The following is a 60,948-nucleotide window of genomic DNA, read 5'->3' on the forward strand; positions in this document are numbered from 1 at the left end:
TATTTTTCTCTTGAGTACACATCTCCTTATCTGTATGAACTACTATGTGTTTCTAAGCCATGAATAAATCTTTCAGCTACCTTTGGTTTGCGGGTTTTTTTGCTTTTTGCTTGTCCGCATTCATGATTACCCAGCTAACGAGACCAAGCCATTGTCAACTTATGGTCCCAGATAATGAAACTCACTTCATACAGACCTATAGTGCACCAACAAGAAAAACTCTGGTATCTTCACAACATGAGGCTAAACGCACATTTTCTAGAACTGCTTTCATACCTGCTATTTAAAATATTGCTGACATGGTGTATCATACTCAGCTGTTATGTGTTCATGACTTATTGTAGCTTTCATCTGTTTCATGCCCACCACTGTCAGATGTTTACATGGGAGGCACTTCAGAAAGCACTGTTTGTAGTGTATATTTGTACTAAAGCCTAAGGGAGGAAAAGAGTTTATGTCTATGTAAGATCATGTTGTTTTTGTCTCCATCTCAGACACAAACATCACCTTTAATAATAAGCGCTGGAGTTGCTTATGTGCTTGAAGCTCCGGCCTTCTCGAGTGCTTTACTTTATAAAAGAATGGAGTTTGTGTTTTGACTTTAGTTCTTTACCATCTTCCATCTCAGGAGATGTGGTGAGGTGGGAAGGTAACCCAAGACAGGGAATGTGGTGGACAGCCAGGGTTTTGGATAAGGTTTGCTGTCCAAGGACAAGCAGCCAATTCCCTGTCACTGGTGGGAAAGTTGCAGGAGAGAAGCAGTCTCAGGGAGTAAGGCTGGCTGGATGTGGTTTCTGATCACTGGTTTGGGAGTTGGCTGTGGGTTAGTCAGCTGGTGTTACACAACCCAGAATGGATCACTTCCAACACAAGCAAGTTGAGATGGAAATAGAAAAGGAATATTTCCAACCACATCCCTGCTAGTGAAAAGGACACTTAAGGAAGTTTCTTTATGCTGTTTTTGCTTTGTTATCTTTAGACTTTATTTTTCTTTGTTATTCAAGGCTTAAACAGCTCATTGTGTACTTTATAGGGGAAGTTCTTTCCAAGTTTATCTAATATTTTCCTTCTTTTACCCCATCTTCAGTTTCTTCTCTGATATTTGGGGAGGGGAGGGCCAAGTAGCCACTGTCTCTGTAAACAGCATGGAAGAACAGCATGAGAAGAGCACTGGTGTGAAGCATTTGAAGATACTGAATGGAAGAATCACAAAAAATTACCCAGCCCTGAAAAGCAAACCTTGCATTAGAAGTAATTATCCCAGCAAATCAGGGAGAAGATACTGAATGGAAGAATCACAAAAAATTACCCAGCCCTGAAAAGCAAACCTTGCATTAGAAGTAATTATCCCAGCAAATCAGGGAGAAGACTTAAGAGGTGATCTGACTACCGAGTCAATGCTGGGTTTGTAATTTGCAAAGAAGGCTAAGTTAAGGTATAACAAGTTCTCCTGCACAAGGACTACATATGAAGAGTCTCTCTCTGACGTGGTGGATTGCGATGTCTTTTTCTTATACCTGGCATCCTACAGATAATCTGTGATCAAAGAGGAATTCTCACATGATAGAGAGGAGAAGCCATATACAAAGGGAGTGAAAGATAAGTTTTAATACATCTAAAGCATTCAAACAAGTACTGTAAGAGAAAGGCTCATGAGAAAGTGAATAATGTCTTCAGAGCAAGTCTTAAATAGCATTCGATAGAAATGACCTGGGGCTGTAAAATGAATAATGGGGAAAAAGGAAAAAAATAGGACTTTAACACAAATTCATTAAGCAAAGGGAGAAAACAAATCATACAAGTACCAAAAGGGCTGGTGAACTGATGCTAGGCATATAGTCTTCATACTGAAATATATTAACTTTAATTAGAACTTCTAAAATTCAATTTGAATTGCTTTTGTTTTTAAAATAGTTTTTAATGTGTAGTATTATGCAGAGATAAATACACACACATAGGTGTGCTTACAATGGCAGCTACAGTTTCATAAATAAATGTGCACATGAACACTTCCAAACATGTCCTGCATGGTCTAGCCTCAGGAGGTGTAGTGGATGGTTCTCCACCTAGCTGACATTTCAGCAGGCAGCACTGGTGTATAAAGGAAAAACACATCTCAAAGCAAACTCCATGGCTGGTGATGCCATCATGAAACCCAACAAAGAAAAACCAGGCCAAAATCTGCACTCCTTCCACAGTTCTCAACCCCTGGCGGGTTTTCCCCTTTTTCTCTACAACAATCATTCCCCCTGGGACTCCCCCCATTTCTACAAGAAAGGAAGTTTTCCTTCATTCTCACTGGAGTGGATGTGACAACCATGAAAGGAATAGTTTGCCCCAGGCCATCACTGCACCAAGTGCTGTGCCCACCAGTCAAACTCAATTGGAGAGTCTGTGCCTTTATGGCAGCTGCACCCTGGCAGGGTCTGGAAAATGCTGATTGGTGTGACTTCTTGTGAAGCTGCATGTGCGTGGATCTCCTCTCCTTGTTCCTTCTGCAATCTCAGCAAAATTCAGCTGAAATTTCTCAGTAAAATTATTTTTTCTTTATGTTACCTGGCTGTTAAGCACTTTTATCTCCTCAGCAACAGTAGTCTTCAATTACCCTCTGAGAGTCAGGAACACAGATGAGTCAGCCTTTAGGATACAAACCAGGATGCTGACCAGAGACCACTCTTATTTCCTCTTAGACTCATGTTCTACCTCACAACTGTTTCCATACACAGCCACTACCCCACAATTGCCAGTGCAATGTCTGGGATCAAGCCTATCCTTTAACTCACACCAATTTATTCCTGTTTACCTCCCAGGTATATTTTGGGATCAGGCCTAGAATTTACTGGTTTGCCTATCTATGACTTAATTTTCACACAAAGAAAAGGTGGGAGGCAGGCAAAAGGCAGTGTTAGGGAGGCACAGTGCTTTCTAAGAAGCTCCTCTAATTTGAGGAAGTGGAAGCCCAGAATCCCAGCCAAAAGCGCAAAGCACATCATACCATGGTTAGAAGTTAAACTAAGAGTTTAAAGGCTCTAAATTTTTCTGAGAGCTCCAGAAAACTACAGAGGAAACTAAAGAACACATCACCGGCAGATGGATGATCACCAACAGCAGGCATCTGCCCCAATTCACCCTTCTTCTCTCAAGAGCTGGATTTCCTCCTATTCCCAATGCCTTCTTACAGTTTATCAGAAGCCTGTGGAGCCAGCTTTTGCCTGATGAAGCGCAAAGTTGTTTTTAAGTATTATGTCATTGTTTTTGTGACCAGCAAGTGTGCAATTGCTCAACATCTTTTGGAAACTTATAATTCACATTTCTAATAAATCTCTAAAATTACAGGAAGCATTATGTCCATTAACATTTACCTTTAAAAATACTTCCAGAGAGCAAACTGATTCAAAATTTTAGTAGCTGTAGGCTTGAAGAGGAAATTATTAATTTACAGTCTTACACTACCCTCAGAACCCCCTTATCAGTTTTTATGATTTCTTAAAAATATTAATACAGAGGTAGGCATGTGGAACTCCAATTGGAGAGCAGCAGAGCCTTTCCACACTCAATAAAACCTCTGATGGGTACAGTGTAACTGAAATAATACACCAAGAGCCCTTCCTGAACATTCCTCCACATGGATTCCTACCAAAACCAGAAAGACTAATTTAACTTTTCCCAACACACAACAAATGTGGGTTGATCAATCTGTAATGGGTGTGTTTTGTGAATGAATTTGTTGTTATAATTAGATCCAGTTTTTAAGACACAAAACTGCTATAAGTATTTTTACCAGTGGGTTTTATTTTTCTTTCAAAGCCAAGCCTAGGAAAAAAAAGTCTGACAAGTGTTGAGACAAATTTACTAACTTCAATTCCTCAGTAGTAGTATTTATATGACTAGAATTTCACTGCACAAGGCAATGCTTGAAAGAACAGCAAACACAGGAAGGGAGCACAGGAAAAGGAAATAATGGACTATTTGGTGGAGACATTACATCATTTGCTTTGCAACATATCTGTATTTCACAGCCGCAAGAATATCAGCCAGCTCCAAGATAAGGAACATGTTTATTTAGAGAATAAATCTAGTTCAGATTTCATCATAATGTCAATATTTGCCATATTACTACTGCAGTTCCTGTCAGTTAACACTCAGTAGTTAATAGTATGTTCTATGCAAAGGGAGAAGATCTGAATGAGCTGTGTATATAACCTGAGAACTGTCAGGTCAGCAACATGGGTCACTCCACTTTTGGAGGGTTCATTCCTTGCTGGGTGCAAGGAGACAAGAACAGACCTTCACTTGGCAGAAAACAGCTGACTTCCACCTCACAGATTTTGTTTTATTTTCCCAAGATTTTAGTACCAAACCTGACGACTAAGACAAATTATCAGGCTGCTGTCAAAAACTACAGACAGTCCAGCCAGGCCATTGCAGCAGACACTTCTCCTGCCCTGCGGTATGATGCAGATCAGTGGGAAGCCAGGGTCTAATAATCAGGTGTTGGGGTTGGGCTCTGGCTGCAGCTGCTTGGGAGTAACTGCTGAAGGAAGAGAGGCAGCAGCCAGGGAAGCTGCTACACACACGTGTTGCAGACACTGCAGGTGGAAAGTGTGGTTTTGGTCAGCACTGAAATCTTGAACCCATTATATAGATAATGGGGTTATACTTCATTAAGCGTGGGCAGGAGATGGAGATAACCCTAGGAAATATAAGTTTCTCTAAACCCAAGGAACAATATGCTGATTGTTACTCTGCTAAGCCCAGATGAACAAATGACCTCATGCTGGGCTGCTTGCTTTACATTTTCTATGTATTTATTGCAATGCACCAAGACTTATCTCCAAAGGAAGCATGTGTTTCTGCAGAACACCCAGTTACAAACACTTAGGTGGTCAGTAGTATCTGATTCCCTTCACCCAGCTCACATGCACTGGGTTGGTTTGCTCTGTTGTTTCTGCTGCCCCTAATATACACATAAATTACTCAGAGAGCTCATAACTCGTCATTCAGCAGTAGCTCTGCCCATAACCCTTGACAAGGGGGATTAAGGGCGCCTTCTGACTCTGCATTTACCATTGCCTGGGAGTGACTTTGTGAGTGGTGATTGATCTACTCCAAGGGAGTGGCCTCCCCTTTGTGAGCCCTCAGTTTGCACCTTCCTTGTGCCCCAGACTGGAAGTTGCCATCTGTGTCTCTGGGGTTCTTCCACTGACACAGATCTCTGCAATGTCCCTCATGCTAGGACAGGGGACCTCACTAGTAGCTATGGTGATCAGAGTTATTGCCTCTCACATTAGTGACTCTGTCCTTCAGAGCTTGGTGTTTTCTTGGTGTTTCAGGAATTAGAAGCTATGAGATTGACTAGCTGGTTCAGACTACCCTTGCCTTATCTTCTCTGTCAGGTAAGTCATGAGTGGCCCAGTGCGGCAATCTCCATGCTGAGCAGCCAGCTCAGGACATGCAGAGTAAGTGCCCAGACCACCATCCTCAGCAGTGTACAAAACAAATAGAACTGTCATAATTCACAGGAGAAAAAAGACTGAAAATTTTCTGCCTCAACTGAACACCATATCGCAAAGTTCCATGGCTCACCAAGTAGAAAATAATCCAGACAATTCTGTTTATTGTTATATTGGTTAATTTTACTCAGTTCCAAACTGTCCTTCTTCTCAGTAAGGTTCCTAGTAATGCAAATGTCATTCAGCTTTATTCAGATAAATCATGTCAAGGGCATATGTCTAGCAGAGAAGTTCTCCTTTCTGCCAAAAAATTAATTCTGAATTTGTATAATGCTCTTTTGAACAAACAGTGTTTTCATTACCTTTGTAGAATGCATCTCCCTTCTACAGAAAAAATGGCTACTGACAGCACAAGAGATGATATGGAATAAAAGCAAATCTAACATTCAAAACAATAATAGGTATTTCTACATATTAGCATTCATACCAAGTTTAAAATCAGTACTATTTGGATCACAGATGACTATTGAATGCTATGCCAAAGTAGCAATAAAAGCAACGATAACAACAATTTGAAAATAGTTAACAGTGTGAATTGGAAGATTTAATATGTTTTCATCTTTTAATGTACAGCTCATTCCCAGAATTTCCCTGGACCACGTGGACAGACCAACTGTCACAGCTGTCTATCAAGGCTGAATTAGATGAAGACAAACAATACAGGCTTTGTGGTTCAACTGAAGCAGCAGTCTCAAAAGTTTCCATTTCTCATCTGTGGGCACTGTGGGAGCATTGTCTTCCCCCTCTCTGAAAAGAGAATGGAACAATTATGTTACTGAAATTCCTCTGCAGTGGGTCTGAAAGACTGTTTATATCCAGCCAGGAAGACAGGGAAAACTAAAAGCTGGGATTTCATGACAGCAGGTGGGAGCAGTTTCAGGGTATATACTTCAGTGACATAATGGTACTAATTCTTCTCTTTTAGGGTAAAGCCAGTGCTGCAAGATTTACTAGCAATGGAGGAAATGGCAGTAAAAATGCAAAGTTAAATGCAGTGGTAAAATTATTAATTTAACACAAAGTTTTAAAACTGGCTTTCTGAATCAGTCTGGTAATTGATTATAACCTGGTGCTCATGAGTAGTAAACTAGAAATAAAAATATACTGGTAACAGCAAACTTTTTACCATTTACTATTTTAGGGGCCTTACTAAGGGAAGTGCTGAGTACCAGCTCTCATGGGAGTCAGGTGGGCTCAAAGGATAGAAAGCAGTCACTCAATTCCTCCCAACAGCAGTAATATTCATTAGCAGCATTAATCAGTACTTGATTTCATGCAAACACATATTCATGTGCTTTGGCATAACCTTAAGAATCCAGGTGCTCAGGTTGCCCCAGTGCTCTCAGTTCAGAAGCAGTGGGCACGAGAATGTCTGACTGCTTCATTCTGTTGTAATAATAATTTCCTTTTTTTTTTTTCTTGGGGTTATTATAGTGCTAACAATAGCTCAGTGTGTACACACAAACAATCTGAAAGTGCTCGTGTGCAAATGGTCACCTGGGGCTACAACTGCTTGCGGGAAGAGTCAACTCATTCCAGAGAATTCCTGCTCTGGTCCTGACAGGGGAAGGGGGTGTAAAGGTTGTCAGTAATCAGCAGTGCTGCCAAGAAGGCAGTGCCTACCCTCGAGACAACCTGTGATTTCCACATACTCCCTGGTTATCACTCAATACCCCCCCGAAGCTGTCTCTGGGATGCTGCAGGCGAGGCTACAATTCTGGATGGCACTGAAGCGAGGCATTTGGGATCCTTCTCACATGATCCTGTCATCGACCAAGGAATGATGGAGGGGGGCTAACCCTCACAGCCTCTGGACACAAGTCTTGGAGGTAATGGCTCAGAGCCAAGAGGGTTCAGTGTTGAGACCCCTCGGCCCCAGGGGGTGAAATTTGGGGGGAACAGGTGTCCCAAAGGTGAGAGACTGTGCTCTTTTTGGAACTGGACAAAGCACCCTTAAAAGGAAACCCTAGAAGCAGCTCTGGTCCATGTGCAGTGGTGAGAGCACTGGACATGGAAAGAAGAGGTCACGATGGCAGATGTTCTCTGGGCGGTGCCACGAGTGACATGGAAACACACGAGTTTTCAGCTGTGTTTCCTGGGGAAGCCTATGGCACAAGAGGGACTCCTCTCCCCTTGATGAACTGAGAATTGATTATCTGGAGGGTGGCGATGGACCGAGAGTTGGTGATCTGAGGGGTGGCAACTTAATTGAGAGTCTAAGGTTCTGTCTTACTGTGATGTATTGGGAACTTGGTTGGGGTGAGGAGGAATGTTTGGAAGGTTTTCCTGAGTTCTGCATGTTTCTTTTATATATTGTAAGTTAATAAAGTTTTTTTCTTTCTATTCCTAAGCTGGAGCCTGCTTTGCTCTATTCCTGATCCCATCTCACAGTAGACACCAGGGAAAAGGTATTATCATGGGGACACTGGCATTGTGTCAGCATCAAACCACGACAGCCACGTTGTCTGGCAGCAGCAGCATTTGATGGTCCCCTTGAAGAGCTTTCCACCAGCTGCCTCCTAAGGCAGGCTGTAAGCAGTGAAAGGGTTTTACACTCCACATAACAGCACAGAGGATTCCCAGCTCTTCCTGGGGCTTGGTATATGTAGGTGTAGCATAAAAAAAACCCAAAACAACAACCAAGTAATAGTAAGTTATTCTCCATCTCTGGAAAAAGTCTTGGCATGTTTTTCAGTTGCCTATTGATACAAGCGTGCAGGGACCAACCAACCCCCTCCCTGAATTGAACAGAAAGTTTCCATTTTTGTGGCCAGAGGTACTGGATCAGTGAATAAAACTGAACAATCCGAGTGAGACAATTCAAAAGAAGCCAAAACCTTTGTGGTTTTAAGGTTCCATTTAGGTAAACTAATGCTGTGACACAGTGACACTCCCTCAATCTCAATTAGTGCTTAAACTAATTAAGAAAATTGTTTTACACACTGCAGCGAGTAGTACCTCTCTTCTTTCTTGGATAATCCCTAGTGTGATGTAAGGGTGATTGAGTATCTAATTACTCTTTAATTGAATGCACATTTTGTACATTTTTAGCTAGTTCAAGCTTAATGTTTTTAGTCCAAAAGTCAGTGAAATTAAGTGGAACTGGGATTTGGTACCTATTGTATAACGAATTTCTTTTCAAAGGGAGCCTAATTATGAGCCAGTCTGAAGATTTCAGCTGTGTTTGTTACAGAAATACTTAATGTATTGTCTGAAAAAAGACTAATTGTATATATTGGTAGTGTTATTATCCATGTTTGCCCTTGTTCGTTATTATGTTTGTTATTATCAATGTTTATCCTTGTTTATTCTTGTTTAGTAATAACTTTCCTACTTTTTGGTGAAGTCCTCTACAGATCACATAATTATTCTCAAAGAAAACCTTCCAAGATCAGTGCCACAAAGTGTAAATACCTGCAAAATCTGAGAGTTCTTCACAATGCCCATGGTTAGAAAAAAAATTATTAACAAGGTTAATCAAAGCTCAGAATTCAACCTCAGAATGTAAAAAAATCATTCTTTTTCCAAGAAGATTTATATCTAATTCTTTCATATACAAAATTTTATGCACCTATATTCTTCACAGAGAAAGTTTTCTTGCACAAAACTGGGACAAATGGAACAGTATAAATTTTATCTCAGAAACAAGGAGCAGAAGTAGGAGCAAAGATAAGGAGCAAAGCTAGGATATTTTTAAGAACCAAAGGTTCCAATGTTCCTATAGCAATAGAAAGAAAATATTTAAAAGAGAAGATATGAAAAGTTCAGTGAAAAGGATTATTTTTCAAAGTCTCCCAAAAGTGTTGAGAAAGTGCAAATAAAAGAGCAGGGAGAAATTAGATAGAATGTCCACAATAATCTGTCTTTCCATCTGATATGGAGGAAGTAAGATGTCCCACTGCAGCAGTTTTACGTCAAGATCAATATACAAGATCAAAACCTTTATTCTGCTGCTTAAAAGGAGTCAATCTCTTTCCTGGAGAGCTTTTTCACTTCTTTTGTCTTACCATACTCCTTCCCCCCATTGTCTCACACAATGCCCTTTTTCTTCATAGAAGGATCTTGCCTTCTCCTCCTTAACATTATGATGAATCAAAAAGTTTAGGAGTTTTAAAAAAAAAGCAAAAGACATAGGTAGCAAAACCAGTATAATACTGACAAAACATTATCTTTATCCTACACCTTCCTAAAAACAGCACCTGAAAGTACAGCCAGGTGTGGATTCAGAGAGTCTCAGAAAAGAGGACTGAGTACCTTATCAAACTTTATCATTCTGGAAACACTTTGCATTCCTTCCAAGAAAAGGTTACAATTTATTGAATCAAAATCAAGTTGTGTGGGCATTTAGCTACATGTGGCTAACTAAAATACGCCTTTGTTTGTCTTGAGCTACAGGGATGTATAAATGTTTTTAAAGAAACCTTTGTTGTGTAGCACTGCTCTGTCATAAACTCTGGTCTTATCCATAAAACATTGCTAACAGCAGTTAGTGCTGGCATTCCGTTTCTTGAGTGGCAAGTATCAGTGGCAAAAACATTTTCAGTAATCCAAATAACTTGAAAGCTTTCATTTGCTATTTATTTACATATCACATCTGTTTGCTTAGCAAGAGTTTGCATATTTTTCTTTGCATTGCTTTTATCCATACAAAATAATCGGAATTAAAAAGTTCCAATAAGAGTAAGGATCTGGGCCGACCTGGATCTTCAGTTTCAATGGAGTAATAATGTTCTGCTTAAATCTGTGTGATTTCATCCAGGTGAAACAGAGTGCACTTCCACAACATTGGTGAAGGAGGAAAGCATACTGCAGGCTTTCTTCTCTGTATTGTACAGACATCTGTACCTGTGTGTCCTTCTAGTATCTTTGATAATTGAGAGCCTATTACATTGTATTTTATATTAATCACTCTCTTTTTTTAAAAATGGGTGTAGCTTTATCAGCGATGATTTAAGCTTCCCACTATTTTGACTCACCACTAATTTGCAGCATTTTCCCCATAAGTGAAAATACCATGGCAGAGTTTCAGTGCGTGTTCAGACTCTAACTTGTGTGTTGTGATTGTTAATAAACACATTGTGAGGGTGTTTTGTATGACAGGCACTCTGGGCTCCTGGCTGCATTATCAATTCCCAAGCAGCAGTCTACAACCCATACATGGTTTATGGTAAGCTGCTGGGAATTATACTCTCAAAACTCTTTTTATGAAAAGCTGATGATAACAGTGAATTATGAATCAGAAAGACTGTATGATGCTGGTAGAAACTCACAGGTCACAAAATTTAGGAGCACTTGTCAGCATGAAGTATCTTATTTGAAGCATAAGCAGGGATCTGATTCCTAGACTACCTCGTGACATTTTTAGTTTTGAAAAGCACAGCAATCTTTCCTCCTTGCTTCTTTACATGCTAAGGGATTTTGAACATTTTCCTTTCCTCCACAATTCATCTATTTCCAACAAGAGCTCAGTAAAGAATTGAACAAGTACAATTCCACTATGATACTAACTCTGAAAACTCAAAATGGTTTTCTTTCTCATTTAGGGTTTGATCACCTGCTATACTGATGCTCTAGCCTGGACACATAAATACTTACCACAAAAAGGACATAAATACCTACCACAACCAACTCTTGGCTGCCTCTGGCGACCAAGTCCCTACATTCTGGCCCCCATGTCAGAGCTATGTCACATAAGTAACAAAAGAGTTTTTCTAGTCACTTATTTGAATCATCAGCAGTGGGGAAAAAAATTCATGCAGATATAGGTTTCACTTGCAATCTCAGTGCACTACCCCCTGCTATTACAAAAAAGTAGTGTAAAACAGCCTCAAAAGGCACTCTTTTTCAGCCATTCCTGGAGCTTTTGGTTGCCTGAAGGCTCCAAAAATTTTGTTTCCAGTAGGCCTCTGATTATGGTGTGTGACTCACAAGGCAAATGTGTTTGGCCGTCTCTCCTACAGTCATGCACTCAAGTGTAAGTACATTCTCAAGAACTCTGAAGTGGCAGCAGAGGGCTGGGCATTGGACATTAGATGTTAAATACAGAAGAACAAGAGTCAGTTTTCCTGATAACATGAAGTTCAGTTTCTTTAAAAGACTGGAACTTAGCAATTAAACCAATCACCTTTTAAGCACAAACTCTAAATTCATGAAGACAAACAATAACCAATAAAAAAATCACTCACTTAGAAGACGTATAAATACTTATATTCCAACAAATCTAGGAAATTGGTGTTTGCATTTCTAAAGAACTAGTGTTGATAATATTTGTGTCAGGTTGACTCAGGTTTTTTCAAACAGGAAAATGATAAGAACAGCTGTAGTAGCCTAATGATGCATGGCTGCTGACAGCTTATTCCAGCTCTGGACCTACACAACAGGAAAGGACAAAATCCCCAAGTGCTAGAATTTCTGCAGAGCAACTTATTTGTGAACTTCATGACTTGCAAATGCTACTAGTAAACTGAGAGTAAAGACACGTGGATTGCTAATGTAAATGTCCATTAAAATATGAATTTCAACTGAGATCTGTTTATACAGTCCATAGCATTGCATCACCCTTCCCATTTCTAAAAGGCAAGGTGCAGCTCCATGGCTCACTCTGAATTTGAATGTTTTTTGTATTCTACAATCTATTATCATATAATTCACAATTCCATTAAGAGGAGAGTGCACCACCAGCTGTTCAGCACTAGTTAATTCCCACTGGCAGCACCAGATCCCCTGTTCAATATCCTGGGGAAAGGGAAGCATAGTTTTGTTGCTGCAAGAGCTGCTCAGCAGCTTCAAAAGCAAGGAATTTGCACTTTCCAGTCACAAAACACACCAGATAGTCACCACATCACCCTCTCCCATTGCTGTGAAACTAATGCTGTGCCAGCTTCTTCTTGTCTGCTCAGACCTCTCAGTATCAAGCAGAGAGTGTCTGCAGCATCAGAAATGCAGTCTCTATTCCTCCCACCCTAAATTACACCTTCCTGTTCCTCAGGCCTAGCAAAACCTTGCTATTTTAATGATGTCATGTAATTGTTTTCTCTAATCTTGAATTTACAACTAGGAAAATAGTAATTATATTGAGCATGTTTTTAATCTGAATTAATTTCTGCTATCATAATTTACAGAACATTGGATAAACTTGCAGCTACTTGCAGTCTGAGCCTACCACAGATGTATGTGTGTGTATTAGTATGTATATGCACTTGTCCATATAAAAATTGATGCTTTCTCGGGAATTTCTGAATCAGTCACAAATGAAAAAATGTTCAGGAGAACTTGAGTAATGTATGTATGTAGATGGAGTGGGTATAAGACATCATCACACTTGGAGGATAATTGTTCATGAATACAAAGTAAATTGTGTCTGAGAGGGGGAGTTTTGAGGCAACACACTGGAGATCAAATTCTTTATTTTATTAATTATTCTCAGAGGAAAGCAAATTAAAGTTTATCACTCTAAAAAGAAAATATTCTTTTAAAGAAATTGTTTTTTAGAACAAGCTCTTACAATCTTCTACTGAGAGTCTTGTGGATTTCAATGACCTCTATAACAGGCACCTATTTGACCTCCTCTTAGTAAACAGGAGCAACGCCATTTACCTACTCTATGCATGGAATCATGTGTATACACCCTGGTGTAGAAAGGGATGAAGACACGTTGGCAGTCCATACCTAGTTCACTATCATTAAAAATTCAAGTTGATACTCAAGTGTTTGAAATCAGAAGTCTTGCTCATTCACAGATAAAGCTGTTCCACTGATGTAAAAGAGGGGAAAGGCATGTCTATCAAATCAGCTACGCGTAAAGTGACAAGAATTAAAGAGGAGGTGATAAATCCATTGGAAACCAAAAATAATGCTGTCTTCAGTAAAGAACACGGTACTGGAAAAGTACTTATCCATTAGAAAAGGTGGCAAGTCTTCTGGAATAGTCACAATTCACATCTTGAGAAATAGTGTGTCAAGCCTACAACTGTCAAATAAATACCCTTTAATGAAATGGAAGATTAAAGTTTTTTGTTGTTTGATTCCTAAGAGTGGTAGCATTTGTTTTCCTCATTGTTAGGCTTTGCTGTATAACAATAGTAACTATAAATCTTATTCCAAGATCATCTGAAATTATCAAGAAATAGCTCAATGCCCATAGCAAGGGTTCTGAGTCAAGCAGGAAGTAAAAAAGAAACTAGCATTAACACTGAAGAAGTCACAATGTTATCCTTTCTCTTTTCCTTCAGAAAACGACTTGGGAGTCCTGGCAAACATCAAGTTCAAGCTAAGTTAGTAATGCACCCAAGGCAACAATGAAGTTCTGCAGCTTCCAAGGCTGCACCAGGAAAAGCATTGCCAGCAGGTGGTGGGAAATGACAGAATGCAACACTGACAGAACATCTGTAGCACTGGGCCCAGTCCTGGGTTCCCCAGCTCAGAAGAAACACAGACATACAGGAGAGCAGCAACAGGCTACAAGCATGGTAAAGGAGCACCTGCCATTAAAGGATGGCTGAGAGAGCTGAAACTGCCCAGCCTCCAGAAAAGGTGTTTCAACAGGGATTTTATCAACGTGTATAAACAGTTTATGACAACAAGTAGAGAAGACCACACCAGACTGCATCTTCAGCTGCATCCAGTGAAAGGAGAAGAGTGAACGGGTACCAGCTTTTGGAGGGATAGAATGTAAGAGAATAGTGCAGAAGGCAATCTCACCCCTGAGGAGTGGCAGCTGTACTAATCACCAAAGATTAGGAACAGGCCTGCCCTTAATTGGCCACAGCTGTGTCCAATAAGAAGATGAGTGCTACAAAAGAGTGGGTTAGGTGGTTGAGAAGGTAGTTGGGGTTTGTTGATTCTCCTGTGAAGAAGAAGGAGTCAGCGCTGCCTGTGAGAAATCACCAAGAAGGTATGAGAGCTTTGTAATAAGATAACAAAACCAACTGAAATACAGGAAATTTAATTTAAAATTAAGAAAAACCTTTTTCCCTGCAGGAGTGCACAGGTACAAATTGCTAGGAGAGGTTAAGGAGTCTTCATCCTTATGATAGTCAAATCCCAGCTGGACATGGCTGTGAGCAACCCACTCCTTAAGTGTTAGGCTCAGTGTTAAGCACTTAACATTGCTTTGAGCAGATGATCAAACTAATAGATCTCCAGAGGCACTTTTCAATTACAACTACTCTGTTATTCTATTGTTCTTCACTCTCTAAATCTGAACGCAATTTTTTAACCTTCCATGTCTGAAAGCAAATGTGTACTGAGCTTTTACTCCAAACTCCTTAACACCTGACTGGTTCTTTCAGTACTGGATATGATTTAAAGAGGTTAGAAATTTTTTAAATGGCTTTTTCAAAAGAAATGTATTTTAAAACTTCAGCAATGGCAGGAGAAGGACGATGAAAAGGTCATTTAATGGGATGTAGTTTGGATGCATGTCAAAAACCCTACCAAAACAGAATTCAAAAACTCATTAACCCCAAGCTATAGCTGAGAGAGATACCTTTTCAGCAGAAAAGAAGCAGAGCCAGGAGAGGTCAATTAGAAAGCAGCAAACTTATTCTAAAACCTACTGGGTTAAAGAGAGCAGAGAAGCTACAGAGTTCTATCTGTTTTGTCATCCTGAAGGCCCCCTTTAGAGCCTGGCCAAACTTTGTCTTAGAACTGGAGAGGAATATTTTGACATCTGGGCTTTTCCATGATGGAAGAACATTAAAAAAAAAAAAATAGTTCTTTCCCTGGTATTACACAGCGTGATATTCAATGTTTGTGTCAACTCTGCTTCTTACTCAACAAATTAGAACAAATTACGTCAAAGATCAACATATGCCATTTGATCATAAGCCACAAAGGGTTCAGTTTTGTCAAGGTTTAAATCAAGGCTGAGGAACAGATGTTCTGAAGCTTTGGGAGCATGGTGTGCGAAGAGCCTGCATTCTGATCCAGTCAAAGTTAATTAGACCTTTCAAACAACCTCTTTCTACTCCTATGGATACACTTAACAGAAACGTTTCTCTCCTTCTTTCCCCAGCAGAGTAACAAGGTCATGGCAAACTAACATTCCCCAAGGTTCTTCAGGTGGCTGTGCCACACTGGCTTGGAATTAAAAAAAATATTGAAAACTTTACTGATGGGAGTTCCAGCAGCCTTGACAGAGGGGCATAGTGTAAGAAAATAAGTCAACCATTGTGTTTGTAATTGTAATGTTAAAGACATACCAGAGCCTTAAAATAAAAAGTAATCTGCTCTTTGAAAAGAAGAACTACTCCTCTTGAATCACTAGGATGATACTGCCCTGAAAAGTATTACTTCCCCATCTAATGCTGAGTCCTCACAGCAATATTCAGCTGATGCCAGCAGTCCCAGCTTAAGGGACTTCCCTTGTTCCTGTGAAGGAAGGAATCTTTCTGCGGATTTCTGAGGTCTGTGTGAGGAGCTACTGTTCCTCAACGCTTTCCTCCTGGAGAGGTGTGAGGAAATCACTGCAAGTTAAATAGGATTGTTTCCTTCCCTTTTTATCCCTTTGCATAGAAGAAATGTGAACAAAGCCATGTGATTTCTTTTTACACTTCATTTTTTTCAGCTCCCTAAACTCGATAGCAAAGAACTTGATTAGTTCAGTGCTACTTGGGCTGATGCACTAAAAACTGAAAAGACCTGACCAAATGAATTTCTGATAAATAATTCAATCAGGTGTAGAGAAACAAGTGTCATTTCTTCTGTGAGCTACACTGTGCCAGGAGTCATAGTTCTTCCTCAGTGCTTGAGTGTCCATAATTAGTATGGCCTGACAGTGAGGACTATTATTTTGCATTAAAAATTCCATCATTTGAGAATTAAAACTGCAGATTATTTTTTGAAGCAAAGCTGAGATAAATCTTATTACATAGAAAAAATCTTTGTAAGTATTGACAAATGTAATAAAATTTCAAACATGAAAGCAAAAGGGAAATTTTTATATTTCAATTCCATCATTGTAAAGGAAACTCTTTCATGCTTCAAATTCAAACTCAGTGTGTCAAGTAATTTCACTGTTACAGAGTTGAATTACCTGCACTGGCCTGAGGGCATTATTCACTCTCTGAGAAAAATTGTACTTTAATATTGCTACGATTTTCCCAAGTAATTTTTATGCAGAAGCTGGGATGAATTTGAAACATCCATTTCAAGATTAAAGTGACAACATTTGGTTACCACAGAGAACCATGTAATTGCAAATTCGTCTTAGGGATATGCCCAAAATTAAATATGGGAATGAGAAAATAATATTAAAAAAGGGACCAATGCTTTGGGTTTTTTGTTCAACTTCTGGGATGCGGATATTGAATAGGGTTATAAAATACAAATAAACTCTTACTTCAACCATGTTTAGATGCATAACTATATCAAATGCTTGTGCTATATGGAAAGACCATGAAATTGTTGGCCATTGCCCTAGCCAATTTAATAATTTCTATCATATGCAAGAGGGACGATAATCTTCTCACTTTGTTTTAATGGATCTTTTGGAAGCACTGAATTATCAGTCTTTTATGGGTTATCTGCTGCCTGATCATTTGTTACTTCACATGAAACTGGGATCTGGATCCAGAGCATGCTCTGTATGGGCTTAACTCCACTACAGACCCTGACATAAACTAGAGAAGGCAAGAATTTAAAGTATAAATAAAAAAATAAATATCCTTACCGAAAACAGTTTATCAAAACCCTTTAAGCAGCATTCTTTCCAGATTAAACCCCAGATGAATCTGTTATTTTGTAGCTTTGAAGAAATGAGAAGATAGAAAATCTGAGGCTTTTATATTATGTATTTCAACAGTAAATAGGGTCCTGTATTAAAGCAGGATCACTTCATTTCAAAATCAACCATAAAGCTGATGACCTGACTCATTACTTTCAAGGCAATAATTTGCCTTAGTATAGTAGAATTGTTAAGTTAGAAAAGGCCTTTAAGATCATCATGTCCAACTACTAACCCAGCATTGCCAGGCCCACCACTAAACCATATCCCTTAAATCACATCTAACATCTTAAATGCCTTCAGAAATGGTGACTCAGCCACTTCCCTGGACTTCAACTCTCTTTGAATCTCTTTGCAAGGTTTTTCGTTATAGCAAAACATCCATTAACTAAGTATAATGAGGATTAGGAGTAACTGTTGAACATTGAGGGGATTTATTTTATATATAAAATAGATAGAGGCTGGGGGAACATAACATGAGAAGTTTTAATAACTGAAGCAGGATTAATGCAGGTTCATATGTGTATTTCTCATGTGTCATCCTCAAATTCTTGCTCTGGGAGTCAATGAAGGTAGAAAAGAAGCAGCAACTACTTTGATGAATGAAATATGAAAAAATAGTAATTTTTTCATAGAATTTAATTTGTTGCGTTTTGTACTTTTGTTGGAGTTGCTCAAAATTCAGTCTTGTTGGGGAAGAACAGCATATAAAAAAAAAAAAGAAGGGTAGTAGTTCTGGAAGGAGGCCTTTTATTCTAAAATGAAGCTGTATTTTTTTTTTTAACAGTGTGAAAAGATCCACAAATGGCTGGTCTTCCAGAAGACATCATGGAAACAAATCAACCCGTAAAACTCAGTAGCTGGGGAAATATACCACATAACCAAGGTATGCTGTGCTTTTCTTCACTGCAGCATGAGGAAATAAAAGCTACAAGAAGTAATTGTGATGTAAATGGCATTGTGATTCGCTGTCTGGAGGGTGGTGAATAACTTTCTTGTTTTCCATTGCTTTGCTTGCACACATGCTTTTGCTTTACCTATTAAACTGTCTTTGCCTCAACCCAGAAATTCTCTCACTTTTACCCTTCTGATTCTCTCCCCCATCCCACCACATGAAAGTGACTGAGCAGCTCATGGGGCTTGGTTGCCAGCTGGAGGTAAATCATGACATAACCAAACTATTACACACACAGGATGAAATAGAAATTACAGTGTCAGAATTTAAAATTGTGACAACATATCATAACATTAGCTAAAATTAAGTGCATTTTCTACTTTAGCTAAATTATTTCAAAATTTTGATTTTTCTGCTAAGTTTTTGCTTACCTGACTGAAGATTCATCATTGTTCTTCCTCTGCTACTGAAATGCAGCCCTGATGACTCTATCACTAAGTGGCTGAGTTGGTCTGAAGTTATCTCCTAGGATTCCATCAGAGCCCTCTAAAAGTTCAGCGCCTTTAACATGAGTCCTCAGTCTTCGAAATTCCTCTATCTGGAAGACAGAAAAACAGAAGTCAGGAAGCTGAGACACATTCTTCACCATGGGACTAGTGATCAAAACCCGCCCTGTCCAGCCAATTCTGCAGCTTTGAAGATTGGAGTGTTCAGGTGCCATATAGTAAGGTCCATATACATTAATAACATTTTAAAATAGTTATCAGCACTGTCAAAATATTTGCGATATGGAGAAAATCAAGAACTCTTAAGCACGTGGTTTGTCAAACTTCTCCTTTGCCTTTTCACAACTTCTTTCAAGATCTATAACCATCTTGGCCATTGCAGATTACATCCTATTAATCAGCCTTACTGTCATGTGTTTAGAGTAGCAATTCTGGTCTTCTTCAAAGAAGTGCATTTCAGGAATAACTTGCTTGACTATAAATTGTTTTGAAATTCTCTTAGTGATTTATTCACTTCCTGAAACTGTTATCTTCTAAACCAGAAGAATACTGAACAGATTCTTAGCTTTAGAGGATGTCTGTTGACATTTTATATGAAAAAATAGAGTCTTTGTCATCAAAACAAAATACTGCTTCAAAAGATCTGTAGGTGTAGATAGTCAGAAAGTCAAATACAGTAAAAAATAAATACGAAATATTTCAATTGAGCCAAAACAAATATGTTTCTTGCTTATAGACTCTTTTTACATTTTTCTAAATCTCATCTGGTGTACAGAAGAATATGAGCAGCTTCCATCTCCATCCCTGGTACTAGCATCAAGTGCTGCACTTTACCTTACCTTCACCTATGCTGGTTTTAGGAGCCTGATATTTTAAATAGTTACAACTACTAGAAAAATATTTTTTCTTTGACATATTCACAAGCTGTCTTAGCTGGATGCAGCAAATGTACTTGATGGCTGACTCCCCTTTGTACTACAAAGCCCCAGCCTTTGTACTTGTACTGACCCTGTGACACTTCACTATGCAGTTGATCTCTAACTTGAAACTGAAGATACACAGAAAGTAAAATGGAGCCTGGAGTATACAATCATTTTAACATCTAAGACATTATAGAGTTAATTTCTCCATGAAAAGCACCCTAGGAAATATTGCAGGGAGAATGTAAGCATGATTCCAGAATTAAATTAAATGAGGTACTAAACAGCAGGTAATGGTGTTTTTATTCTTATCCTGCCTACAGAGAATACTTTCTTACTGCAACCTGGAACACAAGTGCCCTCATTGTTCTTTTCCACTCTACAGCAGTACTGATACAGATTTATTTACTTGATTTAGAGGCTAGCTCTTCTCTGCTTAATTTTCCTCAAAAAAACAGTGTGCTTAGAAATCAACATTCAGCTTGTGGCAGCTGAGATATAAGGCAACAGCTTAGACTGCAAAAATGAAAAAAGCTCCTTGAAGGTGCTTTTAGAGGCAGAATCCTGTTATGGAAGATTTTTGTTGTTGTTGTTTACTTAAAGGAAACTGAAAACAAACCCACTACCAGCTTGGAATTGAAAAAGTCTTCAGAACTCAAGGGCTGGTAAATGACTGAAGGAGCTTTGTAAAAGCATACTTTTTCACCATCTGAATCAACTCTGGAAAGTCTGAGATAATTGCAGTTTAGGAAGGAGCACTTTACAAAAATGTGGCTTTTGTTTGATCTTGTGAGAATGAGATACTTCAAACAAAGACAGATGAAGGAGAGGGAAGAGCAGGCTCTCTGCAAAGCGAGCATTTGTGAGCTGTCTCCTACTGAAACTACAAATGCTCCATCCCAGTTCCCACAGTGAAATCTTTCTCCAGGAGGTAACTCCACACAAAGCAGCTTCCAGTTCCTTCAGTCAGGAGAGTAGAACTGACCTGATCTCTGTGCCTGCTCTTTAGTCTTTACAGAAGTCAAGAATTGTAGCTCTGCTCCAAGGGGGAATTTCTTCTGCAATCAACACCCTCCTTGTTTAGTTGTTCCTTCCATGGTTCACACTGCCGTGTGAACCTTCAAATGAGGCGGACAAAAGGACTACACACATGGTGGTTTGCTCTACTCATGAGAAGCACTTGTCAGAAAAGGACATTAGCTGTGCCAACACTACTTTCCCTGTTAAATTTCCATGCGGCAAGGTAATATGTTGTCTCAGGTTGAAAGGTAGCTGGATGTGTATTCTATTCCCATCTGTTAGAGGTGTGGCAGTTATCTTCTGTTAATTGGGCAGGTTTTTTTTCTTTCTTCCACAACCAATCCTCCCTCCAGGAAATAGCTTCTGTTACTGGGCCATTGAGTATCACTGCATGGCTGATAAAATTACATCATCCCATTGTGAGAAGCTCTGCCCAGGGGGAGGAGCCAAGCATCCCTACCTGGATATAATCTGAGATTTGGAACATCACAGTCAGCCTTTCCCCACTGGATTTGCAGAGGAAGACCAGGTTCATCTACACCACCACGGGACCTTCAGAGGAAAACTCCACCCTTCTACAGGATCCCTGCCTCAACAGAACCACACCTGACACTCCAGGAGGACTGCAGCCACTGTTCAGTCAGACTGCTACCAACACCCTGACCAACAGGGTGTCAGGTTGTATTCTGACTCTGTCAATAGTTTATTTTTCTTTTTTTGTACTATTGCATTAGTAATTTTAAAATTTTCCTAGTAAAGAACTGTTATTCCTATTCCCATATTTTGTCTGAGAGCCCCTTAATTTCAAAACTGTGATTTGGAGGGAGGGAGTTTACATTTTCCATTTCAGGGGAGGCTCATGCCTTCCTTAGCACACACCTGTCTTTTCAAACCCAGACATATGTGTGCTCTGCTCATCCTGTTCCATTGCTCACCATGTCCTCCCAGCCCCTCATAAGTCAGCGCTGTGGAGCACATCCTGCAGGACTGCCAATGAAACAGGTGTTTTAGAGGAACATGGCTAAGCACCCTTGGACAGTCATATACTTTTACCAGGAATAGCTACTTTAAAAAGTTCTTCTCCTGCCCAGAAGACATTAAGAATGACCTAAGCCTGTTCACACTGAAATTTGGGATTAAGTTCTAACCAATGTAGAAGGGAAATCCACATTGCCACTGGGATTGGCATTTCTACTGAGTAAAAACATTCATGTTCATGTTGTGTAGAATTTTTTTTACCACTCGTATTCAAATCCTGAGCATTCTTCTGTTCCACTTACACATTTGCTGAAGAATAGAGCACACAATATTAAGGATTTGCATGTTTTCTATAAACATTTCTTTAATATGAGGTATAGAAGAATTATCCTTCTGTATGAAAATTTTACGTGTCTCCATGACACCTTCCAAGAACATGGACCTACTTCCCAGCACCCAAAATACCATGAAGCTCTGAGTGCTTTATTTTAGTTTACATAAATTTTGCAGAATTCTCACTACAGATCCAGGTGCTAGTTACTCTTTCTGTCCTTTGGTAGTTTTTCATTCTTACTGAGGTAGACAAAAGGACTAGACACCATACCATTCAATAAAAGACCAGTTAACTCTGACAACGAATACAGCAAACAAGAGCTCCTTCTGCATTATTGTTTAAACCCCCTCCTCTGAGTGGCTTAGACAATGCACTTGTTCTGAGCTTCAGTGACCCATAAAGCACATTATTCACAAATGTCCCTTTTTTTTTAATATAGTGGAGAGAAGCATGACTAAGTCTTTTTCAATTATTTCCTGTTTTTACTGGCCTAATAGGGGTTTTCTCCCACTGAATTGCAGCAGTGTACATGCATGTGTGAGGTATCTCACAAAAATAATCAACACAGTTCTTTCTGGGCTGTGCATTTCAACATAAGTCAAGCAAGGATGAAAAAAAATCACAATAGGAGGACAGGAATATGCACAGAATGACCCATGAAGGACTTTTTTATGGAAGTGAAGTCTCATGACAAAGAAAATTACTTCCAATAAGGAAACAGCATTCCTCATGATTCCAGGAAAGCATATCCTGATGCTGCAGTCCTGAATTGCTCTTTTGCTGTTTGTATAATCAACACACTCAGATCTCCTTTCACTTAACTTTGACTTAGATTAGTAGCATATCAACTCATCAGCTGAACATTAGTACCTGAAAATGTCTTCAGGTAAAAAAAGGTTTCTCTACTTTGTAATGGTCAGCCTATTGTGCCTATGTCAAAATAGTTACTTCATTGTTTCAAAATAACAAAATGTGAAAATATTTTATGAATGTGACCTTGAAACAGAGTGGCAATTTTATTAATTTTTTGCCCTTATGACCTGCAGTTTGTTAACTGATCAATATTGCTGTGTTAATTGCAGAAAATTAGCATATTGTCTCCAATATATGAACTAATTTGATCAGAGGAAAGAAATAAAACTTAGTCCATATTATATTATGTAATTCTTTATTTACTTGTTATTGACACTCAAAACTTGATTATTTCATGGCCTGAAAAATGAAAATAGACTTGAATTTGTCTCTCACTGGCTATAACCACAGATGCTACTAGTATTTATATAAAACAGTTGACATTTCATTAGTATCCAAAAGAAGAAATTTCCACAAGCTAATGACAAATGTAAAAATAATGTACTTAAACCTATTAGAAATGCATTTGCACTGAAACCTATGATTTAATACCACAAGCTGGCTTAATAAAATTAAATACCTCTACCAGCCTTCCATGGAAGATTCAAAATGGTATATCCTATACTACATCCTCTTATTTTCCACAGACAAAAGCCCTTGCATTTCTAATCTCTCCTGGGCAACTTGCTGTAGATGAACCTGCTTTAGCAGGGCTTTTGGAATAGATGCTCTCGAGAGGTCCCTTCCAACCCCAATCATTCTGTGGTTCTGTGATTAAATGAAATCTCTCATAGGCACTCATGCCCACATGCACAAAAGAGGCCAGATAGTTCACTGCAGACAAAATGCTAATTACAATTTAAAATATTGGAATTTTAGCTATAGCAAAATATTCTAGAACCAACAAAATCTTAATTTGGGCATCATGGAGACCTCACAATACCCTTCAGTTTACAAATCCCAGAATCATCTCCTCTCAATTACCCCATATTTATTTTTCACCGATGTATTTATTTTAATGACATATTTATTTTTCATTGATATCTGAAAGCAATATCTGATGAAATATATTTTTTTTATCCCACCTTGGCAAAAGCCTTTCGAGTTCTTAATAATTATCTTTCCTGCACAACCTTAACTTTAATGCTGCAATCATAAATATCACAGAGGAATGTTTTTCTAATTGATGCTTATCTGTGACAATAATAGTGGATCATCCTAGCATGAGTTTGGTCCAATCCATCACTGGACTCCAGTGCCACCTCTCATCCAGGTACAGTGCCAGGGGGAGGGAAAAGCCCCTCCATGACTTGCATGCCCTTCATCACTGCAACGTTTTTGGCTCGGGTTTGCAGCTATCACAGTAATGCAGGAACACAAACCAGCCACCCCTCACCTAACAAAGGCCATGGCTGTGACTCTTGGTCTCTGCCCCAGGCACTACAGGCCACTCTTTTCCCCAGGCACAATATTCTTTTCAGGAGTCTTATCCCCTTCACACAACATTCCAACATCCTGCTTTCTTGTGGTAAATTAGTACACAGTAATACTAACTAAAGTTGTATTTCTCCTCTTAATTCCTCTTTTGTTCACCCTCTTGATGTCTCCCACTACATGTGGATGGTTTAAACTCAGCTCTCCTCTGTGCACTGACTGGATTAAAAAGGAATAGAGACCACAAAACCTGCAACTAGAAATATCATACTATGTCTCAGTGTAATAGCTGTAATATCTTACTATGTCTCAGCTGTAATAGCTGAACTTTGTGCATCTGATTAAGTCCCCTTATTTATCAATATCCCATCTGGACAATTAGCTGACAAGTTACAAGATGCACTCTGTCTTTAAAAGTTATTCTGAATCTAATAATGCTAACAGAATGCTGTTTACTCAGTAGTAAGTAATGCATTTAGTCAGTAGTAAGCAAGTCTTAGCTTTTCATAAACAAATAACAGATTCATGATGGGATGCATTTAAGTTGCAGCTAGCAGACAAATAACTTATTGGGAGCTTTTATCCTATGATTAGATCCAGAATTTCCATAAAACAAGAAATGCTGCCAATTTTAAATTCTTAAAGATGTTAAAAATTGTGCTGGCATCACTAGCAAAATTTTAAATTATTAAAGCTGAAATAATTGAAATCTGAATTTATCACCTTTTATACTTTTTTCACGTGCTTCAGAGCAGGCAATGAAAATGAATGCATTCAGCTTCAGGGGTTCTAGATATGTTCACTTAAATTAAACGCACTCTTCCAGTCGGGATTCACAGACTGTGGGAGAATATTCATCAGGAGCTTTCATTGTTTTTACTGGGATTATTTGTAGACAGATTTGAAAAATTGTACATAGAAAGGCTCAGAACTGGTAGATTTAATTTAAGGAAAAAACCCAAACATTTTAAAATACATACGTGTGAAATCAAATTTAAATAGGTACCTTCCATTTGACATTTATTATAAAACTGAATTTAAAAAGAGCCAGATAAATTAAATACAGTTCAATGCAATCTAGCCAATCTGTACTACATTAAGGTTTTTCATTCTTCAGGATGTAGTGCCTCCCTGTGCTTTTTTTTTCCCTTTAACATTAAAAAGCAGTGATATTTGAAAGCATACAATTACAAAGAATTTAATTTCTTTTGCCCATTGAGTCCCTTTTTTCTTTTTTGTTGACTAAAATATAAGAATTATTTTAAATGCAGATGATATATGATAACAAGGTTTTTCATCTCTGACCTTTGCGTTGCTTCCAGTGACTCAAAAGGTTTAACCTTTACTTGAAAAGCCATGTACTGATCTAATGGGATCTTTAAGGAGAACAGACATAACATTCTGATATATACATTTGCACGCTATAACCTTTAGCTCATAACCATATTCCAAGGTCAATTTAAGCACAGCTGTTACCTGCACTTGGGACACAGTCAAAGGATAGCGAAATAATATCCAGGTGACACCTTCACTGCAGGGTGGAATGGTTAGAGAGCCCTCATACACCCAGTAGTCACGCAGAAGAGGATCTGAAAACATAAGAATTGTGGAATTTTAATGACTATTAGGAAGTTAATGGTGTTTTTCAGTGACAGCTTATGACAGCTGTGGGCTCGCTCGCATGACAGAGTTAGTAAGCAGAAGCTAAAGTGTGAATTTATAACCTGCCAAGCACTGCCCACTACTTCCTCATATGAATGTATATGAGCTTGTGGTCATTATATTACAGTAAGTTACCCTGCAGATGTGCATTTTAGATGTGAAATGCCACTTGGTAGATGTGAAAAATAACAAGTGCACAGCTCTTTAAATTAACACAGCAAATAAGCAATGTTATGGGAATAAAGGAATTCCTGTTAATGTCAAAAGCTAAAAAGACACGTATTTTGAATGCAGAGGGTCTGTGGTGATTGAATTTTAACTGACTTCTACATTTAGGATATGTCTCAAGAACTAATTTTATTTCATTTTTAGAAAAAAAAATCAATGAAAATTCAGCTGAAGAAAAACTTTTCACTTTGCAATTCTGGTGACAAATTTTTTGAGATGAAATGGTGCTTCCTACCTTTGCAAAAGTGAGTTGAATTTCAGAGGGGGGAAAAACATCAAGGTTTACCTTATAATGACATAATTCTTTAAGTTTATATATTTATTATTAGGTTTATAAATAACTGTTAGGATAAACAGTTGTCACTGAAGAATATGTACAATATTTTGTCCATGCAGAGTTTTACTCTACATAAAACACATTTGATTTTCATTATTTTAATTTTAATTTCTCATAGATTTCAATCACACTACACTTCATAAATGAGACAACACAGGGCTTCGTTTTGCTGCGGTAGGCCATACAGCCTAAAAAGTACTAAAAAAAGAAGAGAAAACTGCCTAAAAAAGGAGAGGAAACTGCCTGACTGTAAAAGAGGGTTTCTCAAAAAACAAACCTAGAGAGAAACTGGAGAAAAGGGTGGTTAATCATGGCATGGAGAGCCAGGGGGAAGGTTGTGACTAGCTTGACAAGGACAGAATGGGATACTGGAAACAAATAAACCTGCTTGGTGGAACTAACCTGTTACTGTCATTTCACTACTAGCTCACAGGAATATCAGTAGAATTAAATTTTCCTAATGAAGCCTGTGATTGTCAGCAAATTGATTTTGTTTTGTTGGTGCAATTTTCTTTCTCAGCTTGGAAATTATGTAGCAAATCCATTGACAGCAAGTTGCATTATTAAACACTCAAAAGTTAAGAACTGCAAGAATTAATTCAGCCCATCCTGTGCATGCATCATGATACAGTGCTGTCACATGATCATGTGTGTCTTTTCTGGAAAACCTTTCATTGTTTACTTGCAAAGACAGATGATTTTGTTTTGAAAAGTACATAATATTGTTTAGAATTCTCAGTGCAATACGAGGCATTTGGAATTCTTTATCCTATGCTATTGAAATCCTGCTTGTTAGAATATTTTCTCATTTTTCATATTTCTAATACACTCATTTCTCCAGTGCCTGAGAGCTTAAATGAATTAATTTATCCTCCCATACCCCTGAGTGGTCAGGAAGGATAGATTATCCCCTCACTTTACAGCTGGGGAACTGAGGTAGAGAAGATGAGGTCAAATGCATCTATTCATTTGAGGTGTTCAATGTGACATGCTTAGAACCTGATTTCTCAGAGTATTTAACTTTCTATAGCACATAATACAGTCAGAGCACTGCTCCCATTGACTTCTCTTGGAGGTGTAAGCACTCAGCACTTCTGCAAATCAGACCCCATGATCTCAAGTCGGGCACCTGGAAAATGAGGAACACATAGTTAGAGATGACTTGTGAGCAGTTTTGTTTATGTGGCTTGATCAGCATCAAACAGGAACTGTGAGGCAGGGGTCCTGTAAAAAATAGCTTATGGTCACGCAATCAGGTGATGTTTCATAATGGATATGCATGAGAGGCACAGGCTGCCTTAATTCCTGCAATTCCTAATAGCTGAGACTTGACTTTGCAACTTGGACAATATTCTTTTAATATACCTAATATAGTTTAATGTAGACCTGGGCTACTTTGAAAAATTAAAGATCTTGCCACTATGGCAGAGTTTAGCTCAAATGGATTCCTTGCAGAAATATTTCTCTTTAGAAATGTTTTTTTAAAGTCACATTTCTTACTGTTACTCTCTAATTTTAGCTATGTAAGTTTGAATTTGCCTCCCTTTGTTACTTCTCCTTTTCTGCTGTACAACTGTCATTGCATAATGGCATTGTCTTTTGATTCTGCCAAAAAAAATTACCTTGTTAAGTGGGTAGTATTACACTTCCTATTTTATGCCCAAGCAGAGAAATGAATACACACAGCTGTCTCTCTGGATGGGTGGGTAAATCTCAACAAAGCTAGCCAGGGTGTTGTCAGCAGTGCACAGACTACAGAATTGCATCCCACTCACATGACAAAGGTGCAGCTTTACAGTAAATTCCAATGGGAATTCACCACCATCCCTGTTAGGATGTGCCTCACCAAAATGCACTACCACCTTATGGGACACACTCAGGCTTGCAGTTTAGGCTAGGCTTTAGATTAAGATTGTCTCAGCCCCTGCAATCAGCTACTAATCCACACACACAAAAGTAAGCAAAGGCACCTACCTGGCAATAAAGAGTTGGGATTAAAACAGGGTATTGTTTTGGACTTTCCCTGAAAAAATGAATACAAGTCAATCTCATCTCTAGCTTCTAATTAAAATGCTGATGAATGCCGAGGTAAAACACATTCTGTGTTCTTTTACCAGTAAGCCTTGAATTCCTGTGGAAAGCAACCTCACTAAGAGCACCCATTTAGTTATCATTGCATTTGTCCTTGCAGCTACACAAACACGTTTTTTTATCCTGTTTTTTATTTCATTTTTAAGCTTATTCCAGCAATTTGTTAACTTTCTGCCTTTAGCACCTGGACTTCTTTCAGGTCCCAGCCTTGAAATTCTCTACATGAAATTCAGGGGTTTCATATAAAAAACCAAGGGCCAAAGTGAGCTTTACTTAACTAATGTGGATAACCTTAATAAAAGAATGCTAGTCCCACATTCTTAATACACAAAAATGTTATGTATGCCAAAGTGTGTTTGATGCTGATCCTTTGGGAGGCACCATTATAACACAGTAACACAATGGTGAGGCCTTTCATGACCTCCCTCTGCTTGGCTGTTGTCTCAGTAATGAAATTAGAGTTCCATACACTATTGTTTTCTCTGATACTTTCATAAATAAGGAATTTATAATATTAAACATCATGCCTGAAGTTTACCATATATTATTTGACTAAAATATTGCAATTCCTTTCTAATTTTCCTACACTTCGGCATCTGCTGAAGTGAATGGTAATCTCTTCAGACCAATAAAAACATGTGTCATCAATACATCTCAAAATCCTTTTAAAATCAAAGAAATGTATGATTATTTCTATGTTACAGATCATGAAGCAAAGAGTTGAAAGTAACTTGCCCAAGGTAATTTAAGATAGTGTCAACATTTTGGAGAGAACTCAAATCTCCTCAGTCCTGCTAGGATTACTACCTGGCCTTCAGGATCCCCAGACATAATCCACTTGACAAGGTGGCATTGTGTTTTTGCTGATTTCCCTACAAGTTAATATGGGTGCTCAGTTTATCAGTAGTTTTCCTCTACAAATTAAAACCAGGCAAGTTTGGAGACATGGCTGCTGGTGTTCACTAAGCATGTTGCAGTGCTTGCACTCACACTGACTCCATGAAAATCACTGATAATGTAGGACTTGCAAGCAGTTACTGGTATAGATCAAACTTTCTGGCCACCAGAAAAAGAAAGTATAAAAAATACATATTAGCTGAATAATATTATATGAATAAAACACTGAGGTTTTCATGCTGGCCACCAAATGATGGCTTTTATATGTGGTTTTACCACAGACACATCTGAAATCTTTCTCTTGGCTCCCTACAGACCCTTTGCTTACTTTCTCTGGTCATTAAAGGAAGGATTGCTTCAGACAATGCCTTACCTTGTACTGGATGTCCTGAAGAATTTCAGTTACAGCCTTTAGGCCCACATGCTCTTTTCCTATCTGAAATACAGCAAGCAAAGGTGAATTTCAGTATCTTGGTATTTCAGAAACTGAGGCAAAACTCAGGTCAACCAGCACAGTAAGTACTATAGCTGTTTTTAGTTTAGCTACACAACCTTGTTTTAATCAAATACACTGATACGTGACAAGTCCAAAAAATTAAATCATTATAAAACCACCAGCCAAAAGTAAACAGGGCTTAAATAACTTTAAAGTAGAGACAAACTCACAGAACAAGAGAAAGAGTCATAATTAAGTCTGGTGGGGTTTTTATTAACCCTGATGTGCAGAACCTGCTCTATGTGGAGTCAAGATCATGCACTATGGTGGCATATGGATGCCAAGGATACAGTTTGTCCTTTACCAGTTTTTGTCAGAAAAGTACACAGAAAGGAACAGAGTGAACAAGCATAACATAAAATTTTTGAATTTGTTCCCATTTGCGTTGCAAATCTGGCCCAAGGTATCTCTGAAGCTCAGTGGAGTTTTTTCCTGCCTGCAGAGCACAGAACAGCAGATTCCCTCTCCCACAGCATCTCTGGGATCGTGCCAGTGAAAGCCAGGCTGCAGCACTGCCTCTACTGAATGCCTGTGAGGCTCTAAAGAAACACACTGAGATGAGAGATTCTAATTTTATATGGATGTTGCTCACTCTGCACACTAAACTCAGCTGCTTCTGACTCAAATCACCCATTCCAGGATCCTAGTTTTACCTTCAGAACAAAATCAGGAGAGGCAGAATGGCCTTCCCCTTAATTTCTTTGCCAACACGTACAAATACAAGGTGAGGAAATAAACCAGCATGAATGAGAATGGGAGAGCTAGACCCTGAAAATTTTGTTTGCTTTTTGTTTCTCTTCTAATAGAATGACACAGTAGCCACTGGAAGGAAACAACTGAATGTCAACAAAAGGTACTTTGTTACTTCTAAGAATTTAAGAGCATTTTCTTTTGTTTCAGAATGGAATTTCAATTTCAAACTTTTCAAAGTGCATAATAGATATTTAAGTCACTTTAAAGATGCTGCTTCTAAATTAATAATCCCCAAGGGCTGTCACTTAAATCAGTGAAAATATTTTCATTGATCTTAAAATAATGTATTTTGAGAACCATGGTACAAAATTATTTTTCCATGCCTTTACCGAGAAAAAAATGGTCACCAAATTTCCTCTCCCTGTTTGTTTAATAAACAGCTTAAATATTATTTTTCCTTGGTCAGTTGTAATTATGCCTCTCTTGGCTAATGAAGAAGCCTTTTTGGAATGCTTATGAACACTGATATGGGTGACGGACCAGAAATGGAAAATGTATCATTGGAGTTTCAAATTTATTTAAGAACTTATATATAACTTTCTAACTGACTTGAAGGTTACCTCTGCTGGAATGAGAAGGTGACTTACATAAGCAATTATCACACAGCCCTCTAGGACACAAAGCTGAAGACTTTCTAACTTCCATTTTTAGCAGTTCTATCTGAGTGTTGAGATGGTAACCAATGCACCTTCAAATTCAGAGGTAAAGCTCAAAGGCACTCATAAACTCGTTATGAAATATGACAAATTAATAATATCACAGTGCAAGAAAATCCATTTGATCTAAGGATGAACTTTAAACCTCTTCCTCCAAACCCATTTAAGTAAAACAGTTTGCCATTTCTCATGAGGAAGATGAGAATCTGGTATTTGAGGACTAAAACTGAAAATCTTTATAGGGTGCAGACCTTGAAAAACCTTCAACAGCAATTAGATTATAGTGCTAACTTCCCAGATTTCATTACACCTTGTCCCCAGGAAGCTTTAAGCCTCCTCATTGCAGGCTTTTCTGAGGGTCTCTGGCAAGTCTTGTTAACGCTCTCAGTCTCTGGAGAAGTGATACAACTCCACCTCACATTTGTCCTGTGTGCAGAAACACACTTGTCCCTGTGTTCAGGAAAGCACAATTCTACTACCAGTTTTCAGCACTGCCAATGGCTTTGTAGGCCTTTTCTTTAATCTTTCCTCCTCTCCTCTGTCTATTTCCTCAACCCCTGAACAGCAGACCCAGCCAGGAATTAAGAGAAATACATCACAGAGATAGTGAAGCACTTGTCCCTCCTGACAGCCCTCATTCTGCTCTCAGGGAATGAAGATTGGATGTCTGCTTATAGTCAGAGTCCCAGAAAGGTACCTAACAATCTATTATCCCTTCTTTAATGAACATACTTCCAATATCCTGTTCAAACAAGAATTGATTGCTTAGCACACATATAGGAGACATGACTGAAAAATATCTTGCAACTAGAATACTGGCAGTCATACATTGTTTTCTTTCATGAAATCACTAAAAATTAAATAACATGGAAAGGACCTCATTATCCTCAGACAAATGGCAGTGCATCACAACAAGTGTAACACAGGAAACTTACCTGCACAAACAAAGCAATAATAGCTATGCCGTGCTTCTTCCCTACTGCCTCATCAATGCTGCTGTACAGTGTAGAGTTCCAGTGCATTAGATGAAGCTGAAACAAAGCAGTGCAAACAGAGCAATGGAGAAATATGTTTTGTAATTAAAACCACCAGCAATTTAACATCAATTAACAAAGCATGTTGTGTGTGCACGTGCATGACTACACATATGTGCATGCTCATGGCTGTGCATGCAGGGATAAGTGGATTTACTTAAGATAGTACATATTGTAAATATCAGGAACACCAAGGGAAAAAAAAGATAAAGTTGCAGATAAAGTGATGTACAGCCAGTTACCAAAAATCTACATCAAAGGTGTGAATGACTATAGTAATGATGATTCAACAACTCTCTCAATCTGAATGCTGAAATAATGTCAGCTAATGAAATCCACCAACATTGCCCCTCAGCCAGCCAGCTCTCTCTCAAGGTAGGAGAATTATTATGGACATAGGCTGTCCAAACACACATTAGACTGACTGACTGTACTATCACAATGCCACTTGTCTCACACACTACCTCCCAAGACAAATCATTCAAATGTCAGTAGTAAGAGTAGAAGTGATTTCAGAAAAGGCTAAACACAGAAAAAGTCAAGCAGAGAAAAGTGGCTTGAGGATCACCTTAGGGGTAAGGATGAAAGAAAGAGGTGGTAAAGAGCAAAGGAGCTAATGCAGGAATACATGGGAGGCAGTGGACGCTGGATAGTAAATGCAAAGTCTGTTGTGGTGAAGTGTCACAACATCTGGGAAGTAGTGTTTGAGAAAAGTGCTGGAAGACAGACTAGCAGGAAGTTGGAAAGGGAAGAAAGAAGGGAGGGGAGGGAGATGAGGGGGAAGAGAAAAGTGCTGGAAAACAGTGACAGCTGGGAAGGAGAGGGAGGGAGGGAGGGAGGGAGGTGGGAAGGGAAGGGAAGGGAAGGGAAGGGAAGGGAAGGGAAGGGAAGGGAAGGGAAGGGAAGGGAAGGGAAGGGAAGGGAAGGGAAGGGAAGGGAAGGGAAGGGAAGGGAAGGGAAGGGAAGGGAAGGGAAGGGAAGGGAAGGGAAGGGAAGGGAAGGGAAGGGAAGGGAAGGGAAGAAGGAGCATTTTGAACATGAGTTTTTCCAGAAATAAATGTAAATGTAAATGTAAATGTAATCTCTGTGCCTAGGTCTGATAACACTGTAGAGCTTCAATATCCTAAGCACAGCTGCTTTGAAGTTTATCTGCCAACTCTTCGACTTAATTTCCATTGTAAAATCATGCTCAATGTTTTGTTCAGTCATGTGTCTAAGAAGGTAAAATGTCATTTTTATAGTTAACATTGTTTCCACCTTCAGCAAAATTAGTTTTTAAAACAGTGTACCTTCCAATTTTATTTTTTTTTATTTCTGTGCAGAAACAGCCTCTGTGAAATGCTTATTGCCCTTTACACAACAGGAGCTCATTCAGGCATCTCAGCATTTCAGAATACCAGTTCTTCAAGCAATCCCTCTCCACTTATTTATTTCCAATATGAATTTTAGGTACTCCTCTTGATGACTGTTATTCCAAAAGTAAATACAAACTTTTAAATGAACACATTTTAAATTGAATTAAATTCCAGATTATCACACAAGTAATTTTATTCATTTTGATCAAAGGCATCTGCCGTGGCAAAAAAACTAAACACTTTTCTTAGCAAATGCAATAAATCATTTTTACATGAGAACACTAATATAAATAATCTATTTGTCCACAGCTACAAAACTTCTAGACATAAAAATGCTCCCTGTTAGAACTAAGCCCATGGATTAACTTGGTTGTGTGCATTTTATCACTACTAAAAAGCTTTGTTACACATTTGATTTGCCCTTGGATTTTAAAGCCAGAGGATCAAATAATGTGATTTCAGTCTCTGAGGTCCCTCCAGAAGAGCCTGGTGTTCACACCAGCTCCCCACTAGAGGGGGATCACGGAGTCCCACAGTCCACACCAAAATCCTGATGTTAAGAGGGAAATGTGAAAGAAAAATTGGTTGTGGTGACTACAGTGGGCAGTGTTACATTCCCTTGGAAGGGAAGTCTGATCTGTCTGCATTCTGACAACAGCACGTTTTCTCTAAACAGATCCAAAAGGAAAATGCTGAACCCCAGAAAGAGGAAAATGAACAAGCACTTAAAATTGTTCAAGCAATGACCCCAGTTTATCCAGAAACACACTGTCTAATCTTAAGCAGCAGGTTCATCAGGGCACAGATTTCCCTATGATAAGGCTGCATCACCTAGAAAAATGACACCAAAACTTCTGTGTAATGCTATAAAAGGTTAAGAGCTCTAGAATTAGTCTGTGCAGCAGTACGTATATATGTAAAGGTAATGGTGACACCTCCAGACTGGGTTCAGGTTTAGTAATCAACATCACTAAAGGTACTGAAAAATAGGCAATCAGCACTTTCTGGTCTAAAGGTTTCTGTAACTTTGAGGCTCTGCTCAAGGATGTTTAAATTCCATAGTAGGGTCCTTGGAACAAGATCCATCATTTTGTACTGGGCTGCTAACACCCAACATAGAATGAACTTCTGATCTGTGTTTAAAGATGGCCATAATAGCGTTAATTTGGCCATAATTACAGTGGGTTAGTGATATATTTTGTACACAGCAGGTTGCAAATTTGCTGTCATAAACACCAAAGACAACAGGTAGAGAGCACTCCTAAACCCATGACAGTAGATGACTGGGGAGTGCAACAAAAAAGTGGTCAGGCTCGTATATTCTTTCTACATAGCACCCCTTATTTGTAGTGCTAACAACAGCACACTGGATGCACTGCAGTGTATTTGTTACCTTCCCATGTCCTGACTCAAGGTGATATTCAGATTTAGCCCTTCACAGAAAATGTTCTATCATTAGTGATTTACAAACTGAAATTAGAAAGGCAACCTAATGGAAAATAATAATTAATACCATTATATTTCCAAACATCAGGCCAACGTGTCATTTAACTCTATAAGACCATGCATGCACAGTCAAATAATTAAACACATTTGGTTATGCACTTAAATAAATGGAAGTCAAATTATTTCTTCTACAAAGCAAGAAAAATGTAGCTCAAAGCATGGCTGGGTGAGTACATGAAAAAGTAATCCAGAAAGTGAGGTAGCAAGGAAGTAGTAAATGCTTGTCATAAAGTCTGTGGGTTTTTTAAATCATGTTTCATCCTGCATTCTGGAGCTGTTCTGACTTTTGTGTGTTCTTTTTTATTTGTAATGTAACATCAGATATAAACATCAGACAACAGTTTTCCAAAAAAAGATGGCAACAAGTTGACAAACATTACAAAATCTGAACTCTTGAGAGTACAGACCACAAAAACCATGGCCTGTAACTCTTGTTAATATTTATGGGAATCAGATGTGCACAAAGGAAAGACCACAGTGCTTTCACAAATCTTGAAACTGTCACAATGATATAATGCCCACGCACATGGACAGCGTCATATCCATGCCTCTGTACCTCACAACTAGGAATAATCACAGAGGCTAACAATGTTCTGTATTTTAGTAACCTTCATTTTTAAATCTATTTGAGACAGCTGTTTGAAAAGTGCTCAGTCACAAGGGGTGCCAGCCCCTGATGTGAACATAACCATGCAGGGCTTTTTTTAAACAATCAGTTACAGTGCATTGGCAGCTTCTCATTGTGTGGTTTTCATTCAGAGTACAAAGCAGCCACACATGTCAGTGTGGCAGGAAAGGCTCTGCTCACCTTGTCAGGTAATGTTTTGATGCTTTGCAGTTCTGATGGTTCTACACAGCCAAAATGAGTCAGCTATGCTCTTACTGATTATCGGTGACTGGCTTGACATGCCAGACAGTATATTTTTACAAAATAATCAGAAAGTTATCAGAAAATCCTTAACACTCAAAAAATCCACTTTTCTCTTGAAAGAACCGTAATTTTGGGCCTTTTAATATTACAGCTGTAAATCAAAGAATTGTAGTAGAGGCTTCATTAGAATCAGATAAACTGAAAACTCATGAAGGCAAATAATAATAAAGTGGTGATAAAGTTGATTTGCTCTGAAGTGAACAGCTGGAAAGGCTCTCCTACACAGTGAAGATTAAGAAATCATTCCAGGTAGCAGAGAAAACCCCCTGGAAAGATTATTCTGTATGGAAAAAATTCTGAGAAACTTCTCCATTTTCATCCAGACCCCACTCAACCAAAAGGCTACTGAACCCAATCCTTATTTAGTAAAAGTTGACAGACATTAGCAGGGGGCCTGTCTCAAAACAAGACTTTCTATTAACTGAGTAAGGACCTGAGATTCTGGCTTTAAATTCAATAAACATTCATAAAATTAAAACCCTGCCCCTTAAACCTATTCCTTTCTCTACCACAGAGATACCTTCTATGTCAATATGAAAAGGCTTTCATGATAGATTTTTACACAAATTTGGAGTCCTGGGATGACAGACTCTGGCAAGAATCAGAGTCAATGTATATGACCTATCGCGTTCATCAGCTCTGGAAACCAGTGTCTCAATAAAAAACACAGTTACAAAAATCTACATTTTTCCCCTGTCTGGGATACTGGCTGCTCTGTGGAATTCTGCAGGGTCTAAAGCTCACTGAGAGCAAAAACGATCTTTTAAGCTCTGCTGATGACCTTACTTCATTCCTAGCTCACAGATAAAATATATAACAATAGGATAATTTATGTTGGAAGTCACCTCTGAAGTTCAACTCTTTCACAGCAGCACCAACTTCAAAGTTAGCTACTAATTCAAAGTCAGATCAGGTTTTTCAGGTCCTTGTCCAACTAAGTTTTGCGTATCTCCAACGATAGAAGTCTCACAACCTCTCTAGATAACCTGTTCTGTGCTTGACCTCCCCATAATTTATTTCTCCTTCTACCTAATCAGAATGTCTCCTGTTGCAACCTGTGTCTCCCTTGCCTCTTGTTCTTTTGCACTCCCCAGGATTCTCTGAGCCTGTGACTGCCAAATCAGTGTCTCATGATTGACTCCTGAATGATGCCTCTTTCTCAAAGCTCCTCAGTCATCCACTTGTTTGAATGACCATGTTTCACCCAAGCTTACTTTCAACTAAGCTTGCCCGACTCTTAAAATGTCAGGAAAGTTGCTACTAGCTCTGTCCCTTACTGTGACCTACTGCTGCGCATGTGTCACCCAAGTGTCAGACCAAAAATGACACAGGCTAATTCCTTACAGGAAAATAGACCCTGAAATAAATCACAGCTCATCATCTATTATGAGGTATCTGATTAATGGTACAGGGAGAAGAAGAACTCTGCACCAGCATTTCTGCACTCTTGTATGACCCTAATGTTCCAAATTTGCTATGAACGTGCACAGTCTGGAATATCCTGCTACCATATAAAGCAGCTCATATGTTATATGAATACTTTCTGCTTTCTTTATGAATACTTACTGCTAAATGACTGAAACTCTAATTTGCTGTTCAATGTGCTGTGTTTCCACTGGCTAAGTCAGGCAGTTTGGAATAGAGCACCAAGCTCGTGCTCCATAGGAGTCAAAAGGAAATGGGCCAACAGCAAAAATCCTCCTGACCCCCCTGGCACCAGAACCAGGCTCTACAGGGGTCTGATAAAACCACTGGCAGCTCAGGCAGCAAGAGACAATAAGAAACACCTGCCCAGCCTGGGTGTAGGTCCTGCCTCAACTTAATTGGCAACCATAACCCATATTGCAAGAGCTTGTGACATGGGGGATTATTCTGTTTAACAGGCTCCTGTTTGTGCTCTATGCACAGTAGAGGACCATAAATTTTAAATAATTCTTCTTTAGATCGATAGGAACATCTGATTGGGACACAATCATCAGTGTGCCGGCTTGAAACTGTGCAGCTGGCACTATCAACCATTGCATTTTTCCACTCTTGATTGAGAAGCTAATTATTACAAAAGCTTCTTTCTTCAGTGCATGCTGCATCATGTGTAAATTAATCTTCTAGTAACCTTTGTTCTTTGCTCAGAACTAGAATATACAGCTATTCCTTGTTAGCTGTGCCACCAGCTGTCACAAGCTCCAGAAAAGTCTGCTTAGTCTAAGAGTATTACAGGAGAGAAGGCGCCTCTCAATAGATCTCTCAAGGATGAGAGATTTGTCATTGCTCTCATATCTTCCCAATCCTTATTTCAATGTATACAGGCTGTACATCAAAATAATAATAGGGGAATACTGCATTACAATGTCTTAATCAAAGGGGCACCTAAAAACATGTCAGTCTGGAAATTCTGAGCAGACTGGGTTTTGTGATATTTCTGTCACTGCTGAGAAAGACTGTAGCTGAAATACTCTTTTGATCCCATAAACATGGTCTCAGGGATAAATCTATATCTCTAAGGTAAATTAAAGCAGCTTTAGAATTCCTCTGCTAAAGATTATAGAGACATCAAATGTTCTCCTGGACTCACCCAAGTTTGCCAGGGATCAGTACATTCCAGTTTCATTCACAACATGCCATAAAAGTGGAGTAGGGAACAGTAAAAATGGCAAACTCTGGCTACCTAACTACAGCCAGCAGGAAGGCTTTTTCCAGGATTGAGAGGGATGAAATGAAGCTCAGGATTTCAGCTAGTAATAGTGGAAGGCAACAGAGTCTAGTTGTACAATAATGATGTGTAATTTCAACAGCACAAATATTGCGTAAGCAACATCTCAGGAGGACAAAATGTGGAAAAATTGTGTCTTGCTATTTTACATGTGCACAAGAATTTATAAGTTGATACTTGACTTGGCACTGAATTGTTTCAGGAAGCAATTGACTAAGCTGTTGGCAGTGACCATAACATACAGTAATTAAGTTCCAAACCCTCACAAGGGGACCAAACCAAGGATATGACCAGGGCACACAGCTTCCAGAAAAGTGATTAAAAAACCAGAAAGTTAGTTATTAACAGCCTGAAGGAGAGGTTTAGGAAAATAAAGTTAATGGAACTGATACAGAGACTGTTTGAAAATGTCTTAGGAGAAGCAGGAGTACGTGTACATCATGCCACAAAACAAAGAAACAATTACCCATAAAGTCTTCATGGTTAAACACTATAGTTCAGTCAACGTAAACATGCTTCCTTTGAAAATGCAAATGCAAATAGAAGCAAATTAGTAGATCATGAACTCTGGGCAAAATGAAGAGGAGGATGAGAATGTCAATAGGTTATAAATTAGTGCACTTGGTTTATGCTTCTATACTTGAATTTTTCAATGCTTCTGTAGTGGATAGGTGCCAAAATGCCACTAAATTGCAGTATCATTTAAATGCTCTTTAAAATTCCATACATGGATCATTGTAATGAAAAAATTACATAAAGGGAACTCTTTGCCTATCTTTAAAAGCAACACTAAGTTTACCACTAAGAGACATAATTGAAAGCAGTTCCAATGAACACAGATGACAACACTGTTAGCATTAAAAATCTCCTGATTAATATAACATAGGAGAAAGCACACTTTCTGCTCAACTTCTGCTTGTTATAATTTACTGAAAGTGTTAAAGATCGAGCAGATCTAGTCTGCGCTTTAATTGTCAGGTTCCAAGTGAGTTCAGAACAAGATGACATTCCCTGAACAAAGAAGTCTGTAATCTAAGATCAGAGAAATTAGGTGCACGTAAATCAAGATGGAGCAGAGCACAAGGTATCCTGGAGATCCTGTTCAAACAACTTCACAATCACAGAGTGAGATACTACATGTTTCAGGTCAAAAACTAAATTCACAACTAAAACATGCTGAACGTATGCTTGACTGGGATACCACTGTAGTCCAGAACTTTTGCTGACTGGGATACCACTGTAGTCCAGAACCTTTGCTGACTGGTCCTCTCCTCTCCATGAACATCTTTGAAACAAGAACAGCTGGAAAAAATGTTATTTTTGTTGAATCATAGAAGCAAGGACTGCAAAGATACCTTTCAAAATCTATTCTCTTTCCAAACAAGCCAGCCTAGTGAAAGCAGAAGTAGTCTAAGCAACTGAGTGGCATACCTTCAGATGTGCCACAAAAAAGGTAACGAATCCTGGGACTATTGAATTATTTGCAGCATCTCAGGAAACACTACTGCAGTTTCTTTTGGCAAACTCGCTAAAGAAGTATCTACATAACAGAATAATAAAAACATTGCAACATCTAATATTAAACAGGAATCTCTGTTCTCTTTGAAAAGTCTAATCACATGCGGCATCCTCATTTCATTTTACACAAAGAACTATTGGTTCATTTAAAAAATGAAATTAACAGCAGGAAGTACTGATGTACATGGAAAAACTCAAAACACGACAGCAACAAAGGGTAAGCTACAAATAAAAGCAATGAGAACCATAAAAATCCAACCAGCATTCTTCTTTCTGTTCTGGGAAAAGAAGCCAGAAGGTCTAAAAAAGTGGGGGGAAAAAAAAGGAATCTTCATGGTTGATGCAACTGCGACATAAATGTTTTTACCTATGTCCTTGTTTGCCCACAGAGGCCACTGACACTTAACATTAGCTTGCCTGTTTCTTAGGAAAAATCACTGGCAAAAACATCATAGGGTGTAGGGGAAGCCAAGGATACAAAATTTGTCATCTGTATGTATTTTTTTTTCTTCACGTTTGAAATCACAAGCACAGCTTATGTGTACTGGCAGTCACAAGAGATTAAAAGAAAACAGGAATTAATCAAAATTAACTTTTTTTAACTGTAATGTAAGTATACAGGCTAAGAAAAGGACTGAAAAAGTCATGAAAGGACTGAAGATGTCCCTGTCCTGCCAACTTTCAATATCAACCTAATGGTAAGAAACTAAACAGCTACACAGTAATTACTGTCAGATTCATAGGTCAGACTCTTCACTGTGCCAAGTTTCTGCTCAGTGTGCAAAGCAAGGAGCACGACAGAGCAGCTTATTGTTCCCTACTATGTTTGGCCCCAGCAAACATGCAGGCTGAAGTGCCCTGGGTCTGCCTTTACCTATGCTAATAGAAACAAATATACTTTCAAGCCTTTCTTTTTCCTTCCTTTGAAATATGAAAGCCAGGAAGGAAAAAAGCAAAGATTTTATTGCAAGATTCTCCAGCCTACCTTCACTCTGAGTTCTTACCTGTCTGAGAGAGTGCATGTGCATGTCTGCATGTGCTTTTATAGCTCCACACTTAGATAGGGTGAAGCTTGGAAAAAAGACTGGACCTTGATGGACAGTTGATTATATTACAGACTAGCGATATCATCAAGAAGACAGAAAACACAAAGAGCCATAGGTTAAGCATTTAATTCTGGAAGTGCTATTTATATGACTAAGTATTTAATAAAAGCATATTCAGTTCCAAAGTGTTGCCTGCAATCTATTGTCTTGGATTTAAAACCAGACTGTTCATATGTGGAAGGTTTTAAATCACCAATTTAATTTTCAGTGATAGATTCTCTCATGAAGGCATAATAGAAAACACTCCTTCCCTGTTAATTTACCATGTTTTGTTAATAACTGATTTATATCCCACAGTTCTCTGTGTTTCAAGGGTAATGGTCTGTCTTAAGATATGAGAATCTGCAGCTGCATATTATCTTCTTAAGTCATAAGCTTGACTGTTATCCAGGGAGCAGTTGTTCTTCCATAATACACTCCTCTAAGAAACTCAGGCAGGGTTTTGTTTTCCTGTAATGCTGGCTAAGCTTCCTTTAAAATAATAAACTTTGTTATGCTTCTTCAACAGTTTTCTCTTGAATTTCAAGTTTGCAGATTGTGTAATAGCATGCTATACTTTTCTCTTCCATAGTTCCATGAACTCCACAAATTTTGCTACGCTTTAGCTGTTTCCCCATTCAGCTCATTATGTGGCTTAATGCTGGGACAGTAAAAAGTCAGGAATGACTTTTTCTCATTAACAACAGTGTGGCCTATGGACTAGGGCATCAGATAGCCCTGTGATTAAATTACTGAAACAGGATTTACAACCCAAGTTGGGTATTCCAACACTACAGTATCTGAAACCCTTACTAGAATCCAAGCATCTAGGAATCATGAGACAGTTCTCCCCCACTGCTACAGAAGGCATCATGTGTGACCATGGCCAAACAATTTAATCCCTTTGAATTTGTTTCCTACCAGTTCCTTGGCAATAGCAATAGAACTCATGTCCCTTGCACTGATGTTTTAAGGATTATAATATTTGTGCTCATGATGTACTCAGGCACAACATCAAATACTTCTGGAATCCTACTAAGGTTTTCAGATCTTAGGTGATCTACACGTTTCATCGTTTACCTCTTGAGGGCCATGAGTGCACCATTAGCACAAATAACACAAAATGGGGCTAGCATCAAAAAGCTATTACTTCTGGTTTTTAGAGTACTTACTTATGCATTGAGGCCAGTCTTGGAATTGGTCCTGACTCAAGCATGAAGCATGGAAAACAACAAAATAAGGAATCTCCTTTCCCCTTCTTCAACAAGTGATAAGTTTTAGATAGTAAAACAGTTAGGCCTAGTGGTTAGGGCAAAGTGCCAAGGAAAACTAAATAGGAAAACCAAGGCAGCAGGAAACTGAAGCAGAATACATGCAGAGTGCCAGCAAGGATCATGGCAGAAATTAGAAAATTATGTACAACTGAAGCAAATCACAGCAAGGGCACACAGCCAAGAAAAATGGCAAAGACCTGAGCAGCAATCTTGCTGAGCTCCAAACTAAGTTTAAATCCTCTTCAGAAGTCCCATCTGCTAAGAGACTACAGAATGTCTTCTCCCACAGCAGCTCCATAAGTAGCCATTCTGTTAGAGCTGGGGAACAGAGTTTTCTATAAGGGTTGTCTGACAGCAACCTCTATATCCATGAATCCAAGCACTGTCAGCGAGACACTTGTGTAAGAAAGTCAAGTTAAGGAGAAGGCAAAGCTGTAAATCTGCTCAAGAAATGGAAAAGAATTCCATATTTTTAAAAGTGTCAGAGGTGTACTGCGGCTACCACAGAGGGGTATGCTAAGAGCTTTTCTGTCCAAGGTTACACTCCTGCCTCCACAAGGATGCAATGCCCCCAAACAGGCTGCAACTGAACATCTCACCTTAGCCCAGCAGGGCTGCAAGAAAATTTGATCAGGCAAAACACAAAGACTGTCTGGCAGAACTAAACTGATGCTAATAGACTAAAAGACTGAGATTAGATGGAATGGGGAGCCCAGAGAGGTGCTCCTCTCTTCAGGTGCTCCTCATTTTCTTCTTTTCTCCCAGCTTTTCTCCTCTTGCAAATTTTTCTCTGTTAGTTTGTCCTGTTCTGCTCAGCCATTTTTAGTTTGAACTATTTATTTCTTCAATGAATACTGAAATTCTCCATCCTGGTAGAAGTTACTAATTACAGATAATTGCAACCACCACCTCAAAAATGGTTTAGGTGAATATGGGCCACAGAACTTCTCCACACAAAACTCAAATGACTATTAAAAAACAGACAAAAAGATAAAGAGGCTTCAGTAAACACTATTAACACTACTCCTCTTTGACCTGGTGTCTGGCAGCTCATACATCTTCCACAATCCAATAAATATATTGTAGATTTTGCACAGAAGAGTAGCATATTTGCTGCCTCTAAAGTTGTGTACCTTTTTCCACAGGGCTTAATTTAAATTTTTTTCAGGTGTTAGACAAGATAAAAGCACATTTGTGCAAGTAAATCAGCCTATTTTTGCACCTGCTTTCAGGAATTCACATTAGAAAGCACACAGGCGCATTCCTGAAAAATTAAAACTGTATGTGAGTCAGCAAAACAAGGGCCAGTTGAAGCCCATATTGGCAAATTACCCAAAAACAAAGTATACTCCAGAGACTGCATGTGCCAACTTAGGTCAAATTAACCCTCAACAACAATAAAAACTTAACACTGAAAGAACTTAAAGCACTAGTAATCTCAGAATTCATAAGCTGATCATGTGTGCTTTTACAATAAAGAAAATTTTTTTCTTTATCTTGTTGCTAGTTTCATGTTTCCCTGTACACTGGGAAGAGACAAAGTCCTCACAGCATTGTCCCACCACAAAAAAATCCAAAGAGAAGCCACATCAATTAGGGGATTTCAGAATGTATGATACATAGAAAAATGCAGAAAAATGCTTAAACACCTGCACATGTGGGACTAGGATCCCACATAACATGATTCACTGACAGTCCTGAAATTTCTGCTAAGACCAATTTTGCCCACAGAGTGCTGTGTAGATCTAAGTATTACTGTTACATTCCTAAATGGTGTCTACACAACATGTAAAAAATTGCTTTTGTAGAAATCACTGAGATTTAGAAAACAAAACTGAAAACATCTGTTTAAATATTGGCATGATTTTCCTGGGGTTTTTTTTCCACAATTCTGTCCTCAAAAATTAGATACTGTCCAATGAAAATATCTACTTTAAACAATTACTAGTCTTATTCATAACCTGAGAAGGATATTAGCTATTACATGAATGTCATCATTTCCTTATAAGGCACACTGTGTTTAATCACAACTAAGAGTGTTCACCTGCAATCATTCCAAAATTTAGAAGATTGTCCAAGATTCTTAGTAACAAGTTAATATTCCACCAGAAAACTTGGACAGTGTCTGAGCAGAGTTCCAGACCTCAGCATGATGCTACATAAACTCTTCTGGAATCTGTTCTTTTTGCCTCCTGTTAAATTCATAGATATCCTTCATCTTGTGCTGCCAATATGAGTGGAATTATTTTTTTTTTCACAGGCAGGCAATCAATGCAACCAACTAAGGCAGCAGGATTTACTCTTTGGTTTATCTTTTAGAGTTTATTACTTGGATCATAGTCCTAATAAAAGAAACTACTGTCATCATGGTTTGTATTCTGCTTGCCATTCATACCTACCCAGTCCTTCTGCAGCTTGTCAGTCTCTGAATAAAGAGGGAGAGACACACTGGCAAGCACACTGTTTCCCAGGCCTTCTATTACAATTAAAAATACTCTGGTTTATTTTTTAGTCCAGATAAGGTAATAGGAAAATGATTAAAAGAGACAGCAAGGTCAAATAGCCTTGGCAAAGAATATTACAAGTTGGCAAAAACTAAATTTCTGTGTTGAAAGCATGATACTTTTCTCTCCAGAAATGCCAGAAAGGGCACTGTGTGCAGATATCTGATTTCAGAGCTAGGCACAGAGAAAACCCCACATTGAAGACTGTAAAGGCTTTAGTAGGTAAGCGTAATGTTAACAGCTTCACCTGAAGCCCTAAAGCTTTAATTGTGTTAGATGAGTACTTCAGGCACCATTTCTTGTTAGCAAAGAAAAACATTATGGTTTAAATCAAATTGAGGGTAGGATATATATTTTGCACTGTTAGCTTCATTGCAGCAGGTATTTCAGTTACTCTGGAAGGGTCTACAGAATTAATTAGTTTGCATTTTGTTATCCAACGCAAAGGAATAGTTTTTATTCCTGTCCAGAACTGATTTTGGTCCTTGCAGCAACTGTATTTTCTTCTGTTCTACTCAAAAAATGTAGAACGAACAATTATAGTTTTTAATCTTCCTGCACATCTTGGAAACATTTTTTAAATTATTTTCTGCCAACCCACTTCTACTGAGAGCTTTCACATGGTTCACAGCTAATGTAATCCTACATTTTAAAGAGGATGGATTACAGGGAATTATCCTAGTTATATTGCAAGTGGTGAAAGGAACCTTTTTATTTTCCCTGATACAGTTTTATTTCAGAGCAGAAGCCTGGAAACAACAGTACCTTTATGGTCAGTTTGTGCCTTTGGTCACACCACCATTTGACTAACTAAGAGGAAGAGACAACTTTCAGGCCCCCTTATATTTTTCCCTGTTTCTCTTCATTTCAGAAGTAGTGAAAACATTTTTTTCCCATAAACCTGCATTGATGTTATCATGTGATTTACTTTCTCCTGCTGGATTTCATTTCTCTTTTGACTGTAAATTCATTCATTCAACCTAGCACTATAATATGCTGTGTTCATACAGAGATCAGATACAATGGGAACTCATTTTTAGCTGCTCCCATTTCACTTTGTTAACAAAAATAAATAGCAGCAATTTGCAATTGCCATCCTCTTCTATCTCCCTGTCATACATCAGAGGTAAGGGAAAGAGTCAGTTTCATTAGTAATTCATTTGCTTTTGCTCCTTCTCCAACCCAGACTCTTGGTATCAAGGAGAGGAATAAAGATGCCAAATAGCTCCTCTCCTTCCTACATGTCTAACAGCTTCAGGTAAATCACGTGTGTAAATGTGGATTTCACTGCTTTGTGGAAATTTGTACTTTAAGGCACAGATATTTGGTACCCTGTTCCATTTGCTAGCATGAAACAGTCTCTCAATGTGAAGACCCTTACTCAACATGTAGCATATGTCATGGCCAACACATCTTTGGCCAAAAGGCAAAGTAGCAATCTTTTACACAAAGTAGAAGTAGTTGGTGAGAAGAATTTCTAGAGAAAGTTGCACAAATGTTTCCTTCTGATTCCTGCCCAAAGGGCAAGAGCAGTCTTCGTGCTCTTTTTTTTTCATGAAAAAAAGGGAGGAGTATTGGTACATGCAACCCTCTGCTTTTCCTTGGTTTAAGAAGAGGTGTTACCGTATTTACTTTTGACAAATATTTTTTGTTTTGTCCTGCTTTTCCTGACTTATTGCAAACACAGATTTTTCAGTGAAAATGAAAACACTGTCATATCACTGTCGACATTCTGGTTTCTTCAGTCAAGGAAGGTGGAAAACACATCTTTGCTGAACCTTATATAAGAATAAAAAAAAAAGAACTCAGCTTCCAAGCCACATGAACAACATTTTTGGACAATATGTATTAGCTCAAGAAGCTGTTCCAGAGGTTACACAAGCTTTGTGATCTACCCAACTTCACCATGAAACTATATATCCTAACCACATGCAAAGGCCCCGGCTGTGTAGCAAGAAGTAATGGATTTTTGCACTGAGAAACATGGGATATTACCCAAATAATACAGGATATTGCCTAACTTCTTTTATAGAAATTATGGTACCAAGAGGAAGAGAGTAAGGAAGTAATTGAAGATTGGTGTTCCAAACTTTGAAAAATTACACTCTTTTTCAAACTCTTTTACAAAGGTCATTACATGGTAATCTGAAGCTGTTTCACAACTATTTTGTCCAGTGTAATAAAATAAAGCTGTATACTCTTCAGCCCTAAAAAAAACCAGACTGCTGCTCCAGTCAATACTTAGTCTCAGATAGTCATCTCAGATCTCATCAAACTAAAAGCTGATTTTTTTAGAACTGCTCCATTCAGGTTTTAAAAGAGAGTAGTACAGTGTACAATCTAGGCCAACCTGTTGTGTTGTTAATGTACCCACATAAACCAGGCACTTCCATTTTCATAATACCTCTTATCTCCTTGTTTTCCTCTCACAAAGAGAAGAGAATCCCTATCATTTGCCATGGAAATAATTTCTAGTTCCTTAGAAAGATGACCTACTAGATTTGCTACACTTGAAAAAGACCCAAACTTATGCACTTGGTGCGCAACATATTCCTAGGCATGCACTGATGCACAAGCAACTGCCAGCTTATTTTGTACAAAAGCATAAAGCACAGCAGACTGCTTGGATGTAGCCAAAATAGGCATCAATTGCTGTTTATGCTCAGTAACCAACAAACTCAGTTCAGCTGATTAGAGCATGGTACCTATAACACCAAGATTGCGGGATCAATCCTCACATGGGCCATTTACTTAAGAGCTGGACTGGATGATCCATGTGGGCCCCTTCCAAGACAGGATATTCTGTCAATCTGTGAAACCCAGTGGAAATCAAGGCAAATATACATTCAGAATTTAATGATTTCCAACAACTGTATAAACAAATGCCAATGTAAAAAGCTAAGAAAATAAGATTTCCTGGTCCGTGATCAAAGCTATTGAGCTATTGTTAAAAAAAAAAAAAAAAAAAAAAAAAAAGACAAGGCTATGCCTGGAATGCAAAACAGCAAATCTTCCATTCTGAAGTCCCAAGTGTGCTACCTAAACATTACAGTGGCCACAAGCACCCATTTTATTATTGCTCAAGTATAATATTTGACTTGGACAATTTGAGAGGGAATTAATATAACAGCTCTTTGTGCATATTGCAGAAGGAAATGCAGTTCATCTGTCAAAAAACTGCCCTGCACTTTCTTTCAGCTTGGGGCAGATGATGATGAACTGGCCATTTTCTGCCATAAGAATTTATCTGCTCACAAAATGAAACATTCACACTGTACTTAAAGTGTATTAGGGGTCGGACTTTTTTCTGCTAGAGAATTTTTGCATCAGTAATTATTTCTTGGAAGTTAGAGTTTAGTTGAAAGCTGCTTAGATGCAGGAAACAGAAAAACTCTGGCTTGCTCACCTCCAGGTGATGTTCTTCAACTGTGCCAGAACTCTGTTTGTACAGCTGCTGTACTGCTTTTAAAGTAGGTGAAGAATGAAATCCCTTCATGACTTATTAAGTTTGTTGTTTTATATCTCTGGGTCAAGCATATTTTTCTCTGGACTGATCTAGAGTAGATAATTCTAGGTTTTCTGCAGATTCTCAATAAACTGTTCCCACATACCACCAAGACTGTTTGAAAGTGATCTTTAATTAACAAAGAGACAGGAAACCCTGATAGATTCCCAAGGACAGTTCTCAGCATAGATCATATGAGTATTTCTCAATCACCAGATACTGGACCAGCCTTGAAGAAAAGCACTAAGCAGAGCTATTTTATAATGAATTGGCTACTTCCTGCCTCAGGGGAACACTGCAGTATCCTGAAGGTCTTACTGCCCATATAAATCACAATGTATCTATTGTGCCAGGTAATCAGGATGCAGAAGTCATTGCCTTGTTTTCCCTTTGGTTGATGAGTCTTATCCATTCAAACAATTTTGCATTTCCAAGACCTGCCTGGAATCAGCCTGCAGAGGGGACCTCCACATAGATGTGGTACTTAGGGACATGGTTTAGGGGAGGACTTTGGCAGTATTAGGTTTATGATTGGACTTGTTGATCATAAAGGCCTTCTCCAACATAAATGATTCTATGATCTGACTCAATTCAACCTGAAAACTCAAAATGATTAAGTTTATATATGGGAGGTTGTGATTGACCAGTTCAAAATAGCAAATAGCAGAGACCAAAATCTGACTCACAACTCTTAAAGAAAGTTTTTGAACAACCCTAAGAACTAGATGGATGATGTAAGTCCACAAGATTTTTACACTTATTTCTGCAGTAGTTGCTTTAATATTCTTTAATATTTTTATATTCTTTTCCATAAGACAGTTCTATTCCAGTAGTCAGGCACTCATGAACATTACAATAATACATTTCCTAGCACTGAGCACAGTGAATAAAAGAAACAGTTTCAGACTCATGAGGGATTATGATAGATAAATATGGCAAAAATAAATTAACTCCAAAAAATCTTGATTTTCTTTAAAACAAATAGTGCACAACAAATGAAATAAAAGATAAAAGATACAAAGCTGAAGTCACCAAACATCGGGGTTTGTATATTTTAAAAGTAGTCTTGCAGCCCAGGGGCTAAGGAATACTCCAAGCCATTCCTTGACAGCTGTAGGCAATGGGACAGTGGGAAGTGAAAACAAACCACTGCTGGAGGGCAGGAGAAACAGGACCAAGCATTTTGTGTTGCCTATGACATGAACCCCATGAGGAGCTGAATTTTTTAAGACTGCATTATCAGTTTGTTTTTATTTCAAAATCTTGTACGTTTTCAGATCTTGGAAAACATACAGAGCACTATCACATAATCTTTAATTTTCAAGTATGTAAAGCTGTTTCATGAACAAATTGCTCTACACTTACTCCAAATCGACCTAAATTGTTATTACTCACCATGGAAATATTTCCAGTGGCTAGTTCTCTCCATCTATAGCTATTAGTCAAGGTGACATAGGAAGTGTTGAAATGGCAGATCTTGTTAGAACACTAATAAGAAAGAAGTTAATAATTCTGCAAGTTAACTTTACGACCAATTAATCATACAGTGTGATGAGTGCTGGAGGCATTCTATTCCAGATGCATATCCTAATTTACCTGCACTAAAGCACACCCCAGGAGGACAGCTTTGTGGTTGAGCTATAAAGCATGCAGAGCTAAAAGGAAGTTGCTTTTGGGCTATCAAGAATTCAGGCAATGAAATAAAATCTTTTGCATTTCACGGGTGTTATACAATGCAGAGCACTCTTACCTCCATGGGAAAGGCCTTAAAATTAACTGTGTGCTCAGAACCACGCTGGTTTTCTCTCCCCCAGTGAAACCGAACATCGTGCAGTTCAAACTCGTGTCCCCGAGGTAATGGCCCCCCTATTAACACTGGGAAAGAAGATAAGTGGTAAAGAACTCGCCTTTCAAAGCAGACAAGCCACTGAATATATTCTCCACAAACAACAGGGAGTCTGTGGCAATCTTCTATATTATTAGTGGTACCAGAGAGGAGAAGAGTTAAACTGACAGACTTGTCACCTTTACTTCTGAAGAACCTTGCAGGTACAGAACATGAATTGAGGCAGTTATGAAAAACAGTAAAACTGCTGTCATACTGAACTCTTTGTTTTATGATGCAGAACACCAAATAAAAGCATTGTACCTCTACCAGTCAGAAGAGGGAATGTTTATTTGTCTTATCAAGACATTAACTGTGTGTTCTAAACAGATGGCAGGGGTTCTGAATTGAACTGGGAAGTAACCTCCAAGTTGTCCAAATGTTTAATTTCCATCACCTATGTTTACTATGGGTCACAAAAATGGATAGAAAACTTTAGATAGCAAATATTTTGCTGGGTAAAGGTGTTCACTCATATACCACCTGTCAGGCTTCTGAGATACTGAACGCCTCCACATCGAAATATAATCCATCCTAGACACTGGAGCAAAAACAGCATACCTCATTTACTTAAAAACAGCTTCTAGGCAGCCATGGGATTTTCTTACTTCAGTTTTTTAAACATCTGGAATTTCTTAAAAGCATCTGTCCACAATCACAACACGTGCACAAAAAAAATGTATATAGCTGCTCAGTACTTTTGCATTAATAGAGATTTCCACCACAAGTAGTAAAAGCAAGGAATTGTGAGGCCCAACCTTCTATGGAATTAATCAATGGAAACATTTTGCCCAGGGACTTCTGAATCTGCTTTAGATCAAATATTACACCACAAGCTGGAGGTAACTTCCCACTAAAATCATTGAATATTGGCTTCTAGGCAGAGCTGAGTTTTATTTAAGGGCATTCACAGTCTTCCCCAGAACCAATTAAATTCTAGCTTACATTTCATAGACTTGAAAATAATCTTTTACAATCTCTGATAATTGATAAGGATTATTTAACTGCATGAAATATAGCCTTAGGGAATTAGTTCCATAATATATAGCTATTTTGACACACAAACTATACCACCTGAGCTTGGAGCACAAGAGGTGGTGTAATACTAAAACATAAGTTAGCAATTGAAACATATAATTGTACGAACACAAAACCAAAGGTATGAAACTGTAAAAAAAAATGAAAGAAAACAGATAAATTATGATTTTCATAAGAAATTACACTGGAGGAAAAAAAGTCAAATATTCCAATTAATCCTCCTTTAATAACTCTTCACAAGTAATCTAACAGTCATTAGACTTTCTAAACTGAAATGTCCTAAATATAGTTACAGATTCAGATTTGCTCCTTAACCTAGCTTTATCTATATTCTGTCTATAGCTATATCCCCTAGAGGGAAAATCTACAAATTTGGTGAACACTCAAGGAAACAACTAATTGAAGTATTTAAGAAATCTGGACAAACAAAAAGAATAATGATACTCAATTAGTGCTTAATTAGGACAATGTAATCATCATCATCATCATCATCTCAATTAGGAAAATTGAGTCTTTTCTCTGTTTTAAAACATTGCTCTGAGAAAAACTGTAACTAGAACAAATGTTCTCTATATGATGTAGTTCTGGATCTTCAGGAGCTTCAAAGAGTTTATTCCCAAGGCTTCAGTTAGGAGACTGATCCCATGATAAAACTATTTCATAGTTGGTCATGGTTCTTCCACCTAATGCACAACACATATTCCACTATCAAAATGAAAGCAGCTGTGAAAATGTTTGCAATTAAATAATGAGAAGGATTTGGGAACTCCATATGGACTGCGTGTCTTGAATTAAAGGATAAAAACATTCACAAGTAATGACAAATTTATTTTTAATATGTATCTTAATCAGTTTACTTTTCTCCATAAAGAACTTTTTCTTTGCTAACATTACAGCACATGAGGATCTCTTGCACATTAATTGGACAGAGTTTCAAAAGCATCCAGTGCTCAATAGTTCCCAACAAAATAATCGTCTGAATGGATTTGTCATCAGAGATCTCCTGTGAGGAAAAGAAACTGCAGGAGTTTCTGCAATCCCTGAAAAATGGCCAGAATACTAGGCCAGGTTCAATCACAACTTATTAACTCTTTTCTCCTCTTGGTAGGTTTAATAAATGTTGTCCTCTCCCTCCCAAACTATTCCCAGTTTACAAAGGAAAAATGGCAAATTACGTAACATTAAATTTAAGAAAAAGCTGAAACTAAACCAAGAGTTCCTAAATTGTAAATCCATACTTCAGTCATAAACTTTTTCTCTATTTCACACTTTCTTATAATTCAAGACTCATCTGTCTGGCATCACATTGCATTCAAGTATAACAGAAGTCTTTCCTTTTTTCTAATTCTCTTAATGGTTTTGCAAAGGCATTTAGGTGTGTTGGTTCCATCTTATTAATCACTACTAAGTTAGAAACTGCCCTTGGGAAAGGTAGCATGGAAGGAGTTGCATTTTGGCATACGAATTATGAGGTCACTTGTGGTCACTCTCATTTCCTCCACAGGAGAATTCAAGAATTCCTGATCCTGCAGGGAGAACTTTATCCCTTGGGAAAAGAACTCTGCTTCTGATGAAGGCAGTTAAACAAAATTTCTCTTTAATTGCAAATCTGCAAAATTCCATGGAATGAAATGTTCTGTGTTGCAAAAATACATGGAAATTATCACAGAAATGAAATTATAAATCAAAGCATCATTATCAAGATAACAAACCCTCCCTTTTTAAAAAACTGTGTAAAACTGAACTGACTCCCTCACTTAGCACAGCTGTAGTTCCCAGTACTACTGAGTTCTCAGAAGGAAACAGAAGTTGGAATGTCTCATGGTTTGACAATGTCCAGCTGTTTAAATGCCCCCAAAGGGCTGTTACTAGCTAAGACTGGTTGGAATAACATGGAGGCTCTTCCAAAAACATGGCAAGAACTATTGCAGTGCTGGAAAGCAAAGTGGACTTTTTTCCTCCCTACTTTCTTGCCTCCTTCATACAGAACAATTTACCCAGACGAAAGGTCTGGATAAGATATTGCAACTTCACTTATGTTGGAATTATTATTTTCTTCTACATCGAATTTGATGAGTGACACCAAAAATGTGATCCTTTAAGAAATGAGGACTGCCTTCTACTTGGTCCTCATCAATATCGTGAGCACGTATAACCGGTGTATCAATCTTAAGCTGTCCAATTCTATAGGTAGTATTCAGAACCCGCTTAAGTTAATGGGAGAAAGCACTTTTAACTTACATGGTCTTTGAACCATGAACAAATCTTGCCAGCTGTACAGAACAGTTTGGCACTACACTGTCTTAGCAATAGTCTGTACTGCTTCTGAGTGCAGACAGTTGTTAAGGCTAGTGGATTGGATAGCACCACCACAAGAGGAAGTTTTGGACATGCTTTGAAGCAATCTCACTGACCATCCAGTCTGGCATAAAAATCTGCAACTCCCATTGCAACACTTGCTCCTCTTCCTACCAAAGTCAACAGCAACACTCTCACCGGGCATAGTCCATGCGGAATGGGCACAACTGCTCTCAGCTGGGAAAGGCTGCTTTTCCTACACTCCGGGACACGAGTGCAGTGACTCTTCAGGCAACACAAGGTTTAGCCGGGAAAATCAAGGCCATGTTTCAGCATACCTGATTTTGACTTCAGGGCAATCTGAATGGAATGCCCGTCGTTGATCACCTCGCAGTCACGACACACCACATAGTTCGGTGACAAACGCACTTCCAGGAGCGAGGGGTCGTATTTAGCTTCTCTTGAGTTCAAGTTAATGGGCGACTGGTACTCCCCGTTAGCATCGGGGAAAATCAGCCCCCACTCCACTCCTGAGGCACAAGGGAAAAGCGGTCAGGGTGGACCCGGCACCCCGCGCTGCGGGTCACACAGACGCTGTCCCCGGCCGGGGAAGGGGCTGCTCGGCCGGACCCCGCGGCTCCGCGCTGCCCTCCCGCCGGCGGGGATGGACCCGCTGCGGGACGGCGCTTCCCCGCTCCTGGCGCCTCGGGACGGCCGGGGAGCGAGCCCCGCTGCGCCCCGCCACTGAAATCCCCGCACCGCCTCCTCTTCCCCCGGCAGCGGACAAACTTTCTCCCCGGCGGAGCCGCCGCCCGCTCCTCACCTTCCTCGTAGCCCCACTCCGGAGGCTCCTCGCGGCGCGGCAGGGGCTCGGCGCCCTCGATCAGGCTCCTGTCAGCCATGGGCGGGCGGTGCGGAGTGCGAGCGTGTGCGGGGCGAGCCGGGCTGGCGGCGCTCGGCTCCGCGCCCGGACCTCCCCCCGCCCTCCGCCCCCGCCCGCGGGCGGCGGCAGCGCCGGGGCCGGGCCGGGGCAGCGTCGGGGCCGGGGCAGGGCCGGGGCAGCGCCGGGAGCCGCTCGCTGTCCCAGCGGCGCGGCACGGAGAGCCAGAGGTGAGGTGGCAGCGGGCGTGCCCGGCGGGACGCTGCTCCTGAGCCTCCCTGCGCCTTCCTCGCCGTCCTCCGCAGGCTGCTCCCCTAGCCCGGGTGGGTGCGTGTCTCCACAGCTCCCGCTGCCCCTCCAGCCGGGCACAGGCGCTCAGTGCACCCGGGGACACCCAGGGAGAGCGGCTTTATAAAAGGCGAAGGGCAAAGCCCGGCCACTAGGGAGGAACAATCCGGGCGCCGGGACAGGTGGGGGACTACCTGACTGGAATGCAGTTTGACATTGGGTGGAAGGGTCCCACCCACTGTGGGTCCTGGTGGGCATCAGGTAAGACACGAGCAAGCAGTGTGCCCTTGATGCAGAGAAGGTGAACGATACCTTGGGCTGCATTAGGCAAAGCAATTCCAATAAGTCAAGGGAGGTGATCCTGCCCCTCTGCTCAGCACTGATGAGGACACACCTGGGGTGTTGGGTTCAGATCTGGGCTGCTCCAGTACAGAGAGACATGAACATACTGGAGAGAGTCCAACAAATGGTCATGACCATGGTTAAGGTGCTGGACCATCTCTCCTATGAGGAAAGGGTGAGAGAGCTGGGACTATTCTGCTTAAAGAAGGGCAGGCTCAATGGGATCTCATGGATGTGTACAAATACCCAAAGGGAAAATGCAAAGAGAGTGGAGCCAGGCTCTTTTCAGTGGGGCCCAGAAACAAGACCATTGGTGAGGGGCACAAATTGAAACATGGGAAGGTTTTTTTGAACATCAGAAAACAATTTTAACTGTGAGAATGAGTAAGCCCTGGCACAGGTTGCCCCAGGAGGTTGAGGAGTCTCCATACATGAAGGAATTAATGTGAACACAGTCCTTGTGGGCAGCCCTGCTTGAGCAGTTGATTTGGACAAGATGATGTCCAGAAGTTCCTTCCAACATCAGCTGTTCTGTGATTCTGTGTTTACTCCTCGCTACTGAGCACTGTGTCCCTTCTGTGGAAGAATGAAAACTCTCAATGAGGATAAGGAAGCCACTGAATAAGGAAGGGAGCCCATTTCTGCCCTTTCTGTCCTAAAGGAAGAAGTGTGGCATCAATTCCTACTGCAAATTATTCAAAAATAGAAGGTTTGAGGAAATTCTCTCCCCAAGATGAAGATGCCTCAGTTCAAGGTTATGAAAGAACTCTTCATTCTCCTTTGAAAACAGCCGTGTATGGAACTAGAGAATATTCATTCTGGTAGGGGAAAAAAGGACAGAAGGGACCTCTGTCATAGAGATCTCTTCTAGGCAGTGGCCCAAAAACTTGCATCAGTGACAGGAAGGGAAATGGGAATGTAGTGCTGACAGTCTGCAATCCCTGACAGCAATCAGAAAACGTAACAGAGGCAGTAAAATAGCATTGCTAAAATGGTAAGAAGTGCCCTTTGCTTACCATCCTAGTCCACTTAAAGACAGTGACCAGACCTCCCTGAATTCTGGTATCCCAAGGTGATAACATCTTGATCCTGTACTGTTGATCCATAAGGTTTGATCTCAGTGTGGAGCTCATTGTGCTTCAGTGATCCCCAACACAGCAGCAGTACCTGTGATTCCTGTGCAGCACTGACGGGGGAGCAGAAATTATCATCAGTGCGAGTGTGAGATGAAAAAAGAAGGACTGAGATGAAACTTCACTAATGAAGCAAGAGAGTACTGGTTCATGAGCTGCATGCAAGGTGAAAAGAAAATAGGGCAAAAGAAGTAGAGTTTACTGGGTTGGATTTTTTCAAGAGCAGAGAAGAAACACAGATTTCTTTCTGCAGTATCATACTACCCAAATTACAACATGATGCAGTTTATTGAGGAAAAAAACCCAAACAGACATTTTTATTTTTCATATATTGAGCACCTGACATCAGTACTAAGAGAAAACTCCAAAATTTTTAACATGCATTTTAGTCAAATGAGGTATCATGTTGTATATGCATACCCATCTCCCATAGCCAACTGGCTTTATTAAGTTGTTAAGTTTTATAATCTACTCACTTCTAAAACACACACCAGCTGCTTCTATTAATGCAGATTCCTTTGAATCATTGTTCAATCACATGGGGAAAAAACAAACATTACCCTAAATCATCATCTGTTCTGGTCCATCTGACTGGAAATTCATATTCTTCTTAAAAAGGAGCCTTATATTTTGGAAATGAACCAAACAGTCCTATGAGGCTGGGTTCATTCCCTTAGTCCTTGAAATACAGTATTTCATTCATTCATGGTCTCTATTAAGTCCTTTCCTGCAGTAACCTTCCTGTGGGATGTCTGTTCTAGAACTTCATGCTTATGAGGGGCAACTTTATCAGACCTGTGAGTTCCTGTCTTGCAATAAATACTTTTCATGGCTTTGCCATATATTTTTTGCCCTTCCTTTTAACCTTTCAATTCTTTCCATATCCCTCTTCAAAATTAGGCATAGCAGGTAAATCCTTACTGATTAATTGACATTTCTTTATTCCCATATGTCTGCTGAGTAGTCTTTGTGCAAATATCCTGTTTCTTCCTTAGTATCTCTCAGGCATAGATTAGAGAATCAATTAGATTCACTGATCAATTAGATTCCACTGAAGATTCCTGGGACTTCTTTAATGGTGAGGTATGTAAGTAACAAAGGAGTTTGCTTCTCCACAAGGAAATGGAGCATGGGACTGAGCCCTCACATTAAACTCCAATGACAAATGTGGATATTGACCTTACAAAAATGGATAAAGATGGATGCGCATATTGACCTCTGCACAAACCAACTCATTTCTTTATGGAGCCAGCTTCAAAGAAAAGGGCTGAAACAATCAGATGGAGATAGTGGCATGAGCTAAGATTTGTCCAAGATCAGTGGGATTTGATCTCCTTGAATGATGTAAGCAAACGTAAAATTGTTTAAGTTTGTGTAGAAGCTCCCAATAATTGAATTTACAATCAAAAGATGTTAAATATATAACTGTAATACATATAAATGCACTCTTATTCTGTAACAATGCATTGCCTGTGATGTTTGCTACACTGGCTAAACACACTGAAAAATCTACAGACAGGCATAGTTATGGTTGCCAAGCTAATATTAAATTGTTGAGCAAAAAGAAGGAGAAGCTCAGCGAACACGAGCTTCATAAGTGACATAACACCTCATCAACAGAAGCAGGAGCAGGACATCTCTCTCCTGAATCCTGGCTCATCCTTTGATTCTGTGGAACATGCTGACTTCTTGTTTAACTGGGATTAATGATCACACCCTTTGATAGTACCAGAAATAAAAAGCTCAGGCACAGATCCAGGGCTTAATAGTTCCTCTTTGAACTCACACAACAGTAGTTCAGAAGCAGTGTAGTCTCTGACATTCCTTTTGTCAAACAAGAAATGACATTTTGAAACACGGTAGGTATAATACTTAATCCTGGTGAGATCCCAAGCAACTATTCTTCTGTTTTCTATATCTAGTTATGCTTTTTTGTTCTACATTATTTTTTTCTTTTTTCAGAAAATATATCTTCCCCAAACACCTTAAAAAGTATATACTGGGAAAACTGGGCCCGAACCAATATTTTCCATCTGAATGCTGAAAAATTTGTACGTGACAATTCACATTAATGACTAGCAACATTTTTTTAAGAGGTTACATGCCCACAACTTTACTTACTGCTTTCACCACTCTGAAAAGGGAGAGTCCAGTGCAGAGAACTGTACAGGTTACTAATAAATCTATATGAAAAAAGAAAAGCAGAATTACATACAAGTTATTTTAGACTTTACATTCCTACCTGCATGATTCTTTGCAGCCACAGAACTGACAGTTATTTCCTTGGTGCAAGGGATAAGAAATTCAGACTCTGAGATGATCATATTTCCTGTATTATCCACTTTTTCCTTTATTACGTTGCTGCCAACATGAAGTAGGTGAGGGCATGAAGGATTTAATATTTTGATAAGGAGAGAATTGTTCTATGTCATAATCAAGCATTCCATTTAGGGTAATTTAGAGTCTATTTATGCTTCTGCAAGCCAGATCTCCTTTCTTGCCAAGGTTTCCTGAAAGAAAAGGCAATGTCCATACAGCAAGACAAGCAGCTGAAGGCACCTGGAGCATCTAGTTTTTCCAGTGAATAGGGCTTCCTATTTTTCTTCCTGTGTTGACTATGAGGTTGACCAGCAAATATCTCCCACGTGGTCTTGTTTCTATCTTTATTTCATGCCAGATTAAGCTTTAAAAGAAGTTTGATTCTTTTCCAAGTTTAGAAGTGTAAGCACAGAGTTTCTGCACTTGAACTTTAAAGCACAACCTTATATGTACCAATATTGAAAATCTCTGCACGTTTTAAAAGGAACTAGTTCATTAGAAGGAATAATATTCCAGTATTCCTGGAATTATAATATTTGCCTATTTTTATTTTCTTCATCTGCAGTAATGCATTACAGAACGGAAAATTTGGTTGGCTAGTTCAAATAGTCCAAGATTAAAAGGTAAAGGGAGACCATTTCTAATAAAGGGGCCATTTATAGCAAAAATAAACCATTCACAGTGAAAGACACTGTATCTTTGCAAGTCAGGTTTACACTGGCAAATGCCATCCTGCAAACATTGCAAAAATATGTCAGCTGAATCCCAATTTCCCCTTACATCTACACCAAGAGGTGGTTTCCATGGCCTTGTGTGTATTTATGGTCTGTAAGTGTAAATTTGTCCTTCCTGGTTTTGCCAGCTAATAGGACAGCAGACTGGCCCTAAATACACTTCACATGTTTCACTTTACAATATACATGGTTTGGGTGGGGAATTTAAAGATCAACACACTGATCTGCAAGTGTGTACAGATATTTTTCTACAGTATAGTTATAAACCTTTTACATGCACAAGTGATGAGAAAATGGGAATAAGCTACAAACCTATGGGTATAATTGGTGTGTATTCTTCCAGTGTTCAAATGTGTAAAACAGGACTATTCTGGCTCTCCATGAGAATTTAGGCATACAGCTTGAGAACATTAAAACTACAGGGGGATAGTGTCAAGATTTTAAAGAAAACACAAGTAATAGGAAGTCATTTTTAAGGACTGAAGAAACTCCCATCAAAAAGGAACAGAAGAAATAATAATAAAGAACAGTGTATTTATGGGGACATTAAAAAATTTAAAGAGTAATCTATATATTCTGCTGGAGCATTTCCTTTCCCTAAAAGGATCAAGCCCTGGGAAAAAAATGTGTAATGAATTACAAAAAATGGTAGATACAATAGGAATTGCTGATGAAGTAAAATAAGCACAAAAGTAAAGCGAATTCCTGAAGACAACAGAAGACTAGAAGGGAAGTGAGATTTTTTTCTGCTACCGGGCTAAAAGGAAAAGGCAGTTAAAGGATGAAATAAGATGTCTCTAAAACACAGAATTCAAATGATAATCAAGGGCCCTGACATGGCAAAACTCCTATTTCTTTATTTTTTAGGAAGGAAGAAAAACTAATGATACACCCAGATGCAAATTAAAGGAAGAAGATGGGAAACTCAGGGGGGGAAATCTGCAATAAGGAGATGATAAATATGTATTTACCTAGCTGTAATAATTTCAGATCTTTAACATTATATGACATTCTTGAAGGATTATGAATCTCATCTAATAGCTATTGAAAAGGAGTGGCTCTTTGTCAGTGGAACTGATAGATGTTAAATCCACCACTTACAAATTACATGTTTCAAAGGGAACCACTGAATCAGGGAAAGATATAATACCTTCTACAGTTTTAAATAAAAGGAGAGGATGAGCTAAATAATAGGCCTGATCACTTTTTCACTAGAAGAGCACAAGCAGGTGTTGGCTTACAGGTGTTGGCTTTTCAGCTGGGAAGCTTGTGAGAAAGAGGAAGCACTGATCAGCATGAAGTGGCAAGGAGA

At 39.0% G+C, this 60,948-nt stretch overlaps 1 protein-coding gene across 1 annotated transcript; it reads right to left on the reverse strand.

Annotated features, from left to right (window-relative positions):
* Positions 1-3,772: 3,772 nt before the first annotated feature.
* CA8 (carbonic anhydrase 8) lies at positions 3,773-54,869 on the reverse strand. Its single transcript, XM_066546864.1, has 9 exons — positions 54,764-54,869; positions 54,279-54,470; positions 50,470-50,594; positions 32,233-32,328; positions 29,766-29,828; positions 28,379-28,427; positions 25,654-25,766; positions 18,565-18,731; positions 3,773-6,260 (listed from the first exon to the last, which is right to left on the reverse strand). Exons 1-8 carry the CDS (start codon positions 54,840-54,842, stop codon positions 18,597-18,599), a joined length of 852 nt encoding a protein of 283 aa, XP_066402961.1. The 5' UTR covers positions 54,843-54,869; the 3' UTR covers positions 3,773-6,260; positions 18,565-18,596.
* Between the last annotated feature and the right edge of the window lie 6,079 nt (positions 54,870-60,948).

This window comes from Molothrus aeneus, chromosome 1, assembly GCF_037042795.1.
Source record: "Molothrus aeneus isolate 106 chromosome 1, BPBGC_Maene_1.0, whole genome shotgun sequence".
Classification (NCBI taxonomy): Eukaryota; Metazoa; Chordata; class Aves; order Passeriformes; family Icteridae; genus Molothrus; species Molothrus aeneus.

Coding starts and splice junctions, on each gene's coding strand:
- CA8 (XM_066546864.1), bottom strand. CDS start 54,842: ATGGCTGACAGGAGCCTGATCGAGGGCGCCGAGCCCCTGCCGCGCCGC. Junction 29,829..32,232: donor TTATTGCTTTGTTTGTGCAG/GTAAGTTTCCTG, acceptor GCTGTATTTCAG/ATAGGAAAAGAGCATGTGGG. Junction 25,767..28,378: donor TCCCAACTCTTTATTGCCAG/GTAGGTGCCTTT, acceptor TTATGTTTTCAG/ATCCTCTTCTGCGTGACTAC.